Source organism: Sceloporus undulatus, chromosome 6 (assembly GCF_019175285.1).
Source record: "Sceloporus undulatus isolate JIND9_A2432 ecotype Alabama chromosome 6, SceUnd_v1.1, whole genome shotgun sequence".
Lineage (NCBI taxonomy): Eukaryota > Metazoa > Chordata > Lepidosauria > Squamata > Phrynosomatidae > Sceloporus > Sceloporus undulatus.
This window is the reverse complement of record NC_056527.1, coordinates 50,119,594-50,173,941: the sequence shown is the minus strand read 5'-3', so window position 1 is coordinate 50,173,941 and position 54,348 is coordinate 50,119,594. Positions and strand designations below refer to the sequence as shown.

Below are 54,348 nucleotides of genomic sequence, written 5' to 3'. Positions count from 1 at the left end.
TCCTATTATTATTATTATTATTATTATTATTATTATAGGGGAATGTTTTGGAGCCTTGAAAGAGGGCATTGTGGGGAAATTTGAGGCTTTTTTTGTTTGAAAATTTTAGCAAAATTTTGTTTTAATTTGAATTAAAATAAAATTTTGCTATTTTTTTCAATATGGGGGAGATAATTTTGGAACCATTCTTTTAAAAAATTGCAAAATAATAATAATAAAAAGTTCACCCCCAGGGACATGCAGCCCATGAGCTGTACATTATCCACCATCCTAGTAATCCTTGTTTACTATATGATAGATACGTTGTCAGCCTGATCTTTAACCTTTGTTAACAGGCAAGGTATAAATTACTCCTAAAAATAATGATGATGATCAGGTAGAGATTTTTTTAATAAGCAGTATCCTGAAATAAATTACTATATACATACTTCAGTATAAGTAGTCTGTAGATATGACAATGTCCTTCAGGTCTGCATATTGGATAGTAGCAGAAGAATTACATCTATTCAATTTCATAACTGACTTGCATTTAGTTCTCTTTGTGTAGTCATAATTCTTTTATTTGGGTACATTATTTACAGTATGATAACATTCACACTCCTTTAATTTTAACACAATCAGGTTGAAAAGCTCCATTGCAGAACCATTATTTAAAGGTGTATGTTTCAAATCTTGTTTTTTAAAAAACCCATAAAAATGCGTACTACTTGATTACATGCTGGTGGGAAGCCTCTGTTGCTTTTGTGAAGGACGGATTCCTGTTGCTCTGTATTCTTCCCTTTGCTTCAAGTATTTAGCCTCACACTCTTTATAAAATGTTGGATCAGTATAGCTGGAAGAGAAACAAAATGGAGTAATTAGATTTGACATTGTAAACCTCACTACATTTACTATTGGACTAAACTAAACCAGTGTAAGGAGGAATGCTTGGGGTAGCCAGGAGTGGATTTATGGTGTATTTTCAGTATTTAAACAGTGGAATAGGCTTCAGAGGAAATATTTCAGGGTTGTATACTCAGGATGAAGAGGAACAGACTGGCAATCATTCAAGAGTGGAATGTGTGCATGCATGTGTGTAAATTTATCTTACAAGATTTTCAGAGAGTATTTTTCAATGGGAATGACTATAGAAATAACCCTTAATCACAAACTGAAGCACAGTGTTCCTGTTACTAAGATATTAAGTTACTTTCAGAGTAACTTCAGACTTCTGCTGCTGGCCTTTGTGGCTCAGTTTTACCATTCCTCACAGGTTGAGGGCTTCTCTTTCTGTTCCTTTCTCTTTTGTCTTCATCATCCCACTGCTTTCCCTTAACTTCCTCCACAGCCAGCAGAGCAGCTTGATTCAACTTCCTTCTCTTGTCTTTTTCATCAGTTGCTCTTCTATCTTTCTGGTCCTTTTCTTTTTCCCTTCCCACAGTTCCTTCCCCATTCATTCCACCTTCTCTCAGCCTCAATTGCCTGTAAAAACATCATCATTCATCTTTCCATTCTGTCTTTTACCCTCATTTCAGAGCTGGCATCACTATAAGGAGCCCTGGTGGCACAGTAGTTAAATGGTGGTAAATGCTACCACTCACAAACCACAAGGTTGTGTGTTCAATCCCAGCCAGGGGCTCAGGGTCGACTCAGCCTGGCATCCTTCCAAACTCACTAAAATGAGTACCCAGCTTGTTGGGGACATTAACGTACAGTTGTAAACCACTTAGAGACTACTTAGAGTGGCATGAAGCAGTATATAAATGAAGCTGCTATTGCTATATATTGTCACAACTTAGGTCTACCTACAGCAATATCTGACAGATTCTATGGTAGCCTCAGTAGACTATTTTTATTAAACAAGAATGGAAAACTTTTGGCCCTCTGGACTACAGCTCCCACAGGCCATGATGATTGAAGCTTCTAAGAATTAAAGCCCCAAATACTTGAAGGGCCACATGTTTCTCACCCCCCCGGTTATAAAGTTCAGCTGCATTGGTGAAAACAAATTAATCAGAAGGGTTATAGTCAGTCTTATACACCCTCTGTCTTTAGATACAATATCCCTTATCTAAAAACCTGAAATACTCCAATACAAAACTTTTTTTCATGGGTGGCTGAGATAGTAACACCTTTGCTTTCTGATGGTTCAGTGAACACAAAGACTATTTCATGCATAAAATTATTTAAAAATACTATGTATAAAATTATCTTCAGGCTATGAGCATAAGGTATATATGGAAAAATGAATTTTATGTTTAGACTTTGATTCCATCTCCAAGATATCTCATTATACTTATGCAAATATTCCAAAATCTGAAATCCAAAACACTACTGGTTCCAAGCATGTTGGATAAGGGATATTCAACCTAGATATTGCTAACTGCCAAATACCAAAAACAATACCAGTTCTCCTGCACACTTCCAAAGAGTATTTGCATTTATATGTGTGTTCCAAAATAATAGATATTGTGAAGCCAACATGGTTACATGGCACTTTGTTTAATTACTGCTTGCTATGAACTTTTCTGTGTTACTGTACTTACTAGCCAGTAAGACATTCTTTCAGTGCAGCATTTTCCTCTCGGCATTTGACCACCATCAGAAAACCTGTATCTTGACAACACTTGGTAAAGGCTGGGGGGGAAAGGAGACAAAGTCGTTATGCTGGAACAAAATGTCCAGACACAGTATTCAGAGTTGTAATCCCTTGTCATATAATCTCACACAATTTATTTGCAGCAAAGCATATTTTTGGATTAGCAAACACTGCTTCTGAAAATGGCACAGGTGTCCACACAAGAGGGTCTAAAAATGTGTTTTTGGCAATGAAAGGGATCCTACTTGATTGTGTAAGAGTAGATCCTATCCGAGCACTTTATCACCTTAAAACACAAGATTTCAATGTATAGTAAGGTACTGTACTCTATTAGTGTCTCTTGAATAACACAGGTTTGAAATACTTCTACTTGTGAGCATCTACAGCAGATATAAGGAATATTTAGCCATTATTTACCACTGGTTATTCCAAAGATGATGGGAGCTACAGCTTAGCATCATCTGGAGTGCCATGCTTCTCTCTACTACAGAGATCTGATTTGTCACTACCAGAAATGAACCAGACCATGGAGGTCTTGCTTGTTGGCTGAAAACTAACACCCTTTATCACCCACAGCTTCCAGAAGTGTAAAGACTTTCCATTCCCTTGCCACCCCATTAGTAGCAAAAGAATAGTAGTGGTCTCTCCATTTTATCAGATAGATGAAAACTGCCATTCAGGTTTTAATTGTGCAATGCTCTCTCTCTCTCATTCTCTAGCTCTCAAATAAGAACTTGGTTCTAAAGGAAATTTAAATTGCCTTTAGATATAACTTTCCCCTAAATTAGGTAGAAACCATCCTGCTAAAATCTATATTTTATTATCTCCCAAACCTGAATCATGTCCACCGATCAAACGCTAAGCAAAAAGCTGATATTTTATGCAAAAGAGGGGAGGAGAGAGGGAGCTATCTAAGTTAGCCCACCAGTGTCTCACGTTGTTGTTCTGTTGAAATTCCTGCCTTCTGGCTGTTTCCAACCCCATAATGCTGTTTATCATACACAGTACCTTTAAGGGCAAAGATCAGCTCAGGTAGGATGGTTGGCGAGACTATCCTGTAACCAGCAGCTGTTTTCTCCTCCTGGTTCCCTATCCCTTTGCTTTTTGTGTATTGTGTATTTTAGTTTATATGCCTGAGGGCAGGGACTGTATTATTAATCTGTGTCAGCCACTCAGAGCATCTTTTTTATTTTGCCGAGGAGCGGTGTAAAAATGCTGTAAATAAATAAAATTACAAAGAAAATTCTTATGGAATGGAGTGCCTCCAAGAACTCCCACATTAAGTTCTTCCTGTAGGGTGGAAAGCCTAATTAGAAATCAAGAAAAATAGTCTTATCTACCATTTTCTCTGACCAATAAACCAGCCTTCCACAATCTGCTGCCCTCCCAAGTTATATTAGACTACAAACTCCATCATCCCCAGCCACAATGGTCATGGGGGGGGCAGAAGTCTCCCATTAACTTTCCTTTCTCTGAGGAAGCCCAATTGAATAGCCTCTTTAAAAATAAGAGGCTTGCATCTGCTTTATCATGAGGAGTAGCCCTCTTTTGTCATCATGTTTTGGATTGACAGATTGAGCAAGGGAAGAGAGTGACAACAGGCATGCTAAATCTGCTGTTTTTCATTTTGTTTACCTTCATGTGTGAGGGCAAACTACAACAAACCTCTCCATGTTATACATAACCCTCTGTGTGATAGCAAAAACCTACAAACTCAAAGGGTTTTGAATTGTGTGTTATGCATACATAGTTATACAAAAGGCTTCCCTGCTGCAGAAATTATCCCTCAAAATGTTGGGGAGACAGTGAAAGGGTGGAGCTAGTGTGTTCTTTTTAAAATTTATTAAAATAATAATCCATTGAGAAAAGTTAAAAATTCATGAATACAATATGCAGTGTACCTGCGCCAACCAATGACTTGCCATCTGCGGATCTGAGCTTCTGCGGATGGCAAGCCCCAGCTTTTTCAATGGGCTGTACCAAATGGCCAGCACCAAAAATTCCTTAATTTTGAAACTCTCTTCTATTGGGTTATCAAGGGATCATGTACTTATGTAGGGTTATAATAAAGCAAAAACTGCTATCACACAGAGAATTAAAGATATTGACCTACAAACCCACAAAAGCAAAACAATTCTTTATCCCATAATTGGGGAAACTGAAAGAGTTTTCATACATGCCAAATACTTTTTAAAGAATTAACAAAAGTCAAAAAGGGTAACCATATCTCCAAAAGGAAACTGACACGAAGTGGGGCTGTTGATTCTGTTCAATAACTTTTCCATTAATAAGGTGTTCCAAACCTTTTGACACCAGTTCTCCATAAGCAAGCAGCCCAGCTTCCAGTTCTGTGCTCTCTCCAAACAGGTAATAACAAGAAAGAAACAAATTATGCATTTGTATTTTAAATTCTTATTATTACCAATAAATATGAACAAACAACCCAGGGCAATCTCTGTACTTCCAGCTATCTCGAGAATTACAAATCAAAACTGGAGTGTTCATTCTATGTACATTTGTGAACAGAATGACCACAGCAGCCAAATAGGGCCCCCTGAAGGACTCTGTTTCACCAAAAGTCTCATGGTTACATAGTGCTGAGGCCCCGATTCTCCTCTACTCTGCTGGATTACAACCCCATTGCAGCTACGCACATTTTGACGGGTGTGTTGAAGGTATTTATCGCTAGTCTTTTGCAACATCAAAATATTCCAGTTGTTACAACCTGCTTTCAAGGAGCTGTCCAAGTCACCATTGAAGTGTGAAAGTATTAGTAAAGAATGCAAGAAGCCTTTGTAGTAGCAATGTATTTTCTCACTCAGTGACCCAGTCTGATCCTTCAAGCTTAGCCACTCCTGGCCCGCTGCCTCAAGCTCTTTGTAAGGTCTTTCTCACTTGTTTAGCAACAAGGTTGTAATTAGGATTTTCCCTTCACACTGCGTAACAAATTAACACTGCTCATACTTGGGAGTGATCTTCAATACTACTAAACTATTTATGAAACTGTATTATTCTGTAACAAATCCAGGAGGTGAAACCCTGCTCCTTTTCAAACTGCTTTCAACAAGTCACAGCCTGTGTGATAACACAGCAAGCCTTTGATTAGCATTCTGTAGTGCTGATGCCGATGGACCACTTCACACATGCCTATCGTCTTTCTTGGATGTAACCTCCCTGTCTGAAAATGAGCTGTGCCTCGGAACATGCAACACATACATATAAACAACACTGTCACATTTTCGTATTTCTTCCTTGCCCTACTCTACAGATGCAGATACAGTCAACAAAAGCAATTATTCACAGTCCAGTGTGATGAGAAACTGGAACTTATCTAAAGACATTACAGTCCTAGGTTTGAAATTAAAACTAAAATGTGGTATTGCATCACTGGGGGAGACTCTACTGAGAAGGTCTCTTTTGGATTTTCATATATTTCACCACTCTCAGTGGTGAGACACAGAGAATGGCCTTCTTGGCAGGTCTTAATACTCCAGCAGGAGTACATATGTGTCCCAAATTTCTTTATTATGCTGCTTTAAAGAATTAATCCTAAATGCTCAAGTAGCAACAATGCTACTTTTTTATTCTTAGGAACTTTTCTGAACATACTGTATAAACTTGTTATTGCCATCCTTTTAGTTGACTTACATTATACTACTGTTCTATTAAATCAGAAGTGGGAATCATGTGGCACATGCTGCCCTTGGCTCCATCCAAACCCACAGCAACCCCCAACTCCCTCAGTCTCCCTGAAACAACACTGGTCAGAACAAAACCTCTCTCTTTTTTGGCCTATAATGATTCAAGTGGTATGGTTTTTATGTGAAATAGTGTTCTGGGGACTCCTATCTCAGAGCAGCCAAAAACTGCCTTAGTAAGTGACTGAAGGGTTACTTCCAGTACAAGAAAATGGGAGTCTTGGCAAAACTAGGAGTGAAAAATGGCCTTATCACTCCTTGAGCATGTCCACCCCTATGTTAAACAGTGGGTTTATCCTTCTTTTAGTCCAAGGCTGAAATAATAGAATCATACGGCCTTAGTCGATGATCTCCATCTGTGCATCGACAGGGGAAGTGTGACCTTGTTGGCGCTCTTGGACATCTCAGCGGCTTTCGATACCATTGACCATGGTATCCTTCTGGAACGCCTGAGGGGTTAGGTATTCGGGGCACTGCGCTTCAGTGGTTCAGATCCTACCTCTCAGGTAGATTCCTGATGGTGGAGTTGGGGGGCAGCTGCTCTGCAAAAAGAGAGCTGACATCTGGCATCCCACAGGGCACCATTCTGTCCCCCATGCTGTTTAACTTTTACATGAAACCACTGGGAGAGATCATCTGGAGACATGGGGCGCGATGTTATCATCATGCTCATGACACCCAAATACACTTCTCTATGTCTCCGACTGACACAGTGACTAAGGATGGCATCTCTCCCCTGGATGCCTACCTTGGGTTGGTAATGGGATGGATGAGGGAAAACAAACTCAAGTTGAATCCAGGGAAAACGGAGGTACTAGCGATAGGTTCCTCAAGTCCAGGGATGGAGATTTGTCAACCTATCCTGGACGGGATCACACTTTCCCTAAAGGATGAAGTATGCAGTTTGGGGGTACTTTTGGATCCATCTCTACAGTTATCATCTCAGGTAGATGCGATGGCCAAAGGTGCCTGGCATTAGCTTTGGCTAATATGCCAACTGCGTCCCTACCTGGACCAAAAGGACCTTGAAGCAGTGATACTTGCACTGGTAATCTCTTGTCTTGATTTCTGCAACGCGCTCTACATGGGGCTACCTTTGTACTGAATTCAGAAGCTTCAATTGGTTCAAAATGTGGCTGCTAGATTGGTCACTGGAACACCTAGATCTGACCATATAACACCTGTATTAAAACCCCTTCACTGGTTGCCAATCAGCTTCTGGGCACAGTACAAAGTGTTGGTCATAACCTTTAAAGCCCTATATGGCTTAGGCCCGAGTTACTTGAGGGAACGCCTCTCCCTACATAATTCGCCCCGCACTCTCAGAACATTCAGGAAGAATCTTTTGGATTATCCAAATACCAGATTATTGTCAACTGCCCACAAAGCATTTACTGTCATGGCCCCTAAACTGTGGAATGCTTTACTGGTAGAGATCCGACTGAAGAAGCTTTTAAGAAAGCGATTAAAACGGACCTTTTCCGGTGGGCTTATCCCCCTGATCTTTTATAAAACTGAAGGGATATTCCACTCTGAGTAAGTGAATGATATGTTGATATATGGATTTTAATGTGCTGTCTTGATTTTAAGATGTATTTTATATATGGAAATTGGTGTTCCATTTTTTATTATTGTAAGCCCGCCTTGATCCGTAGGGAGAGGTGGGAAATATAAATAAACTTTTATTTATTATTATTAGTATTATGTGCAATCCCCTGACATGCAGCAATACACAATCGAAGCACCCCTTTTGAGTAACTGAAAGGATGATAAATTTAACTGGGTGCCAGATTATTTTTCCTAGATCATTTAAATACAAATAGGAGTAAAAACTACATGTAGACACTAATACCTTATGGGTCTTTCTCTAATCTTTCAAATACTGTTATGACTCACATGTACAAAATTTTTTAAACCATTTTGCTTCAGTTATTGTTATGCCTATGTAAACTTATGCAAATTCAATTACACCACCATTCTAGATATGAGAAATAAAACATCTTATGTTCAACAGGAGTTAAGCATGTAGTAGATCAAGCAGGACTACAGCCTTAATGAAAAATATATTTTTTATTTTGTTCAGTAATTGCCATAGACAAAAAGGACAGAGCTATGTGTCCAATCTATATATATATATAATACATATACATATATATTGGAATTCTATACTGGTAACATTCTGAAACAAAAAATCACAAAAACCAAAGGCTTTTAAAATGGGCACCTACAAGTTTTAATGCCTTGTATATTATGTCTGTGTGTAAATACACGTATATATATGTATCATGCATGCCTTTTTAAAAACTGTAACAGTGACCAATGAAAATGGATAAATGAAACACTACTCAAAAAGATATTCAGTGCTTATGTCTTAGCAGGCCATATGCACATGTGTTTTTCCCATTTCATATAAATAAGATGGATATAATTAGATAGAGAGAGAATGCTGATGGGATTTCCAAGTAAAGCTCTCAGTCTAGAGAGCAATTTGGATTTCTGCTGCCCACCAGCACTGACCATGGTAAAACAGTGATGTACTACTGTTTTCCCTCCTCCTTTTGTAATCATTCCTTCCGAAAAGCTGTGAAGTAAAAACCCAAGCACTCGCACACACAAAATAAAATAAAAGCTGAAGACAACGGGAGGTCCCTCTCACTTGTTAGCTCACCAGCTTCAGTTGGTTAAAGGTGTGATGTCCTAGTGAACAAAGACCGAACTGCTACAGAGAGCATACCCCAGCTTCCGAAGGGCCCTGCTTAAGCTACAGACAACCAGAGCAGGAAGCATCATTACAGAGTGATAAAAGTGCTTCCAGCTATAGAGCTTTAATGTTGTTAATGCTAACTCAAAAAGAAAAGGAAAGGGAGGGAAACGGAGCAGGCTTGAGAACATTACAATCCCGCCACGTGAACATATAACACCACTTAATTACTTCTGGCTTTTGTATCCACAGCCTTTTTCAATCTCTCTGCTGCTGGGAGAAAAGACTGTAATTCGGACTATTCAATTACAAATGTTTACTAGAGGTTTTCAATGGATCTGAAAAATACTTCATCTCTCTCATCTTCTTCTTCTTTTTTATCCACTGCTGACCACACATGAAGTCTTGCTTTAGTTCTTTTTTTAAAATGCAGAATATTCGTAACAACTTCATGACTAATTAAAATCCATTTTTGGATAGAGGGAGGTAAAAGACTCAGAGATCATGGAACTTGAGATGAAAAACCTCTAACATTAAAATTAACTTCCAGCAAAATTAACTCTCAGACTCCCCCTCCTTTCCTCCCCTTGTATCCTGATTTACTTATTTCCAATAAAACAGCTTAAAAATGGGTAATGGGCTTTGCAAATGAGTGTAACTACAAGAGGACAGGCTAAAGGCAAAGAATACTTGCCATGTTTTCACAGGATTTTCCAAAAGCAGCCAACTGAGATAATCACTGCAGGGCACTACCCTTTTCATGATCGGGCTGCAGTCTGCTGACATATACTACATGCTGAGTGAAGAACAGTTGGCCTTTCAAGTCTAGTTTCGCACTGCAAGGAGAAGGAGGACAAGTCCATCCAACAATCCATCATGGTACGTCATTTTACTTTGAGCCTACTTCTCAGGGTGGGGGGAGATCACAAGACCGGTAGTAAAATAATGAATCTAGTTTCCTGTGGGTTTTTTAAGTTGCATATCACAGATGAGAAAAATCTGCAGCTCCCATGGAGCTGCACTTTTGTGTGGCTTATAGCCACAGATTAAAAGCCTGTGAACATCACTTCTTATTTTAAAAACAATTGCATTTCTAATAGACACGGCGATAGAGGGACACTCAACAACAGGAAATGAGCAAACAAATAGAAAGTCCAAGTGCTTGATGTTACCTTAAGGGCGGTTAATGTTCTTCTCACAAGTCTGTCCTTGGACAAATATAATAGATGGGCAGATGGCCTTGCTACCAGCTTCATCTGTGATTCCCCATTTTCCACATTATACCATCCATGCAAATGCTCATAGGCACAGATGGGACTGTTTGCATATTTAAAAGAAAACTTAAAAAAAGAAAGAAAGCAAGAAAGCCCTGCAGAATGCATTGCATGGGAGGCCATAAGATTTTTACCAGATGCTCACCTGGACTGATAATTACCAATTAAAATACAGCATCTCAGCCATTCATCTCTTTGAACTCCCTCCCCATCTTTTATCTTTTGCAGCCCATAATGCCAGGCTCTGGTCCAGAACATCTTCAGGACAGCACATTTCCTCCTTCCCCTCAAACAAAACTTTTGGTAAATCTCCTGAAGTCACCACATCCTACCCTAAACTTAAGTTCCTGTATCTGCAATTAACCCAGAGAGTTGGATCCAGACATGCCTCTTTCCATTCAAGGAGTGGGGAGTTGATTTTCACCACCTTCCCAATTGCTGCAGCCCATGTCCCACAAAAGCTGTTCTGGAACAGAATGTGGGGTGCTGCAAGGAGCTATGAATGGGAAGATGGCACTTTCTCTAGAAACATACCATGAGCAAAAAAGCTTGGATCATAGCCATGCTCTCGCCTCTTCTCCTCCTTTCCTATATTGAGGTTTCCTGTGTTGAATTCTTTAAAAAATTGCTGTCATGCAATGCTGACAATGTATGCACAAATTTTGTGTCAAATGCTATGTACACTGTCCACAACATATTAATATTAAACTGAGTGTACCCTTTTTTAAAACAGAGAGTCAGTGTGGTAAAGTGGTTTGAGTGTTGGACTAGATTAAAGTTTCAATCCCCACTCAGCCATGGAGACCCTACATCACACTCTCTCAGCCTCAGAGGAAGGCAATGTCATAGCTCTCTGAACAAATCATGACAAGAAACCCTTGGGATAAGTTTGCCCTAGGGTCACTGTAAGCCAGAAATGAACTGAAGGGCAACAACAACACATCCTTTTAAATGTGGGACTAGCCAAAATGATTTATGACATATAGAAAAAAGATGACTGAACAAAGGATGAAGTCATTCATCAGTGTGTTTTAAAAGTATTATAAAGGTATGAGGACCACTGCTTTGTGACTGCTTTTGTCCTGCCTTTCTTCTATCTGCTGTGCTACTTCCCCAGATATGGAAAGCCAAAATTTAACTGTTTGCCTGGCTCTGATGGTCCTGATTATTATTGTTCTCCTCAGTAGAAGTGCTGTCTGCTGTCAGGGCAATGGCCAAAGTCAAGAGGTATACATTTGCACATGCAAATTTGGAGGTCCAGCCACAGAGCACAAAGACTAGAGCAGTATCACATCTTTTGAAAAGGTCTTCTAGCCACTATGCTCTTTGATTGGGCTTTGCCAGCTCCCACTGTCTCTCTTCCTGTGTCTCACCTGGTGTCAGCCACCACTTTTTATGGGGAGAATGTTCACTTTACAAAGAGGCTTTGATGTGATTCTTATAGTGACTTCCAGCTATCTCCTGTTAACAAAATGCTGATGATGTGTAAATCTAAGCTGGTGAGCTGAAATAGTTATGTGCTTTCTCCAAGCACATGAACTGAATAATTTTCTTAAATAAACCCTTTTTGTATTCAGAGATTTTTGAAACAGGAAAACTAATGTAGTCTCACCATAAACAACATAAAGCAGACATTTATATAGCACTTTTGGAGTATGCAAAGTGCATCAAAATATAATAATAATAATAATAATAATAATAATAATAATAATAATTTTATTTATATTTCCCTGCCTCTACCATTGGATCGAAGCAAGGTTACGTATATTCTATACATAATCTCCACAACAATCCTATAAGGTATATCAGTGGTATTTATCAGTTTAATTTATTTAATTCCCATACTTGCATAACCATATTAGTCTGCTACAGCCAAAGCAAACAGGTTTTTGGCATCTTAAAAGTTAACACATTTATAATGGCATAATGTTCTTTAGTTATACACAGATTTCACATACTATACATATTTCTAGGACAGATCACATTAGAAAGGATTTAAAAGAGGGGAAAGGGTAAAAGAAAAAACGAAAAAACATATAAACAGAAGCAATGCAGAACAGAATCAGCAAACCCAATCTGGAAAAAAAACCCACATTTTAAGTCACTGGAATGATGCAGATGATTAGCACCGTTTCAGTAACTCTGCAATTTCATTTCATTATTCACAAATATACACATATATGCACACAAAATCATATTTTTAAATCTGGTCCTATCATTCAAATGTATTACTTAAAATACATATATCTACAGTATATGATAATGCATGTATTCCAATATTCTCAATAAATCAATCATTACCCCTCGCCAAGGTAACACTGATTTTAGGAACTACTCTGTAGTTTATATAAAGGGTTTACAATTTTACTACTTAAGAACTGGTCCTATGGAGGTGTTATCGCACCATTTATATTTTCTTCAACACTTATGATATTGCTATCACACTCTTAAAATAGGAAAACATCTACCATGAACCAGAACAAGCTAAAAGTTATACCCCATTAGGACAAAAAGGAACAAAATCCTCTAAGGTTCATATTCTTTTGGCAGTACAATTAAATGAGAGAAAGCAATACTGTAACCAAGTATTACAAGTGTAGGGGCCATCTGAAACCATTTATTTTGCAAGCAATCTAGATGCTCCTAAATTATTTTAAATCACTAAAAACAGGTCAGTGCTTTTAAAACAAAGTTGTATTTGAAATTTTGTATTCAATTTGTGATTTATTATTAGGTTCTTATGCTGAAGATTACATATTGTGTCAAGAATCAATTTATGGGTGAATTTAATAAGGCAGAATAGGTAAGGCAAACATGAAACGATGGTTCTACATTGTTCTGTGGGAGCTATTTTATATTTCTGACACAGTACAAAAGCCAGCTTCTCTGTAGATTGATCATGGTTCAGTTAACATCACTGAATATCTAATACCTCCAACTCAATTAATTCTCACCTGATTAAGATCAGACTGATATTCAAACTAAATCATCTCTCCAGTCAAGTAGAAATCAATACTTCTTATTTTACTTTTAAATTAAAGCAACAAATAAAATATACACATCATCAGTGTGCCAGGAGTAGCTTTCCTAGGCTGGCCCACTATGGCATGCATAACAGATCTGATTAAAGAATTATTCCAATTTGAGCAAAAACATATAGGAAAAACAAGATTAATCTGAAAATGGAGAGATGGAAAGAAATAATTATAGGGCAAGGAGAAAACTGACATAGCATAAACTCTTCTTCTCTGAAAGTTTGCTTCATTTTTGGTCAGGCTTGATCAACTACTGCATTCATCTTTATGCCAACTATACCATGCTTATCATCCCATATCATGGGGTTTTCTTGGCAAAATTTGTTCTAAGGGGTTTTGCCATTGCCCTCCTCTGAGGCTGAGAGAGTGTGATTTATCCAAAATCACCCAGTAGGCTTCCATGGGTGAATGAAGATTCAAACCCTGGTCTCCAGAGTCATAGTCCAATGCTCAAACCACTATACTGCACTAAATTTCAAATTGTTTTAAATTGTTTAAATCCATTTTTATTTATACAGCACTCTGAGATCCAGTTATACAGGATAGAATATATATGTTTAACAAACAAATAAGCATATAAATAAAAAGAATTAAGTACCTAATATACTTGATTCATCCCTATTTTCTCATGTCTCTTATTAATACCCACATTAATATGTATCTACAATAGAATGGTTTCTTTGGGCCACAATATCCTTTCTTACTGGGGTAATCTCTGTTCCAAATTTTGGGAATTGGAGACTTTACTTACATCAAGAGTGATCAAAATATTGTTCAAAAAGATTTCAAAATTTCTTAAAAATGCGCACAGCTGTATTTTAAAACCAATGGTTATCTGGCACCATAAAATCACACCCTTGCAAGAGCTGGCACAGCACAATGGCTGGCAGTAAGAGCTAGAAGTCGCTCAGTTAAACTTTGCCTCAGTGAAGAGCTCACTATAGGCACTGTCTCCAACATTACTAAATACGTCACCAGCATCTCCTACATTTGTCCCTCCAACAGATTTAGAGAGTGAGAGAATATGCCCCCTTCCCTTGCATCCTCTTTTTTAGTAGGCTAAACAGGCCCACTGGGGTCATTATTCATAACGATATTCATTTTATAGACTATTTCTTTCTCACATCCCAACACCTGTAAAAACGAAGCAGGCTTTGTCAAGAAGCAGATCTGAATTATGTGACAAACACAGACCTTTTTAGCCGATCACGCTGGCCTCTCTCAGAGAGAACTGCAACCTCTAAGAGCACTATATACATTTCCAATTTGTTTCCCATCTCCATAGTAAGAATTCTTGACATCAAGCATCACAGCACCAGACTCCAGGAGGAGAACGAGAACACATACAACATTTCCCTACAGCTATCACCCATCAGTGCATATTGGTATATTAACCTATGTTGAACTCAAACATAGCAACATAGCCTCAGTCTGTTTTCCCATATCCTGTAGGAATAACTGTCCCACTTGGAGAAGAGTGGTTGGACAACAGCAGGTGTGATACAGAGTCTAAAATGCAGACAGTTTATTGCAATGAGACTTCTAGTTTCATCCTAATCTAGTCTCCAATAAGGGGGGGGGGTCAAATCAGACTTCAGATCGCACGATGTCAATATACCAGGCAAAAAGATTAGGCACACTTTGTGGTGAATACACCCCTTTTCACCACAAGATGGGGATAAAGCAGATTAAATTTAACCTTAGTATCTACCCCATATCCATGCCAATACAAGGAATGGGGAAGATATACATTTCAACGAACTTGTAATCTGTAAGACTATTAATTAAAACACACTGTCCATCTTCAGAAGAAAAACATGATTTTTTTTTCTTTTCTGAATAAGATGCAACAGGGAACTATGTATAAAATGCATACATTAGGAAAATGTGTACCAAAATACACATGCAATTCTCTGCAGGAAGAAAAGAAAGTGTCAGAACCCTCGATGGGATGAAAATATTGGTGGGATTCTAAGAAATGTAACAAAATTAAACAGACCTTTTTCAAATCCCTTGACAGTACCACCACTCTGGTCAGTTACTTACTCTCATGACAGAACAGTTCCTTTCAAAGCAAAATGTGGAAGATAGCTCCTCACTTTTCCATTTAGCTGAAACAGAAGTATCTCCCTGAGCCCACATCTAATGGGGCTCCTGGGATTTAAAAAGACAGACATCTTCAAGTCTTTCACAGGCTTTTGTGCACAAATCAAAAATCATACAAAAGATGTGTGATTCTTGATCTGTGCACTACATTTCATTAAAAAAAAAAGAAGCAGGAAATATAAAGCACCCCTCTGACCAATTTAAAAAGTAAACATGTTTCTAAAACCACAACCTTCTCAAGTTTCTGCAGAAATAGCACATCATTCATGCTCTTTGGCCTAAATATACACAGTTATTATGATTTCCTAAACCACCCATCAAGTTTACATATTCACTGAATGGCGTCCTTGACTGTTTTGTGCCAGGTGTTGGTCTCTGAGCCACAACTAAATTGGAAATGTGCCTCCTTCCTCTTTAGACTGATTTGTCCTAAAGATTTCTGCAACTCCCAAATGAACTGTTACTTCCTCACTTAATAGCCAAGCAAGAGAGACAAGAGAATTATCATCAAAATTTAAATACAGGTAGTTGCAAATCAGGTTAAATATAAAAATTAGATTCTTGTTCATATTGCAAGGTATTTCAGAGGCAGGAGAGCATGTACACAGCTCAGAATAAAGAAAAGATGAACAAGGACTGGTTTGCATGTGACAAGGAAAGGCCAACAAAGTATTTGCCAACAACTGCACATTCTCATTCCAGGCAAAGAAAAGCTGACTTGTGTGTCTACACTATGGGAAATACCAGGGTTCAAGATGTCAGAAAGATGATGCTGGGAGCACATGCATCCTTCTATGTCTATAGGGACAATGCAGTTCCCACTTTACACAATATTCAGAAGCAAGAGATGTGACTGCATGAGCAATTTAAACACACTCTGTTGACATTTGTGCAGAGATGTTATGTGATGTGGCTTCAAAACCAAAACAAAAGATGGCAGAGAAAAATAGGTAAGTCAGACTTTGGGGACTTAAACCTCTAGATGGCAACTAAGGGCCTGAACAGACAGGCCAAAATAAAGCTGCTTTGGGTCACTTTGGAGGTATGCTGTTTAAATGATCTATGTGTCTTAAGAGGCTGGAAGCCACGCCAAAGCCAGTCCTTAGGACTGGACCACAGCTTTGCTGCAGCTCTGGCCTCTTAAGATGCATATGTCATTTAAACAGCATACCGCCAAAGTAACCTGAAGCAGCTTTATTTTGGCCTGCCTGTTCAGGCTCTAAGTTGCAGACTTCTTCCTACCTGAATACCTTAAAAAAAATTTTTTTTCCACCCAGTTTTTCTGTTGTTGCAGAGATCTTAAAATTACTAGGGCTGATTCAAAAGCAAAAAATAAACGTTTTGTTCTTTAATTTAAAAATTGTAAGATATTCAATCCACAACACCCATAGACCAAGAACTAAAGGTTTGTGTTTCTCTGAATTCTCTATAGACTGCAGCATTTGTTTCCCAATGTAGTGACCTCTACATAACTTGGCCTAGAAGTTACATTTTCTGCAACTAGTATAATGCCATGCTAGCTGAGAATGATAGGAATTCTAGTCCAACACAGGAGGGCAACTCATTTAGGAAGGCTGATCTAGCATAATGTTACTTTATTTTTAAACCAGCATAAAAGATTGTAACGGTAGGTGGAAAAGGAAAGTATCTCAGAATTCCAATGATTATTACTGAACAGCTAATAAAACAACACAAAATCCCACAGATTTCTATAAAGGCTCCTGCTCGCAATGAGAAGCAATTGTCAGGGATCCATACAGCATGAAAGACACTATGTGTGGCCCTCCAGACACAGCACTAATATTTCCACCATCCTTTACCACTGATGGGAGCTACAATCCAACAAAGTCTGGAGGACCACATTTCCCATCTCTTTCATACACTCTGATTTTGATTAGAAATATTTAGATTAAATAATATTTCAAAGATAATTAAGATAAGGGAACAGAGAGGGGTTTTATCCAGCAAAGTGCAGAACAAAAGATAATGGACGAAATAAAAAAGAAATAAGTATTTTAAAAATTATGCTAACTTTAAGATGGTCAGTGTGGTTGTGGTGGTTTGTGTGTTGGACTCGGACTCTGGCAGGCCATGATTTGCATCCCCACTCAGCAACAGAGACTGACTAGGTGACTTTGGGCAAGTCACTCTCTCTCAGCCTTGAAGGAAGGCAATGGCAAACCTCATTTTTGCCAAGAAAACCCCAGGATGTCACCATATGTTGGGATTGACTTGAAAGCACATAAACCACAACAATAATGCATTTTCTTATGTGCCTACTTGTTGAAATGCAGTAGGTATATTGATTATAATTACAAATATTTCCTTGTGATAGAAAGCTGGTCAATTCTGTGTGTGTCAGAGAAAGAGAGAGCTTTCTTAAAAGATACTACAATTAGTACAAGACTCTTCAGAGACATTTTGTATTATAAAACAATGCTGTATTTAGAAATCATACAGAGCAGAGATTAAACACAATCTGCTGAGAAGGTGGTTATGCAGAATGTTGTTTCTGCATTGTTAATGTTGAATTCTACAATGAATACATGCATATTCTGCGAGTGAACAATCTATAGACCATATTTTTAAAAAGTGTACTATTTTTGTAGGTCATGTATGGAACCACTTCAGATGAACAAATTGTCAGATGCCTGTTTGAAAAGATCTGAAAACACCATAAGAACCAGAATATACACAATGCGAGAGAACTGAGAACTGTTCAGGGACAGTGGTGCCCACTGGGGTGGATGGGAGGCTAGACAACTACAGGTTGAAGCTGGAGGCAAACACAGGCATCAGGCCTCACTTGTCAAGATTAAAGGTGAAGGGTGAAGAGAGATTTCAACAGAAACCCATTTCTCATGATGTAAACTGAAGCAAACAGGCAAGTCACTTGTTAGAGATCATGGTAGAAAGGGGAGGAGGTGTCTAAGCAGCACAGCACACACATACAAAATCCTGAAGCCACGTTTTTCTTTCTGTTCCAGCCAATGAAACCAATGGCACAGAAAAGCCTATCAAGAAAAGGAGGCTAGTGACTTCTGCACTAATTAAGATCGTCAAAATTCCTATTTTCAAAAGAAAATCCTACACCATGGGGATGGGAAGATAGTAAAGGCAGGTCACATTGTGGAGAAGAGAACAGGGTTGCTTTTCCTCAGGAAGAAATGCAAACAAGTTGCTGGTGTTAAGCATACAGGGATAATGGGAGAGAGAATGGAAGGGTGCCGATTCCTTCCCATTTTAAATCACCTCTCCCATGGAGTAGAAAATTTGTGAACCGTGTAATGGTGGGTCACATATCACTGTGTGAAATCTGAGTGTGTGCTTGTCTTTGTACTTATAGGTTAATACTATGCTTGTTAACATTACTGATATACAGTGCTCCCTCGGGTTACGAAATTAATTCGTTCCGCGGCCGCTTTCGTAACCCGAAAAGCCTTCGTAAGCCGAATTGCCATAGGCGCTAATGGGGAAAAGCCGCGTTTCGTGCAAAAAAGCGCCGAAAAGCACCAAAAATTTTTTTCGTAACCCGAAAAAACATTCGTAACCCGGAACAATGATTTCCAATGGGATTTTTTCGTATCCCGGAAATTTCGTAACCTGGGTATTTCGTATCCCGAGGTACCACTGTACATTAAAAAGTTAGAACAGTTGGATCTTACAGACTTTTGTAACTAAAAGAATACAACACATTTCTTTTTAAACCTCTAAAGCAAAAAAGGCAGCAGGCCCAGTTATTTTTGTGACAACTGAGGAGAGTGATGCTTCTATATGAGGCCTAATGGCATTATTTGTTGGAAAGCCACTCAATGGGCTAACAGTTTTGAATGCATAATGGTTATTAATTAAACTGATACCTTTTTGGTGAAATGCATCTGCAGTTTTTCAGCTCTGAAATAAATCACATTAGTCTAGATTATAAGAAGAAAAAGGGAAGGGGGGATGACAGATTCTATAAAGCATATGTGGTTGTTGTCAAGCAGTTACTGTGGAAATAAACAAACATTTTCTTATTTTCATATTACTCTTGCAAGCATTTGTTAACAGTATGTTGCCATGTGCCACTATCATAGCCACATGTCACTGCTATATTATTTTTAGAACACCACAATGACATATGGCACAGTATTTGCAGATAACTCTATTCTCAATTTGATGTGCAATATTAATTACTCTGAAACAAATCCAAATAAAGTGCTCAAACAAGGAGCAACAACAGGCTAAGCTGATGTAAACAAATAATCATGTGGTGGGGCAGTGTTGACTAATCTGCAGGTGTCACCTGCATTTTCTAGGTTCTTTTTGGTCAAATTTTATCATCTAGGACCATTCCTCGGTGCTTTTTCTGAATGGAAACACTAAAGAAAGGCTATACAGTTCACTGGAAGAACATATACTTTCTATATGTACTAATATTCCTGACTTTATTCCTGCTATCTTTGGCTAAAGAATGAGGTAAGATCAAGAAAGGTGGAAGAGAATTCACCCTCTGGAAATCTGCATGTCAAAAATAAGCAGGGTAAAGATAATGTAACTTTAACATCCTCGCATAAAGAAAATACCAAAAATAAGCAGGAAAAAAGCAAGCAGTATATCCTGACCGCATGATCATATAAAGAAAATGCCAAGGCGGCATGATGCAGAGAGAAAGGAAGAATGCTTTATTCACTGACAGCTCTAACATGTAAATCTGGAGCAGGAAATCTCACCAGCATTTTTCAGTCTCAATGTTTATGGGGAAGGATTATGTGAGGTCACTGAAATTATGCAGTCACTCTGGCATCTATTTGCTCATTTGCAGTAATAGTTATTATCAGATACTGTAGCTGAAAGTGCTGTGATGAGGGTCTGCTGCTTTCTCTGTGTGATACATCTTTTTAAAGGCAATTTCTCTAGTAAAGTAGTAAAATCTAGTAGTTTTAGATTTGTAAGCCTCCTTGAGTCCCTGTACTGGGAGGAAGGTGGGATATAAATAAACATAATAATAATAATAATAATAATAATAATAATAATAATAATCTGTGTGCCTGTTCTCTCTCACACACACACAGTTTCGTAGTCCAACAACCACATTTATTTAACTCACAAACACAGGTATTATTATAATTGCCTATTTAATCTTTATTGTAAAACAAAGCAAAACATGATTATTGTCTTGTCCATATACCTGAGCAAACAAACTAGTACTTTTAATTTTCATTAGGTCCCTTCATTAATTAAATGTAAATATCTATAGTTTTAACCATCATTATTACCGTTATATCTTAACTTAATTATGAGTCATCTCTACAGCAATAATACAAATCCACATGGGGCCCCAAGGACAGAAAGAGGCAGGTTATTTTGCCTTCAACCCCAAGGGTTGGAAAAAAGAAGCAGTACTAAAAGTAAGACACAATTCTGAAGAAAAAGTGCTATATTGTCTAGATCATTCTGAGGTGGCAACAGATCCCTGGATTACTATTTGCATTCACTGTAGGCAGTAAAATGAGCAGGGGGAAATTGCTAGGGCATTACAGCACCAACAGCCTACTCAAGTATTTTAAAAGGCAGCACCAAGCAGTTTTATTCAGGGCAGATGCAGAAATATCTAGCAGTGAGGCGGCAGAGGTGAGAACTGTGATTCAGGGGGGAAGAGTGCTGAATTTCTTGGCAAAAGAAGCTTTCACACTCTCCTTCCCAGAAGGGGCTTAGGCAGGGATGGGAGAGGTAAGGGGTCATGAAAAAGAAGTCTCCAACACCAACCCAGATCATCAAATACCTTAAGGGGGATCTGAAAGATTAATCAGGGGAATTTCCCCTTAAGAAATTCCCTAGATTTCACTGCTGGTAAACCGTGCCTTTGTGACCCTCTCACTTCCTTGTACTAAGTCAGTGAATCTCATCAGTTGGACTACTTAGAATAAAGCTCAAGTAAGCTGCCATTTCATCATCATATCTGATCACTAGTTAAACTTTTAATAGATTCAGCCATCTTGACACAAAAAATGAGGAACACAGGAAGACTGAAGCTCTCTGCCTGCCTGCCTCCCTCTACCAAAAGCTGACATCGGCTTGTGTGCCCAGTATCATTGGTTTTCCATGGTGAAGTTCCTCAGCTGTGTAGGTTGGGGATATTTTAAGTGCTAAAGGAAGGTTCAGTAACAGAGGGGCAGGTCCAGGATAATGGCATATGAACTGTCAAGGTTGAGCAGTCAACTATATTCAAAAATTATTTTTGTTTCTGGAGAACAGAAAACTTTATAGTTGAAGTTGACCAGTTAGAGGGCTAGTATAACTCCCTTGTTACAACAGCTTCAACTGCTACCAATCTGCTTCTGAGCCCAATTGAAAGTGCTTGTTATAAAACACTATATGGCTTAAGTCCAGGAAGGACTGTATTCTCCAGGTTCTGAGATTTTCAGTGAAAGCTGTCCTCTCCATTCACACACATCACAGTCACATTTGATGGAACCTTCTTGGAGCTGCTCCTGGGCTCTAGAACTCCCTGCCTAGAGTGACTAGACTAGCTCTTTCCATGGTGTAATTTAGGCAGTAGAGGAGGCCTTTTTTGTTTGTTTCAACAGCTTTCATGAATTGACTGCTGATGGGGAAAGGGCTTTTAATAATCTCAAAGCACCCCCAAATAATCACAACTAACCCCAAATTTGAAAAAGCGAGGTGGAATCTGCAATAAGAGAAATTGTGAAAAACAAATCACCAGGAATATTCTCGTTGAACTACAGCAATCCACACTGACAGAGTCAACTCTAGTGCTAACCAACATGTCAAAAGATGTAGAAAAGAAAACAATGGCCAACAGATTGGAAGTGATCAATATACGGTACATCCCTATCCACAAAAAAGGAGATACAAAAGACTGCAGCAACTATAGGAGCACAGCACTGATTTTCCACACAAGCAAAATTATGCTCAAAATACTGCAACATAGACTTCAACCATACACAGAGAGAGAAATCTCCGAGGTCCAAATGGTGTTCAGGAAAGGAAGAGGCACTAGGGACCACATTGCAAACATACGATGGATAATTGAGCGCACCATGGAATTCCAAAAGAAAACCAGCATGTGCTTTATAGACTATAGCAAAGCCTTTGATCATAAATCATGAAAGCCATAGATCATGAACGACTATGGAAGGCCCTTAAAGACATGGGAGTGCCAACACATCTGATAGTCCTGATAAGGCTATTGTTGGAACAGAACACAGAGAAACAAAATAGTTCCCAATTGGCAAAGGGGTCACACAAGACTGTATCTTTTCACCCCATCTGTTCAATTTGTATGCAGAACTTATTATAAGAAAGGCAGGTCTGGACACAAAAGAAGTGAAAATAGGAGGAATGAATATCAACAAGATATGCAGATGACACCATAGTACTAGCAGAAAACCTCACAGACCTGGAACACCTACTAAGGAAGATCAAGGAAGAAAGTGCAAAGGCAGGCCTACTGTTGAACATTAAGAAAACAAAAATAATGACCACAGAGAATCTACACAAATTTAACCTAGACAATGAGGAAATAGAAATAGTAAAAGAATTCTCATACCTAGGATCAAACATTGATAGGAACAGGGACTGCAGCCAGGAAATCAGAAGAAGATTAAGAATGGGGAGGGCAGCTATGAAAGAACTAGAAAAGATTCTAAAATGCAAAGATATACACAAAAGCACAAAAGTTAGAATCATACAAGCCATCATATTCCCTATTACCATGTATGGATGTGAGAGTTGGACAGTTAAGAAAGAATTTAGGAAGAAAATCAATTCATTTGAGATGTGATGCTGGAGAAGAGTATTGAGGATCCCGTGGACAGCCAAAAAGACAAACAAATGGGTTCCAGAGCAGATCAAGTCAGAAATCTCCCTGGAAGCCAAGATAAAAAACTGAAGCTCTCATACTTCGGACACATCATGAGAAGGGAGGACTCACTGGAAAAAACAATAATGCTAAGAAAAATGGAGGGAAATAAAAAAAGAGGAAGGCCACATGCCAGATGGTTGGACTCTACTAAGGAGGTCATGGGTATGGGGTTGCAGGAATTAAACAGAGCAGTGGAGGACAGGGGGTCTTGGAGATATCTCATCCACAGGGTTACCATGAGTTGAGAGTGACCTGAGGGCAGTTAAAACAATAACAACAAACTGTTCTTATATTTGTTTTTAACAGCCATTTTTAAAAAGCATTTTATCTATATTAAAATTGTTATAATTGGTAACTCACCTTGAGTCCCAGTTTTGGGGAAAAGACACGGCATAAACAAAAATAATAACAATAAATTTACAGTAAACTGTTTTGAATTTTACTAATATTTTAATTATTAAACTGTTCGTACATTTCACTGATGATAGATTTTAACTGTATCTAATTTTTATAAGATGCTTTGAGTCCTAGAGCTGTATGAAATTTGTTGGGTTTATCTCTTAAGGCCTATTACTGTATGTCTCCAAACGCTATATAGATCTGTGGGCGGAAAAGCCAAGGAAAAAAAATTATAGCCATTTTGGTTTATCACTGCAAGTCAATGGGGGAAGACTGGTGACCTGAATTTCTGAATCTCAGTTTGGAGAACAAATCAGATTTTTGTTTACATCTGTCTGGACTGAATCACTAATTTGGGATCTGAACTGAACTGAGGCCCTTTTCTAATGAAAATCATGGGCTCTAAGCCAAGTCCTTATTAGTCTGGCTCAGGTCTCCACTATCAGAAAGAAAAAAGCAATGAAGAACCAAGTGCATATATTCTCAGATATTCTGCAACATTTCCATAGATCAACTGAACTGAGTTCATGGACCACACTTTTGAGAACATATGCTAGATGATAATGATCACAACAAGAAAGAAATGACTATATTAGGCACACGACCTGCATGTTAACAATCATTTTATAAAGACAAGATACTCATATATTTTAAAGGAGTTCAAAATTTCCCAGCAACCTTCATTTTGAAAAATTCAGCTAACATCTTTGCCATCTTAAACGCATAAGCTCTGTAGACCAGAAACAACAAACCCATCACCCTCCAAGTGTTGTTGAACTCCAGCCTTCCAGGCAGCACAACTAAAAGCCAAGGATGAGAGGAGTTATCATCTGGAGGCAGACAGGTCCCCAGCCTTGCTACAGAAAGTGTCACTTGTAAGAAAAATAAAAACATTAAATAGGTTTTTAATAGAGAAGTACAGTATTGTCCTCTCAGGGATTCAGTCCTCTTCTCTCAAGGGCCAATCTTACAATTGTTTACCAAGCTATTGATTTTTTTTTTTAAAAATGAGTGGGACATACTTATATAAGTAAATATGCATAGGATCAGGCTTCATGCATTTCATGGCTTCAAGGAAGATTCCTGCCCCTGAACCTAGATATCCATGTTAACACATAGCCACATTGCTCACATATCATCAGAATAGTTAACAATGAAGATGTACTTAATTAGCAAGCTACTGTTTAAGCCTCAGGAGTTGGCTGTATCAAGAGTTCTTGCTGGGGATATTAATGCAAATATATTCAGGGAATGTGTCAGGATTAAACACCTCTCAGTTAATGGCAATCTTTTAACTTGATGGCTTAACTACCTATATTATAATGATTAAGATAGTAATGGCATATTGACCTCAAATTACAGAAAGCTGAGTCTCAGTTAAAGCTCAAGGCCAATGTCAATTGTTTAAAGAGCCAAAAGGAAAGCATAACTGTGGAAATATAAGTAACTCTGCTATCATGTGTGCCTTCTTTGGACATTAAACCAAATAATTAGAGACATGCAATTAAAACTTTATTGAAGGTAATATAAAATATAAGGCAGAGCTAGTAGGAATACAGCAACCTGGCTGAAATTGATATTCATTAGGATACTCTGTTATATGAATAGGAACCATTTGGACTTGGTAGTCTTTATAAGAGCCCCAGCTGGTAATGGTTGAAGGTTAATGCCTTACCCCATTCTGTTCAATTTTCTGTCCTAATTAGTCATCTAAATCTATAGCTGTGAGCACCAAGTGTCTGTGCTCAAAAGAAACTAATTAATGCTAGCAAATTAGATCAAGTCCAAAGATCCAACAGCCAAACTCTTAAACGCTCCTTGTTAATAGGAAGTGTAGCTGTCAATAACTGCTGTTGGTGGCTATAATGAGGCCCTTTTCTTTCACTGAAAGTGATTTCATTTCTCTTTGTCCTCACAAAAGCTGTTCCATTCCCCTTAAAACACACACACTCGTACATATTGGCAATGGTGATGTTAGATGTCTGACCCATTTCTTCTGATCAGTTGGACTGAAACAACACAAGAATGAAACCACATAGGATATGTCTCTCCAAGTCCACATGGTATTTCATGCAAGTTGTGTTGGAAGTTCTAATGTTGGCGTGAAAATATTAAGGTATTTTTCATTATTAAATACAAATATCTAAACGAATTGTGTGGGAATATAATTACAAAAGGAATTATCAATAGAAAAAGATATAAATGGATTCATACCTTTCATTTCTCAATGGTGTTTTTATCTAGGTTGTCTGGGAAGCTATTACAAAATAGAAGAATATATACTAAAATTTAGTATAGATTACTGTCTACCCCATAACACAAGGCAATGTGTATTTAGTTTGTTGGGTAGTTACCACAAGACCTGCTCGCTGAATTAAGAAACTATCAGCCAGAACAGAATGGCCTGAAAAGCTGGCTTCCAGCCAGCTTGGGGGAATGGCATACATGGAACACACGCACCCAAGATGCCTGGAAGCCAGCTTCACGTCGCCAAGCTGCTCACACATGGACCAGCGTGCATGCACCCTGGCGGTGCAGTGTTTATATGCCACACACCGCCGGAGTACCTTAAAGCCACAGCAGTGTGGAAAAGCCAGCTTTTTGCAAAAAAGAGAGGCTCTTTGCCGCTTCTTTTTGGGCTGGCAAAAAGGCAGATTGGGGCCATGGCAAGCAACTTCCATGGCCCCAATCCAGCTTTCTCAAAGCAACGTGAAGCTGCCCCTTCGTGGCGGTCTGTTATACCCCTATGTGTTTGTGGTTTAAAAAAACACATCAGATGGATCTAAATCCAGCTGCTAGTCCTAACTAGAATAGATCCATCAAATCAATGGTTATCTATATAAGTGTTGACAACATTTGACAATTGATTCTGTTGTTGTTGTTATCCCTTTGCATCTGACTTATAAAGACCCTAAAGTGATCCTATCATGGGGTTTTCAGAGACTGAGTGTGTGTGACTTGGCCAAGGTCACCCAGTGGGTTTCTATGGCTGACCAGGGAATCAAACTCTGACCTCCAGAGTCGTACTCCAACAGTCAAACCACTATACCAGCTGTTGTATTGAGTATACCAGTAGATAACTGATCAACTATAATTGGCACTAATAATTGGATTTAGACCATAGTGCAAAATGCAAATGAATCTATACTTATTTTTTATTATATACACCTATATCTTCTAGTGTTTAAACAAGTCCAGCTTCGTTCTGTTGAAAACATGTCCAGTGCTTTACAACCTCCCCTTGAATGTGTGTGTGCGTGTTTTAAAGGAACTATGCAGTATATTTTAAATTATGTAAAAGTTTTAGCAGTACTTTGACGTGAACTCTACATTGACAAGAGATTCTGGGTGGATAGATTCCACTTTGCTTCATCTGATTATGTGGACATGTTGCTTGGAGAAGTGAGGCCAACCACTTATTTGTTAAATCTGTTTCCATGTTGGCTGATTACAGCTGCCAGAGAAGGGCTGGTCAAGCGTATGATGGAGACTGTGAATGCATTTTTGAAAAACAATTGTGTTTCAATGTCCACAGAAGAAACTGAAGTAAAACCTCTGTAGAAGCAACCTTCAATGGACCACGCCAGCCTAGATAACTATAATTCTATTTCTAATCTTCCTTTCTAAAGTCCTAGAGTCCCAGTGGGGGATTGGCACTCAGTCCACTCCAGACAAGGCAAAAGTCCGTTGATAACTAGGAAAGCCAATTTGACATTGGGATTACAATTGATTCTGGACATGTCTGTTTTCCGCTAAAAGACCATGTTCATAGCTTGGGGGTTCTCCTGCACTCAGGATGGACTCTAGAAGGTCATATGGGTCCTCGCTGCTATGGTAAGGGCAGCTTCAGACTTACCAGGGAAAGATTTGGGAACATGGTGAAGAAGAGAACACAAGATCAGGCTGATATGTGGTTTACTGAGATCCAAACAGCAAGTGCAAACAGAGCAAGCAGGGACATCATAGTATGTACTTGGCTCTTTTGACTTTATGCAGTTAAGCAAGAGGGAATGAAATGGATATAAGCAGAAAAATTACCACTGTCTCTTCATATAGATCACCTTCCTTAAGTCTTGACATGAATAAACACTTCCTGTAACCTGCCAATCTTTGGTCCACAACCAAAGATCCAGCTTTTCTATATGTCTATGTTATTGAGAGCTACTCTCCCATTTCTCTCCTCTTTTCTCCACTTCTCCTGTGGGGGAAACCCCCCAATTAGAACCAAACAAAATAAAGGAAACTGATGCTCCACTTTCATTCAAGAGTTCCGAAAAACAAGACCAACTTAAAATGCAAAGCAAATCAGGGAATCTGCAATATACAACAATACACTGCTGGGCTCTAAGAATTATTTGGCTTTATATCTGTTCCTCTAAATTGAACTGATTTTTTTCACATTTAATCATTTTTTAAAATCTGGGAAAGATTAACTGTTTTATAATAAGCTAGTACCTCAACATCTTGGCACTACACATCTTCATGTCAAACTATGTGACGTGTACTATAAAACACTAAACATTTGTTCCAAGACATTATCACCATCTAAGCCTCTGGAGTGCATTTCATGCAGTTAAGAGGACCTGGTACTTTTTTAATTAGGAAAGAGTAAAAATGATGGCCATAAACCAATCCCAGCATGGTGCTACTAAGTATTTCACACATTTCCTTATCTACATTTCTGATGAGAGAACATAAGACATTTATAAAGTGCTACTTCAGGTGTCCTTGGGCATTTCAATAGGCAATGCCAACATTTGTCCAAGCTTCGGGATTGCTTTCCTTTTGCAGGTATTGATGTGTCAGGTGCAAGGGTCATGTTCTGGTGCAGGTGGCCCCCAGAGGGACAGATATGATCCCAGATATAGGACTGCTGATTAAGTGTGTATTACTGAAACTATGGTTGACATTGGCCTTACTCTACTACAGGGAAGCCTGAAGTGGTGTTTCATCCCATCATCTTTACTAAGTATCAATGCAATCCCTGGGGAAAGGAAGAATGGTGGCATTTTGAAATGGCCTTTGTCAGAACACTTACCTAATTCTAACTGTAAAACTCTGCCCAGCATTTATACTTATACTGTTCAGCTATAAATTTATATTTATAACTATCACAGATAGCTAATATTACAGATTACCTCAGTAGTAAAATTGGAATATTTGATTAATCTCTACCCATTTGACAAATGAAGACCTAATAAAAATGCAAGGATACTCCACTTTTGAATTCCTATTCTGTTACAGTTCTCATTGTCCAACCACATTCTTGATGACAATATCTGAATGGCAAGCAACAAATAATTTACAATTCTGGGGCCATAGCAACTAATTTCCTGACACTGACATTGTTTCAGTATCTCCTAGGATCTAGCTGGATAATATGAATAGCATGTATTTTGAACTAGTGCTTTCTCAAGTTGAGAAAGACATTTGTAACATGTTGTTCTTTCTCAACTACATATCTTGAGTCAGCATACTTTGTTTTGTGATTGGTCATTGAAAGGTGTTTCGATATCTCATTGAAAGAGTTATGTATCTCTAAGAAAATTCTGTTGTGGGAGAAAAAAATATTTAAACAAATATACCTCTCCCTTAATGTCTAGTATGACAACTGGACTCAAGCCAAAAGGACATTCAGCTGTTGACATGCTCAGAGATGAAGGAAAAGCCCAAACCTGCACAATACATATTATAGGAACATGGAATGTGAGAAGCATGAATCCAGAGAAGCTAGACATAGTAAAACAACAAATAAAATGTATAAATATTGTAATACTTGTGATGAGTGAGCTAACATGGAAAGGAATGGGATATTTTGATTCAGTGTTTTATCCAGGAAATGAAAATTTAAGAAGCAATAGGGTGGCATTTATAGTGAGGAGAGATGTAGCAAAAGCAGTCAAAGGATATGATGCTAAATCTAATACAATCACATCACTTCGGGGAAAGCCCGTTAATATAATCTGAATCCAAGTTTAGGCTCTAATAAGAGAGGCAGAAAAAGAAACTGAAAGATTCTGTCTTGGATTCCAGGAGGAAATTACAGTTGGCTCTTTGTATCCACTGGGGTTCTGTTCCAGAATCAATCCCCCCATGGATAGGAAATAACACAGAAGCTCAAGCTGCTCTCCCCAATGGTGGTGTGATGCGCACGTAAATGCACTTCCACAGCTACATGCACAAGCTGCCATCGGGGAGAAAAGGTGAGGCCATCTATGGATGCTCCCATCCACAGATGGCAAGCACACAGTTGGGAAGGGCTAACTGTAATCACAAACCAAAACAGGACTTCTTGTTTAATGTATGCAACTGAAATGCAAAAACAGGAGACAGAGCAGAATTAACGACTCAGGAAAATTTGGTCGAGGATCAAGAAATGAAGCGGAGAGGGACAGACTAAATTTTAAAAGGCCTTCTTCAAGCAACCTAAGAACTGACTATATACATGGACATCACCTGATAGCCAATACAGAAATCAAATAGACTACATCACTGGAGATGGAGATGTTTCATTCTCTTTGCAAAAACAAGGACCAGGAGCAGACTGTGGCACACACCATGAACTACTATAATAAAAAATTAGATTAAAGCTAAAGAGGAACACTAAATCAACCATCATGTTGAAATACAACCTGAAGAATATCCCCATAGAATTTAAAGATAATGTAAAAAAAAAAAAACAGATTTGCACTATTAAGCCTAAATCACTAGGAGCCACAAGAACTCTGATCTGAAACCAGGGACATTGTCGGGGAGGGATGAAAAAAGACACTATCTGTAATGAAAGAGAACGAGAGGCCTCAGTGGATGGCGGATTAAACATTTCAAAGAGTTAAGGCTAGCCAAGGAGTAAAAGTAAAAGGAGACAGAAATATTAAATTACTTAAATATTGTATTTAAGTTTGATCTATGATGATAGAAGAAAATAAAAGGCGTACTTGCAGCAGATGATTCAGATTAACAAAAATATATGGAAAAGTAATTCTGCTTGTTTGTTTTATTCACACCTAGACAACATGATCTCAACAAATATGCAGAAGTGTAAACTTGAATACTCTGGATTATACAATGTATTACAATTATATGAATGCCTATATACAGCATTCCATAGCTAACAGATTTCAGTGCAGTTGGGAATAATAATACACATTTTTATCGTGCGTCAAAATCAATTTGAAATACAGTAGAACATACATCAAAGGACAATTCCTATTACAGTGTACCCGCATATGTGCATGGGGCGCAAGGGGTGGCGCATACCATTCAAATGAATGGGGTGTGCGCCTGTGGCGCATGCGCACCACCGTGCACACAAGCCCCATTCACTTGAATGGGGCTTGAGCATAGGTGGAATTTGCCTTATGCAGGGGGGTCCGGAACGGATATCCCGCGTAAGGTGAGGTTCCACTGTATATGAAGTCTGTATTGATACAACACCTTAGGTTTTGTTGCTCCTTCATTCACACAAGTTTAGGATCTGTGCTAGTATTAAGTGTTTTATTATGATGGCAGCTCTTTCACTGTGTCTGAATGAGTAGTGATTGAAATGTGGACCACCCCTGTATATGGACTGAGGGTGACCACAGTTCGGCCTTGGCTCTGATCAGTAACAGACCCATTCCTATAAAAGAGATCAACAGCTGGAGATGACATTTTGGTGGCACCTCTGCACATATTGATTTGTTTATTTGTTTGGCTGATTGCTGTGGAATCTTCATGCTCTGACAATCCAATATGAATTTATGCACTAAAAATCTGATCTTTTCCTAAGACTTCTTTTAAGCCTATTCTTACATGCATAGCTTTCCTCACCCTGATAATGACTGCTGTTTTTCCCTCATATTTTGGAGATTGAGTTACAGAGACTTAACTATATATATATATCTATTATATTTCTATCCTGCCTTCTTGCAAAATAGCTGTGAGCAGCATTTTAATCTAATTTCAAACCTATAAATTTACCTGACAATATCTAACATTATTTCGCTTTATGATAGCTGCAGCCGATTAACATAACAGCTTTAAGCATTCTGTCATAATGACTCCAGGGCATCTTTCTTCCTACCATCAACTCATATATAACATTGAGTACAATCTAAATCTAAGTGAAAAATAAACCAGCTACTGATTAGGAGTAAATGGGATTTATATTAAACATTTGTTTGACACATAGCATTAATCCGCTCAACTACTGACGTTGATAAAAATACAGAAACATTCTTGCATGTTCAAAAACAACACAGAACTAAACATGTAAAACTTTAGGATCCCAAAGTGCAGTGTACATTTATTTTCATACCTATTCTTGTATGAATTGCAGTGATTCTATTTTTATCTATGCTTAAGTGCTCAGCTTGGTAACATTTATCATGCGCTCAGGAAAGAGATCAAAGGATTGTATTTTGTACAGGGGACCTTGAGACAAAAATCAAATTGGATGTTGAGCCAAGAAAGAAGACAATTGTAAAATGGTTGCAGTTCTCCGATTTAAACATCAATAAAGCTGTACATCAGCTTTTTATTGCATAGACTAGTAACATTTGTTACTCGCTTTTTTTCTTAATAAAGTGAAACAAGGAATAATTATTATTAGAGAGAGGGGAAAAAACACATACACATAGAGTGTGTGTTTTTGTACATATTAATGCATAGCTGCAAAGATCACTCTCTGTTCTTAGCCCTCACTTCTATAGTGAATCATGGTCTCTAGATCCTTAGATATCAAACACTTAAATCATTAATTAAACTCTAAACCATTTAAAAATCTCAGATCACTTGGTCTGTCCTTTTACATTAATCTGCACACCAAAGGTAAGAGCCCCAGTACCCAGCAAAACAGGAACTACCCCGAGGTATCTGACCTACTTCCCCTGAGTGAATGCTTTTAGCCTCTCTATTTCTCTCCTGTTCACAGGACTTAGGTTATTTTGCAATTTTCACAACATCGCACCTCTTTCCCCTGTAATTCCAAAACATATGGGGAGTTGCTCCACATGTTGGCAGTTTAACTGAATGTAAAGGTGAGAGAGTCTTATGCCATTTTCTTCAGCGTTCTTGTTCCCTCTACTGCCGTGTTCTATTATAAATCTAATTTTCATTTATTTGGATTTCTAGCTCAACCTATCTTAAAGGTTTAGACAATAGAACAGCAAATGCACACAAATGTTCAGAAATTATTACTTGGCAGTAATTCAAGACAACAAAAAAGTATACACATACTTTTGAGTTTAGATTCTTACTAGTGAATATGATTGTTTAAAACAAGGCCATCAATATATGTTGCTTCTTATAGAATTTAAACTGCAAAGAATAAACACAAACCTGTCCTCAAGAAGCTTCCAGCTTGCATTTTGACTAGCCATGGAAGTTTCTCCATTTCTATTAAAACATGCAAACAAGGAACTTTCGCTACCTGACATTTTGTCCTCCTATGTATTGAATTCACACCGATTTCAGTAGGATTCTCAGGCTCTTATCAGCTGAATCTGAGACTGTATACTACTGACTACTGGTAGTAGTATGCTTCAGCAGGAAACGCAGTGATTCTCATGGGTCACTGTACATGGACAGCAGAATCTGGGAAACTGATTGTTTGGACTATAGTTCTCAGAGTCTCCCATCAGCACGACAAATGTCTGCAAGGTAATTTTTGTAAAAGTTATTTATCCTAGCTCTGATGATTACTTCAAATTTCATTAATAATACTGTTACTGTTCAAATTACTGGGTCATATAAAGGCTAATTAAAAGGAGTCCAGAATACACCAATGCCTGGGTGAGGAGACTCTGCCCCTACAAGTTGCTGGATTCCTACTCCTATTAGCCAGGAAGGTCTAAAAGGATAGAAATAATAGTTAAGTAACAACAGGAAGACCACAAGTTCCTCATCCCCAAGCTGCAATGTTCCCTGCAAATAACTGCACAGACCAGAGGTGGGAAAAACACCAATTTTTCTCCTGTCAACCTCCGCAGGCCACCCTTTCCTATCTGACACAGCAAGCCCAAATACTTCAGTTTTCCTCTGTAGTCCCTTTCAAAGTGGTAAGCAGAAGTGATGCCCTGTCACTTTCAGTCACCATTTTGAGAAGAACTGGAGAGAAAAATGGAGGTACACTCGCCCCTCCACATTCAATGGGGTTGGGGGCACAGGACCCCCATGAATGTGGAAAAACTGCAAATAACAAAAACACTTTGTTTTTACCTGAGAGAATACCTCTCTAGGAATCCTCCAATGCAACTCTGCGCTGCCAAAAGAGTACCCCAGGCGCTCTCGTGCAGCGTGACTACGTCACTTCCGCGCCACCTCGTTTGAAGGTGGCACAGTCGTGACGTAGTCATGGCAGCGTCCATCTGTATAGGGCGCCGCCATTTTCTACACGCTCTGCGCGTATTAGGGTTAGGGGCATCAGGAAGTGATGCCCCTTTTTAACCCTGGTATGTGCGGAGTGTGTACTTTTTGCCCGTCAGGAACGGGCCATAGAATTGCGCTGGAGGAGCTACAAATGCCTACAAATTCTCTAGGAATCTCTAGGTCCTTCAGTGCAACTTTTGGTTAAAGTTGACCATAGAGCTGGGCTGGAGGACCTAGATATTCTTAGAAGGAACATATTAATAAAATCCGTGAATAATCAAATCCACAAATGTCAAAGCTGCAAATGTGGAAGGACAACTGGGGGATCCTGGAGGGGTGAGGGTAGTGATTGCATGTCTTTACATGCATTTGAGGGGTTTTTTTGGGGAAGAATTTTCAGGCAACAACTTTTTTAAAATGAGCAATCAGAAAGTGGCAGGGGGGCTTCAAGGGCTGCAGAAGGATCCAGAGGCCAAATGCAGTCAATGGGCTGCACTCTATCCTCACTGGCACAGATGTACAGGTTTATAGACTGGATGCAAAAAAAAAAAAGAATGTCTGGGAACAATATTCTCATCCTCAAGTGTCAGTTGAAAAGAATATCTGTCATTTTTTTTTACTATCATTGGGTACCAAGATTATCAGAAGAAATGATTAGAAATTATTAGAAGAACAATTACTATGCATCACCCCCCTGCCAGTGTTTAAGTGTTTTATGTATCCATTCTTCAATGTGGCATCCATTTTGCAACCACCTTATTTTAGCAGAACAATAAAATCCAGTATCATCATTATGGCATAATAGTTAGCTTGCAATAAAGGTGGGAAGACATAGATCATGCGTATATACTCACTGCTTCTGTGGCTGTCAGACAGAGGATAAAATTCAGGTCACATAAGTGATTCAATTTGATATTCTGTTGAATTTCACTCTCACCTTGCACTTTATCAGAACACAGCTCCCTGGCCTTCTCTCTCATCATCTTTGGAATCAAAACCTCCTTTTCTACATGTCTGAGGGTTGGTTCCCCTGTAAGAGAACAATATTTACTAGTTTAGATGCAAGTTGCAAGTAAACTAAAGGAAAGGAGGAATGTTGCTTAGACGCTCATATGAAATCTGATATTCTGGAATATATTTGCATCAGAAGTACTAATTGTAATGCCCACATATCAGACTAATCCCAATTAAATTGCTCTTTAGTTTGTTGTAATGTATGTTTACCAACAAGCAGGAAATTTTTCTGCAGTGAAGTTATGTATTATCTATCAGTCTATCACCTCCCAGTCCACTAGGGCCCCCAAGGTGATGCCCAACAGGTAATAACTAAATTAAAATAAATTAAAACATTTTAATTTGATCTTTAAGATCAAACATCAAAGGGCATGCAGTACAACATTCTTTCCCTGCCTTCCAATCTAACTTCCCATGGCAGGACATTCTACCGTTAGGGTGCTGCTACAGTGAAAGTCCTGTCATAAGTGCACACCAACCTAGCCTCACAAGATGCTGATACATGCAACAGGGTCTGCGCTGAAGACCTCAAATTTCAGGCATGCTCATAATGGGAGCTGACAAGTGTAGTTGACATTATTTAATATCTTTGTATATAATATATTCAAAGAGTTTTGAACAGCAAGGGTGTTACTCCAAGATCCATTTCGTTTTACCAACCTCCTTTCTGATAATAAGTTGATATCATAAGGGATGTTTGAGGCTGGTGGCCACAAAGGTGCCCCCAGCATGAGGAAACAGCCATGCTACATAAGCAGATCCAAGACCATATTTGGGGATCTGGACGGCTCAGCATGGGGAAGCACAAGAACACAGAGTGAAGGATAAATCAATCAAGATGAGAATCTGCATAATCCCATCACTGATGGGTGTGACTGTGATTGATAACCCTTGTGTTTACAAGCGAACACAAAGCCAAGAGTACCTCTGACTAGGAGTGATATTCCTTTGTCCAGGAACATTTGCATTGATTGTCTGGCCATTCCCAACTTCCTGTCCCATTCTCCTTTCCTGGAAAATCCACTCTAATCCTGACTTCTACCCTCAGAATAGGTTTCGCCCAATAAATATTCCTTTTTAGGCAACAATTTGGTCTTGCTTGAGATCAGACAACCCCCTTCTGTCTGTATCTCGCTTGACTCCTCAGCTTGCTGGCCACACCAAAATCCCCAGGCAGCTTGCTGAGCCACTTCCACTTCATGATGCCCCCGCTATTGGAGCCCTGCTTCTAGAATAGGCATATTATTGCCCTCTGCACCCCCCTAAATAGCTGTCTACTACAGTCTTCTATATCATTACCTCTTCAATGTGTGGAACTCTTGTGTTGAAATGGCCCTATCAGGAAAAAAACAGCCCCTTTAGCACAAATATTCTTTAGATGCCTTTCAAGAGTGATTGGAAAGAACAAATGTCTAAAAAAATATCCTGGTTTTTTGCATTCTATTTCAGAAAACTGTTGAACATTATTAGAGAAGTAAGAAAAAGAAGGAACTAAAAGATTTTGATCTGAACCCAAAGCATCTGAAGTTGTCACCCAGTCTCCATCTTTCCTTCTCTCTGGACTATTTTAGATGATATTCATATTATGGCACCCTTAGAAGAAAATGAATTATTTCAAGCACTCAACTTCATTTCCTCCAATTTATCAGGGTGCATTATTCAGATAGGTAGAAATTAAACTGCATTTGAAAAGAGACTGAGGCTGCAAATTCATCTCTGAATCAGTAATTTTAAAATCTTAATCAGTCTGCAGTTCTGGAAATTTTCAGGACAACGGAAGAGTTAGTTTAGTGTTGACGATGCATGCACAATGGATAGTTTCCATTTCAATAAAGTCACTATATGGATGATGCTGATGATATCTGAAAAGATTTCCAAGACACTTATTTGTAATGCTAGAAATAATTATTTTATTATTTATTTCTACAGCACCATCAATGTGTGTGCAATTTAGCAATTGTAGTGCAGTGCTCGGGGAATAGCACTCGTATTTCTTAGTAAAATGAAGTGCCATGTTCCCTTGCAAAACCCTAATATTCATAGAGGATCGTGCCACTCATTAACCTTAATAGGAATGAAAACAACAAAACCAGATCCATGGCTAATAGAGTGGGAGGTATTTTAGAGGAACATGGTGACTATAGCTCCTGTGGAAGAGTGACTTTTTGGACTGCAATTCCCACAATCCCTTAACGAGGGATTGTGGGAGTTGTAATCCAAAAAGATGTTTTGCAAGATTGAGTTTCAACATTGTACCCTTTCTGGGCCATACTGTTAGCTGTATGTCCCCAGCAGCTCAACACCCCCCCCCCCCCGCACACCACAGCAACTTCCAGGTAGGTAAGAGCCACCCTGCCAATAGAGTGGCGTTTACATTACTTCCTGTGTTCCCTTCACTGGACTTTGACCAGTTTTGGAACTGCAGACTTTAATCAGGATTATATAATGAAACTGGAAACCTGCCCTTCAAGAACATAAGGACTCTACTTAACCAGTCTGCATGTATTTTAAGGGGGCAGTAATAGGGGAGGTTTCCACCAACCTAGTTGCACATGCTCAGACCTATACCAACCCAGTCAATTGTCTAGTCACTTGTAATTCAGAATCAGCTCCAGACAACCAGGGCTGCTGCCACACTGCAGAATTAATGCAGTATGACATCACTTTAACTGCCATAGTTCTTTCCTATAGAAGCTGAGATTTGTAGTTTGTTGTGGCACCAGTGTGCTCTGACAGAGAAAGCCAAATAGCTCACGAAACTACAAATCCCAGAATTACACAGAATTGAGTCATGGCAAATAAAGCATGTCAAACTGCACTAATTCTGCAGTGTCAATGCAGCCCAGGTTAAACACCACCATTTTGAATTGTTCACAGACACTAAATGACAATGAACAAAGCTGTTATAAACCTTGCAAAATGTGTTCCCTAGGCCTAGAAAGATATTTAACAGGAGGTAATGGGGGCATAGATGACTGGGGCTATCTCTGAATATGCAGAGTATGTACCTAATGAATATACCTAAGGTGATGCCACAGGAGCCCCATGGTATTCTAATGACACAGCTGGATCAATCACCACAACAGACTATGGGCCTGTTTATTTTAAAGCATGGATAATCAATGTGTGAATTTCCAGATGCTGCTGGACAGCAATTCTCTTCTCACCATTGTTTATACTGGTCAGAACTGATGGGTATTTCAACAACAGATACAAGGCCACACATTGCCCATCTCTACAAAAATCCATTTAGCAAATCAAATCAACTACAGTATCTATTAACATTATCACTGTTTGGTAAAGAGTACATTTCTGTTCTGTGCTCATCGTTGACCATAATAAATCTCATTTCATTTCACTTCTGTTCATATGTCTCTACTGCACTTCTCCAAATCCAGCACATGTTCAGGGATTCTGATTCTTCTTCTGGAAAACTTCAACTTGTACTTGCAAAGAACATTCTGATGGAAGAAGCCAAGACAAGGGGAAGGACAGATGGAACACATGACTGGCTTATTAGAACATAACAATTATGCATCCTGGGTGTAAATCCAAACAGTGTAACTTGCAAGTAGATCCCTTTGAATTTAACAGGATTTCCCAATGAGAAACCACATGTCGGAATGGGCTGCAAATTATTTCTTTAGCTCTTTAGTTACACACTGTATATAGAATCACATGTATTAAATGATTTCAAATACTATATACTTGTCTATATTATTATTTACCTTAACTTTTAACTTTTAAGATTTTGCTACCTTACATTGGTATCAATTTAAATTAAGAGAGAACACAAAGATGACAACACCAAGGGAAAAAAAATCAAAGCTTTAACTTCTCACTATTCTATCATCACCTTGAAGTCAATTTTCACCTTTTTCACTGGCTGAATCTGTTATCTTACATTTTGCTCTGGGGCTCATGTGTTCTTGCAATATAGCAGTACTGGATTATGAGAATACTGACAAGCATGTTTGCTAAGAGAGAGAGAGAGAGAGTTGTGATGTCTATACTCTCATTGGTTGGGAATCAGATTCTGCACCAGTTCTTCAATATTTGGTGAAACAGATGTAAAAATATGAACATACACAGAACTATGTACACTGAGTAATTCCAACGTAAAACAATAAAAAGGAAAACAGAGATCAGTAGTCAAGCATATAAATAGATGACATAAAATGGCACATAATTTCATCTGACTTAATGACAGTTAATCAACAGAATAATCAACAACTCTTAAGAGAAAATAAATCAGTCAGCGGGAGTAAAAGGGAAAGTTGCAAGGAACACAGCTGGGGAAAAGGAAGGGGGTTAATCTTCCCCATATGCTACAGTCTAGATTTAAAAAGCTCTCCCAAAAGTGTGACACAGTTTTAATACAGCATGTAGTTAGGCACTGAATCAAACAAGTGCCAAAGCAAAGTTAGCTTCCCCCATATTTTGATATTAATCACTGTTAGAGGAGGCTTATTTGTATATATTTTATTTGCATCCCACCTTTCTCATGAAACTAAGACATAAGGAGGCTCACAAGATTAACTAAAAAGGTACTGATAAAATAATAAGGGACAATATTAAAGCACAATTAAACACGTGCTATCCTTAAATACCCTAAAGGTACCACATTGTATCTGATCTTGGAAGCTAAGCAGGGTCAGCCCTGATTAGTACTTGGATGGGAGGCTACCAACGAATATCAGGTGCTAAGGGCTATATTCCAGAGGAGGGAACTGGCAACACTGCCTGTGAGTATTCCTTGCTTAAGAAAACCCCAGCATGCCTCAGGCAGTGGTTAGAATGAAAGTAGGGCTTCTCCTGAAGATTTCAGAGCCCAGTGGGGAAGAACACAGTCCTTCAGATAGCCTGGATCCAGATTATCCAAAACAGCTACCTTCCTTCCCAATCGAATACTAATGCTATCTGTTCCGTACCAAATACTGCTGCTCAGAATTGAAGGCAACCAAACATACTTCCCCTGAGTACACCATTCTATTCAGTGCGTACAACCCACATTTGGGGGTTCCCCTTCTCAAGCAAGCCATAAATATTTTGTGTCCAATGTGTATGCTCATTCCTCATTGAAGTGTTTGGACATTTGGTTGGGTTTTTTTAATGATTTTTTTTCATTTTACATTTATTTATTTAGCTATGAAAAGTTTGGAGCTCCCTTAAAGCCTACTGATAATGGTGCTATTTTAACTACTTAAGAATCTATAATGTAGAGGATACGATAGCTATTAACATATAGGTCATTGCCAGGTCATTAACATATCGGTCACAGAAGGCTCTGCCAGTAGTTTACAGTAAAGTGTTTGTTGCTGTGAACTGCTGTCAAGTCAACTTCAGCTTATGGCAACCCTATGAATGAGAGATCTCCAAGTCACCGTGTCCTCAACAGCCCTGCTCAGTCTTGCAGACTCAGGGCCATGGATTCTTTTGCTGAGTCTTCCCATCTGGAATGCAGTCTTCCTCCTTTCCTACTGACTTCTACTTTGCTAAATATTATTGTCTTTTGAGTCAAGTCTTCTCATTATATGGCCAAAGTATGACAGCCTCGGTTTAATTATCTTTGCTTCTAGGGAGAGTATGACTTGCTCTAAGACCCATTTACAGCAATCTGCAGTATCTACAGAACTTTCCTTCAGCACCATATCTCAAATGAATTCATTTTCTTCCCATTAGCTTTCCCCATTGTTCAGTTTTCATAACCATACATAGAAAGGAATACAAGATCCCTATAATCAAAGAAAAAGTGCAGAGTGCACACTCAGGAAAACTGAAGAATAACATTTTTGGATATATTTTGCCAAAGCCAATCACACAGGAACAAAGCAGCATCAAAGGAAAGTGAAAGGGGATATTGAGCCATGGCTACATTGGTTTATCCAATCCAATTGTGGCATTTATAAAAGATTACCTACTGGAGCTTTTGAGATTGCTAAGCATTTTGATTTATAAAATAATTTCTTAAAGCCACAAATGTCTTTTAGCTCTGTAAAGGTTACAGTCATAGAAACATCACCTCCACATTTGATGTAACCTCCAAACAGAGGTATACACAACAGCAAAAAATGAAGTGGCAATGGCAGTCACTTAAGGAGTTTAGCATTGTCCAAACCAAACACACAGCTTTAGCACATATTGCAGCTAGAAAGAACGGTCCCAGGAGAAAGATCTCTGACAACCATATATCAGTCATACACTTATTAGCACATCACTAGCCACAGGTGAGAATGTGCCTTGAAAGAACCTGGCAATATAGAGCACCTTAAAATAAAGAAGTGTTTTTATAGGAAAGGTGAAAACATGAAACAGAAGGTTTGCACCCATCTATACGATACTGTTGTAGTAGGGAGGAAAACAAAACAAATAAACACGAGAGCTAAGTGATGAACATAAAACATGCATCTAGAATCAGGATGAAAAGAGTGTGGTCAACACTGTGCCATTGTATGGTTCAGCAGACAGAGGGAAGCCTTGAAAGCAGACCATGGGATCAAACACTTTCTCCATTCTCAATTGGCAATTTCTAAAGCCCATGTTAGTTGTGATAAAAACCTGTGTCTGCATTCACCTTAACCAAGGGTAATGCTAGCCAGGTTTTGCTGTTTATCAGTGTTTTGAAACCAGCTTCAAACACCATGTATTATTATTATTATTATTATTATTATTATTATTATTATTATCCCACTCTTTAGAAATGCTCTTAGAGCAGCTTACAAATTGTTAATTAGACAGTTCCCTGCCAATCTAAAACATTAAACCACAATTGAATTTCGTACTGAGGTCCAAAAGACACTGCAGAAATACTGTATCTACTTTGAAACCACTTTAAATGTCCTGGCTCAATCCTAGGGAATTCTGGGAACTGTAGTTTTGTGAGACATTTAGCTTTCTGTCAGACTACAGTTCCCAGTTTGCTGATGTAAGCACACATAATTTGTGAGTTACACCCAGCTCCTTATCATACTGCCAAACAAGGTTGTCTAAAAGCTTACATACTCCCATACTAAGAAGATATTGATTCAATGAAAAGAAGGTACAGTAAATACAGATTATGACTGCATCCGAACTACAGAAATAATGCACACTTATTTAAAGGCTATGTCTCAATGCTATGGAATTCTGAGATTCGTAGTTGAGAGAAATTTAGCTTCCTCTTTCAGAGTTATGGTGCCACAACCCTCGCAATTAAAGTGGTATCTAACTACATTATTTCTGCAGTGTGGATGTGGCCTACATAATGCGGCCTGCATTATTTTTGCAGTGTGGATGCGGAGCCCTGGTGGCACAGTGGTTAAATGCTTGTACTGCAGCCATTCACTCAAAACCACAAGGTTGCGAGTTCAAGACCAGCAAAAGGGCCCAAGCTCGACTCAGGCTTGCATCCTTCCGAGGTCGCTAAAATGAGTACCCAGACTGTTGGGGGCAAATTAGCTTACTTGCTAATTAGCTTACTTGCTGTTCACCGCTATGATCTTTGGAATAGCGGTATATAAATAAAACAAATTATTATTATTATTATTACATGAACTTAATATTGCACTGCCATATGTTACTTGCAAATCTGACCAAGGCTGCATCCGCACTGCAGAAATAATCCAGTTTGACACCACTTTAATTGCCATGGTTCAACGCTATGCATTTCTGGTAATTGTCATTTTGTGAGACATTTAGCCTTCTCTGTCTGTGAGCTCTAGTGCCACAACAGACAGAATTTGCAGTTCAGGGAAAGGTATTTAGAATCTGAGAAACAGGGTGGTATAGTGGTTTGAGCACTGGATTTTGACTCTGGAGATAAGGGTTTGATTCCCTGCTTGGCCATGGAAACCCACCAAGTCGCCATAAGTCAGAAACGACTTGAAAGCACACAGCTACAACAACAATTTAGCATCCTCGGCCTGAGAACTCTAATTCCTCCCCAAACTACAAATCCCAGGATACCACAATATAGAGCCATGGCAGTCAAAGTGGAACCAAAGCGCTATAATTTTCTAGTGTTAATCAGGTCTTTGATCTCATATGGTTTTGGAAGCTGAGCACACATAGCTAGTACAGTGGGACCTTGATATTCACTGGTGTTTGGTTTCCTGGTGGACACCAAAATCCATGGATGCTCAAGTACCGTTATATACAATGGCTTGAGTGTTAGACTATGGTCCAAAACACATTGCAGAAATAATCCCATTTGAGACTGCTTTAACTGCCCTGGCTCAATGCTACAGAATATTGAGAACTGTAGTTTTGTAAGACATTTAGTATTCTCTATCAGAGAGCTTTGGTGCCACTATAAACTACAGTTCCCATGATTCCCTAGCACTGAGCCAAGAGCAGTTAAAGCGGTCTCAAACTGAATTATTTCTTCAGTGTGTTTCGGACCTATGACTCTGGACACCAGGGTTTGAATTCCCATTCAGCCATTGGGTGAACCCACCCTTGGTGACTTTAATCAACTCACACACTCTCTGTCTCAGAGAGAAGGAAAAGCCCCTCTGAACAAACCTTGCCAAGAAAACCCCAAGTTAGGTTCGCCTTACGGTCGCTGTAACTTGGAAATGACTTGAAGGCTACAACAAAAATCCTGGAGAGCCGCTGTCATTCAGAGCAGCTAATATTGGTCCTGATGAACAAGAGTCTGACTCAATAGAGCAGTTTCTTGTGTTCCTGTATCTCAGGGGTAGGCAACCTTTTTGATCCGAGGGCCGGGTTGCTGTCCCTCAGACAACTGGGGGGCCGAAGCCAAAAAATAAATAATTAAATAATTTTTAAAAAAAATTAAATATATAAATAAACCAGGACAAATGTAGGACAAAATTTTCAAATGGAAGACACTTTTTTTTAAAAAAATGGAGGACATGCGAAAAAATTTGCTCATTTAAAAAAAATTTTTAATATAAATGCATGTTTCTGAGGCTTCTATAGACAATTGCCCCCAAAGGCCCCGGTGGCAATCGGCGGCAGGACCAGGCTGGGGCCGGTCCCAAGACCTTGTCGGGCCGCATCTGGCCCGCGGGCCGCAGGTTGCCTACCCCTGCTGTATCTATTCACTTACCCATGATCCACATACACTTCAAATAAAACAAGCAGATGGTGAAGTCACCCCTCTTGTTTTCTGATGACCAAAGGAACAAAACCTCCAAGCATGTGTAATTCTTGGCAAGTATGGCAACTCTACACAGGAAGGGGGGGCATATATAACCCCAATTTCCTTAGTATTCAGAAGGGTCTCAGGCCCAAAACACACTACAGAAATAATCCAGTTTGACACCACTTTAACTGCCATAGTAGTTCAAAGGTCCCAAGCGCACACTGCAGAAATAATCCAGTTTCAGACGGCTTTAAAGTGCCCTGGCTCAGTGCCAGTGAATCCTGGGAACTGTGGCTTTGTGAGACATTTAGCCTTCCTCTATCAGAGAGCTCTGGTGCCACAATAAACTACAATTCCCAGGATTCCATAGCATTGAGCTAGGGCAGTTAAAACAGTGTCAAACTGGATTGTTTCTGCAGTGTGTTTTGGATTTTAGAGTGGGTGAGGCCCAATACACACTGCAGAAACAATCCAGTTTGAGACCGCTTTAATTGCCCTGGCTGAGTGCTAGGGAATCCTGGGAGTTGTAGTTTATTGTGGCACCAGAGCTCTCTGACAGAGAAAGGTTCAATGTCTCACGAAAGTACACTTCCCAGGATTCCCTAGCATTGAGCCAGGGCAGTTAATAACCCGGTTTGGCACCACTTTAACTCTTTGTCTGGCTCTTTGCTATGGAATTCTGGGAGTTGGAGTTTGTTGTGGGTCCCCACAACAAACTCCAACTCCCAGAATTTCATAGCAAAGAACCAGACAATGAGTTAGAGCGCTACCAAACCGGTTTATTCCTCCAATGTGGATGCAACAAATAATGACAATTATGTATATATGAAACAAATAATCCCTGCCAAGGAGTCCCTTCCGCCCAAAAGCCAGTTACTGAAGAGCACCCGCACTTCCAAGAGGGTTTCCACTCTCTTCTCTGGAGTCCACCATTTCCGACGGAGCCACCGCGCATGCGCGCGCATGCTCACAACAACCCGCCAGTGTTGCTGCCAATGCCATCATCATCACTGCTACGTTATTCTCTCTCTCTCTGCCTCCTCATAAAATGGCGCCCGCCCCTCTGGGCAGGATCCAGCCTCGCTGGAAATGTTGTCCCTCTGTGCCTTCAGAGCCTATCATGGGGTTTTCTTGGCAGGGTTTTACCAGGGAGGGGTACCTTTGCCTTCCTCTGAGGCTCAGACCTGCCCAAGTTCTCCCAATGGCTTTCCAAGGCTGGGCAGGAGTTCCAAATTAAGCTGTAAAAGACCACAAGGACTATCCAGTCCAACCCCCTTTTGCCATGCAGGAACTCTCAATCAAAGCACCCCAATTATGGCCATCCAGCTTCTTTAAAAACCTCCAAAGAAGTAGACTCCACCACACTCCAAACACCACACACACAAGAACAGGCAGTGTGTACTGCTTTACATGGTTGTTGTTGTTGTTTTTTGAGAGGAAATGTTGAGTATTTAGAGCACTGGTTGCCAAACTCTAGCCTTCTAGGTATTTTGGACTTCAGCTCCCAGAATCCCAAATTATTGACCAAACTGGCTGAAGCTTCTGGGAATTGTAGTCCCAAAAAAAAACAATCTGGAGGCCCAGAGTATGAGAATGGCTGATTTAGAGGGATGGAGCATCTGCCAGTTTGGTTAACACTTGGATGGCTTCTTTAAAGGGTAGAAAAAATTTAGCCACAACACATATTATGGAAACCTCTGTCCACCACCACAGAATATTTGGGGTCTCATTGGTTCTGAAACACACCTCAGCAATAATCCAGCTTGAGACCGCTTTAATTGCCCTGCTCGGTGCTAGGGAATCCTGGGAATTGTACTTTTGGGTGGCTCCAGAGCTCTCTGTGACAGAAGGCTAAATGTCTCACAAACTGCAGTTCCCAGAATTCCTGGCATTGAGCCAGGGCAGTTTAAGGGTCTCAAACTGGATTATTGCGGTCTCAAACTGGATTATTTCTGCGCAGTGTGTTTTGAACCTAAGTCTGCCTCCAAGTCATTTTTGACTTATGGCAACCCTAAAGTCACCTACCATAGGGTTTTTTTCTTGGCATGTTCTCAGAGGGGGGTTACCACACTGCCATCCTCTGAGAGTGAGAGAGTGTGACTTGCCCAAGGGCACCCAGTGGGTTTTTATTGCTTGAGTGGGGACTTGAACTCCAGACTCATACTCCAACACTTTGACCCACTACACCACACTTGCGCTTCCTATGCATACTGCAGAGTAATCTATGCATCCCATATTCCAGGCTGAAATTCATACAGACATAAGGGGCCCATACGAAAGGCCAAAAAAAGCTGCTTTGGGTTCACTTTTGAAGTATGCTCTTTAAATGACACGTACATCTTATGGGGCCAGAAGCTGCACCCTAGACTGGAGCACAGCTTTGGCACAACTTCTGGCCTCTTAGGAGTATGCACATTAAACAGTGAACTCTGCCCATGATGATTATTAGCTTAGTCGGTTTTAATATGTAGTTTTAAGCTTACATTGTTTTATGTCTTTTAAGGGGGGATTATTATGTATATATGGATGTTTTTAACTGTTGTACGCTGCTTTGATTGCTGGCAAAAAAGCGGGATAGAATAATTTTTTATTTTATTTATTATTATTTATTAAACAGTATATCTACAGTGACCCAAAGCAGCTTTTTTTGGCTGTCTGTTTGGGCTCAGAAGGACTATGGTGCATCCAACCAGCGCTTTGCACTGGCCTGGATTCATGATAGGGTGGCACGAGGGTGGCGCACCACACACCCCACAACCCTAGTCACGGTGGCGTCAAAATGGCGGCACCCTGTCATATGGGCACCGCCATTACGACATGACGGACGCATAGTGTTTTTCTTCTTCTGCTGGCGGGAAGCTGTGCAGTTTTATCCACTGCGCTTCCTGCTGGGAAAAATGGGCGGCGGCAGACCACCCTTTTGGGGCGGTCTGTATCCCGCCTAAGTTAATCATATTTAGCAAGCCTGAGAAGACCAGAAACATAATTCCTTAAACCTCCCTACATCCTCCTACTTTTTACAGATAGAAACTAGAGCATGTGTATCCAACAATATCAAAGTGTGGTCAAACAGTGTGGCCGAGCAATAAAAAAGCAAAAGTGCCTACAAGTAATTTCTGATTTATGGCAAACCTATCATGGAGTTTTCTTGACAAGATTTGTTTAGAGTGGATTTGCCATTGCCTTCCCATAGGTTGAAGTAGTGACTTCCCAAGACCACTCAGTGTGTTTCATGGCCGAGTTAGCAATTGAACCCTGGTCGCCAAGAGTCGTAGTCAAACCACTGTGCCATGCTGGCCCAATGGGTATTATTAATTAATACATTAATGAGGGAAAAAACCAAAGAATATATATTGAGTTTAGGAAACTGTGGGGAAAAACCCCTAATAAGCCCCTGGGAAGGTTAAGACTCATCCCTCCTCTTCTCTTGTTGAGTTAAATGATGCAAACTGCTTTCGCACTTTGAGCTCTTTTTGCAATAAGTGAAGCAGCCAAGGAGGAAGGCCGACAGTGAGACGAAGAGTGAAAATGGGACATTTTAAAAGCAGCTGAGAAAGTGGAACAGCAGAGATTAACTGGATCATCCCTGCCAAACTTGGACAGCCAGAGGATATGCACCCGGCCTTGATGGCATGTTTGCTGAGAGGTAATATGGAAAACCTGTATAAAACCCCTTGTCTCTGCCTGACTTTTCAGAAATCACAAAGGACTAGCTTACATAAAAGTAAATGTGAGCAAAAGGTTTTAAGGGTATTCGACACCCATCTTTTGTCATAAGGAACTAATAGTGCCTCTAGTGGGAATGCAGTTTTTTTACCATAAGTGCTGGGGTCTGGAAGGTCACATGGTACCGAGTTATACTCAAATTCTGGAGCGTAGGAGAGCAATGCCACAGATACCCTGCCATCTCTGCTTGCTGCCACAGTGACAGTAATGTTGACTGAGGGTCATGTTGAACTGGCTGTGCATGTGTAGTAGTCTACTCACCAATGCAAAATATGATAGAAGAAAACTGAGTTGAAGAAGCTGTAGAAGTGTGGCACCATACTGTTGAATAACTTTCCTGGGAAAAGTCTTTGACTTTTTCTTATCAATTTGAGACAGACCACAGAGAAATGCAGGAGAACAAAGCAGGGATGTCTGTGACTGCACATCTTGAGCTGGGATTTGTGCCCATGATTCCTGTGATAAGAGCTTAGAAAAGTTAATGTTTGGACTTGAGTTCCCAGAATCCTCCAGCCAGCACAACTAGTCCAAAAAGGTAAGTTTCCCAAGCTCTGTTTTTCTGATGTACAGTGGTACCACCCCGGGTTACGAAATTAATTCGTCCCGCCACCGCTTTCTTCGTAACCCGGAACTTTCGCAAGCCGAAAAACCCATTGGCGCTAATGGGGAAAAGCCGCGATTTCTGGGTGAAATAGCGCCGAAAAGCACCAAAAATTTTTTTCGTAACCCGAAAAAAACCTTCGTAACCCGGAAACATTTTTTTAAATTGGATTTTTTTTCGTAACCCGGAAATTTCGTAAGGCGGCGCATTCGTATCCCGGGGTACCACTGTATTTTACTGAAGTGAACTATGGTGGGATACAGACCGGTGAAAGCACTGACCTGCATACGTACTAGGGGTTGCCTCGGGGCGTTGCTTATATATGCCCCACAACCTAGTACATACTCTGTACACTCAAAATGGTGGCGCCCTGTACACATGGGCACTGCCATGTTTGACGTGACGGAAGCTTCGTGGGCGGGCTATGGAGTTGAGACTGCCATGGTCACTCTGTTTGATGATCTCCATCTGGGCATGGACAGGGGTAGCGTGTTCCCTGTTATGCTCTTAGACATCTCAGCGGCTTCGATACATGGACCATGGTATCCTTCTGGAATGCCTGAAGGAAAGTTAGGTATGGGGAACTGTGCTCCAGTGGTTGTCCGTTTCCCTCTCGGGCAGAATTCCAGAGGGTGTCAAGCTGGGGGACGTGTGCTCCGATAAGAGGGCACTTAATCTGGTGTCCCTCAAGGAGCCATTCTGTCCCCTATGCTATTTAACATTTACATGAAACTGCTGGAAGAGATCATCCGGAGACACGGGGCGCGGTGTTATCAGTACGCTGATGACACCCAAATATGTTTCTCTGTGTCTCTGACTGATGCAGTGACCAGGGATGGCATCTCTCCTCTAGATGCCTGTCTAGAGTCAGTAATGGGCTGGATGAGGGAAAACAGACTCAGCTTGAATCCAGAGAAAATGGAAGTACTCGTGATAGGCTCCCCTGGCCCGGGAATGGAGATTTGTCCACCTGTCCTGAATGGGGTCATGCTTCCCCTGAAGGACTCAGTTCGCAGTCTGGGGGTGCTTCTGGACTCGTCGCTCCACCTTACATCTCAGGTGGATGCGACAGTCAGGAGCACTTGTTTTCAGCTTCGGCTGATACGCCAGCTGCGACCCTTCCTAGGCCGGGGGGATCTTGAAACGGTGGTACATGCTCTGGTGACCTCTCGGTCTGATTTCTGTAACGCGCTCTACATGGGGCAACCCTTGTACCAAACCTGGAAGCTTCAATTAGTGCAGAATATGGCAGGTAGGTTAGTCACTGGATGCCCCAGGACTAGCTACATAACACCTATTCTGCAAAGTTTTCATTGGCTGCCCATTCGCTTCCGAGCTCAATACAAGATGTTGGTTATTACCTATAAAGCCCTAAATGGCTTGGGCCCAAGGTACTTGGAGGACCGCCTCTCCCCATATAATCCGCCCCGCGCTCTCAGATCGGCCGGGAAGCAATTGTTGAGGGTTCCTGATACAAAGTACACAGTGACTGCACAAAGGGCATTTTCCAACTCGGCCCCGCAGCTTTGGAACTCGCTTCCTGGCGAGCCCTACTTGATTACCTCCCTTGACCTGTTTAGGAAGAAGCCAACAGGCTTTCCCCTAGGCTGTGATATCTGCTCTCTCCTTGTTACACTAGCACTTTTGAGCTAGCTATTGTTGTGGTTTTAATGTTTGTAATTTTTATCTTGTTTTTAAATATTGATGTATTGTTTGAGATTTTATAATGTAGATACTGTTGTAAATTGTACATTGTTTAGTACCTCTGTTGTAACCCGCTTTGATCTCCCTGGAAAAGCGGGCTATAAATAAACAGTATTATTATTATTATTATTATTATTATTATTATTAGTGTCCGCACATCCCGCCGGCATTGTGATGCCGCAGTGCACCATTGGTGCACTGCAGCGTCACAAGGGTGCCGCAAGAAGAACCCGCTTTTTAAGAGTTCTTTTTGCTCCACAGAGAAGTCCCATGGTCTGGAGGCTGCGGCTTCCCCGCAGAGCAAACCAGGGCGGTGGGAGGCCGCCCATTTTGGGCAGTCTGTATCCCGCCATTGTTTCATTGGAAGAGGGTTTTACTCCCATACCATTTACACAGACAGTTGTATGAGTTTAAACTAGGGTGGATAATGTGGCCCTCCACATCTTCTTGGATTCCAAGGGCTCAAACAGACAGGCCAAAATAAAGCTGCTTCAGGCCACTTTGAAAGTGTGCTGTTTAAATTATGCATGCGTCCTAAGAGGCCCGAAGCTGTGCCAAAGCCATGCTCCAGTCCTAATGACTAGAGCAAAGCTTTGGCACAGCTTCTGGCATCTTAAGATGTGTGTGTCATTTAAACAGCATACCTTCAAAGTAACCCAACACAGCTTTATTTTGGCCTGACTGTACGGGCCCCAAGTCCTACCAGCTTTAGCTAGCATAGCTGATGATGAGGAATGGTAAGAAATCCTGGGAGCTGCAGTCCAACAATATCTAGACTAGCGCTTAGGCTGTCCCGATGTGGTGATGCAGTTGTGTGTTTTTTCACTGTGTCAGAGATTGGCACCATCTGTTTCCCCCCCCATTGGCTCCAGTTAGGTTTGTCTTTCCTGGAAACTCATGAGGCACCAGGACTGGCACCAGTCTACATATCACTGATCTAGATGGCTCCTGATTTCCATCTTTTAAGCTATGATGATGATGATGATGATTCATTTATATAGCTCTGTAGATTTGCACAGCACTGTACATAAAAACAATAAATATAAAAGAGTAAACCTGCCTATGGCGTACAATCTAAGAAATAATAGGATAATACATATAAAATACATAGCAATACAGGATTCTTGTTTAAGGGGGTATACCTCAGTTAACAAAGTAGAAATGTTCCCGAATGTTATTTAATTAATTGAAAATTTGGTACCAGAAGCAGAAGTAATATGGAAAGAATAGGGATACTGTAGGTTCCTACACCACAAAGAAAGAAAAATCCAGTTTCACAAAATGTATTCAGAACTCAACAATAGGCACATGTGAAATGGAAAAAACAAAAATGTATCAGGTAAACCATGCATGAGTAAACAAAAACATTCTGAAATTTCTAGGGGTTGCTTGAAAGCTTCTTTCATAATGCACCCAAGATGATTTTGTTTTGTTTTCTTCTCTTTTACTACCCTCCACTTTTGATTTCCATTTGATGGTTAAATTAACAGACCACTGATTCTTTAATATGTTGCTGGTTGCTGGTGAGGCAGTCTTATCCGCTTTCTCCTTTTCTTTCTCTTTTGTTGTTCAAGCATGCTTAGTAAAGGACTCGGGAAACAGCTGCTGTTTATCTTGCCTGTTGTAGCCGCGCAGACATTGCTGCAGCAGAAACAGCTAGAGCACAATCCTGTTCTTTCCCAAATCAAGCTTTTATTACATTGTTTGCTGCAAACACACTGCTGCAACATGACATATGAAAGCTTGTGTTTCTCCAACTCTCCTTCAGCATATGCTGATGCTGCTAAAAAGAAAAAAAATCCTTCCAGACAGTGGCATCACTACGGTTGGTGTCACCCGGTGCGGTAACTCATGGTGTCACACCCTCATTGACCTCCTGCCTTAAAACTACATGGTAAGGTTCTTGTAATACTGTTACTCATCAGTCATAATTCCTTCCTATCGCTGAATTTCATAGTATTAGTTGTGACATAAAATAACTAGCAAAATTAGAATTATACCTTTAAATAATTATATTAAATAATAATAATAATTCTAATTTGTCTTGGAAGACAAAGAGCCCTCCTCCAACCGCCATCTTGAGGGGCTAGCAGAGGCCGGCGGAAGAAAAAGAGCCCTCCTCCAAACCCATCTTGAGGGGGTAGAGGGCCAGGCCTGGAAAAAACGAGCCCTCCTCCAACCCCCATCTTGAGGGGGAGAGGGCCAGCCTGGAAGACAAAGAGCCTCCTCCAACCACCATCTTGCGGGGGAGAGGCCTGGCAGGGAGAAGACAAAGAGCCCCCCTCAACCACCCATCTTGGTGGGGAGGAGGCCGGCCTGGAAAAAAGAGGGCCCTCCTCCAACCACCATCTTGAGGGGGAGAGAGGCCAGGCCGTGGAAGAAAAGAGCCTCCTCCAACCACCATATTGAGGGAGGAGAGAGGCAGGCCGGAAGGACAAAGAGCCCTCCTCCAACCACATGTGAGGGGGAGAGAGGCCAGGCCTGGAAGGACAAAGAGGCCCTCCTCCAACACCATCTTGGGGGGAGAGAGGCCAGGCCTGGAAGAAAAGAGCCCCCCCCAAACCACCCATCTTGAGGGGGAGAGAGGCAGGCCTGGAAGGACAGAAGAGCCCTCCCCAACCACCATCTTGAGGGGGGAGAGAGGCCAGGCCTGGAAGACAAAGAGCCCTCCTCCAACCATCCATCTTGAGGGGGAGAGGAGGCCAGGGGCCTGGAGACAAAGGAGCCCTCCTCCAACCACCATCTTGAGGGGAGGAGAGAGGCCAGGCGCCGGAAGAAGGAGCCCCTCAACCACCATCTTGAGGGGGGGAGGAGGGCCAGGCCTGGAAGACAAAGAGCCCTCCTCCCCCATATCTTGAGGGGGCGGGGAGAGAGGCCAGGCCTGGAAGACAAAGAGCCCTCCTCCAACCACCAATCTTGAGGGGGAGAAGAGGCCGGCCGGAAGCAAAGGAGCCCCCCTCCAACCACCATCTTGGGGGGAGAGAGCCAGGCCTGAAGACAAAGAGCCTCCCTCCAACAACCTCTTGAGGGGGGAGGAGAGGCCAGGCCTGGAAGACAAAGAGCCCTCCTCCAACCACCATTCTGAGGGGGAGGAGGCCGGCCCTGGAAGACAAAGAGCCCTCCTCCAAACCATCATCTTGAGGGGAGAGAGGCCGGCCTGGAGACCAAAGGCCCTCCTCCAACCACATCTTGAGGGGGAGGGAGAGAGGCCCCTGGCCTGGAAGACAAAGAGCCCTCCTCCACCAATCTTTAGGGGGGAGAGGCCAGGCCTGGAAGACAAAGAGCCCTCTCCAACCACCATCTTGAGGGGAGAGCGGCAGCCTGGAAGACCAAAGAGCCCTCCTCCAACCACCATCTTGAGGGGAGAGAGAGGCCGGGCCTGGAAGAAAAAGAGCCCCCCTCCAACCACCATCTTGAGGGGGAGAAGAGGCCAGGCCTGGGAAAGGACAAAGAGCCCTCCTCCAACCACCATCTTGAGGGGGAGGGAGGGGCCAGGCCTGGGAAGAAAAAGAGCCCTCCTCCAACCACCATCTTGAGGGGGGAGGGAGAGGCAGGCGCTGGAAGACAAAGAGCCCTCCTCCAACCACCATCTTGAGGGAGAGAGGCCAGCCTGGAAGACAAGAGCCCCCAACCCACCATCTTGAGGGGGAGGAGGGCCAGGCCTGGAAGACAAGAGCCTCTCCTCCAACACCATCTTGAGGGGAGAGAGCCGGCCTGGAAGAAAAAGAGCCTCCCTCCAACCACCATCTTGAGGGGGAGGAGGAAGGCCAGGCTGGAAGACAAAGAGCCCTCCTCCAACCCACCCATCTTGAGGGGGAGAGAGGCCGGCCTGGAAGAAAAAAGAGCCCTCCTCAACACCATCTTGAGGGGCGAAGAGGGCCAGGCCTGAAGACAAAGAGCCTCCTCCAACCACCATCTTGAGGGGGGGGGGGAGAGGCCAGGCTGGAAGACAAAGAGCCCTTCTCCAACCACCAATCTTGAGGGGAGAGAGGCCGGCCTGAGAAAAAAGAGCCCTCCTCAACCACCATCTTGAGGGGGAGAGAAGTGGCCTGGAAGACAAAGAGCCCTCCTCCAAACCACCATCTTGGGGGGGAGAGGCCAGGCCTGGAAGACAAAGAGCCCCTCCTCCAACCACCATCTTGAGGGGGGAGAGAGGCCAGGCCTGGAAAGACAAAGGCCCTCCTCCAACCCCATCTTGAGGGGAGAG

The 54,348-nt window shown here is 40.6% G+C and overlaps 1 protein-coding gene across 10 annotated transcripts; it reads right to left on the bottom strand.

The window, feature by feature from the left end:
• Nucleotides 1–372: 372 nt before the first annotated feature.
• CMC1 (C-X9-C motif containing 1) lies at nt 373–45,218 on the bottom strand. Of its 10 annotated transcripts, XM_042473339.1 has the most exons (7): nt 45,004–45,070; nt 38,331–38,483; nt 36,322–36,357; nt 34,946–35,038; nt 4,882–4,935; nt 2,526–2,616; nt 534–832 (listed from the first exon to the last, which is right to left on the bottom strand). In XM_042473339.1, exons 4-7 carry the CDS (start codon nt 34,989–34,991, stop codon nt 712–714), a joined length of 312 nt encoding a protein of 103 aa, XP_042329273.1. In that variant the 5' UTR covers nt 34,992–35,038; nt 36,322–36,357; nt 38,331–38,483; nt 45,004–45,070; the 3' UTR covers nt 534–711. The 10 variants fall into 10 exon arrangements, with proteins under 10 accessions (XP_042329269.1, XP_042329270.1, XP_042329264.1 ...); XM_042473335.1 differs by lacking the exon at nt 36,322–36,357 and having other exon boundaries at nt 373–832; nt 45,004–45,071; XM_042473336.1 differs by lacking the exons at nt 36,322–36,357; nt 45,004–45,070 and adding an exon at nt 38,897–38,998 and having other exon boundaries at nt 373–832.
• Between the last annotated feature and the right edge of the window lie 9,130 nt (nt 45,219–54,348).

Bases quoted from the DNA above. Each gene is read 5' to 3' on its own strand.
- CMC1 (XM_042473330.1), bottom strand. From the start codon at position 45,118: ATGATGATGGCATTGGCAGCAACACTGGCGGGTTGTTGTGAGCATGCG. The intron at 4,936-34,945 runs GTGAGAGTGAAA...ACCTGTTTGGAG, and splicing joins GTGTTCTGATAAAGTGCAAG to AGAGCACAGAACTGGAAGCT. The intron at 2,617-4,881 runs GTTTGGAACACC...TTTCCCCCCCAG, and splicing joins TGGAGAACTGGTGTCAAAAG to CCTTTACCAAGTGTTGTCAA.